We start from the raw sequence: 72089 nt of genomic DNA, 5'->3' as shown, positions 1-72089 counted from the left end.
ACTGTTAGGTCTTCCAGAGTCTGGTTGTTTTTCAAAAACTCTGCCGATAACCCCAAAAAGGCCATTTGTACCAACTGCCAGGCCATCATCAGCAGGGGTGGCAAAACGACCAGCCTGACCACCACCAGCATGATCAGGCACATGGCAGCAAAGCACCCGTTTTTGTGGGCCAAACCCCAGGGTCCAGGAACAGTGTCTGCGGGTGGCACTATTGCTTCTTCCGCTGTTGTGGATGCAAGCCAATCCCCTGTCCATGGTGCATGCAAAGATGCCTCCTGCCCTGCCTCTGTCATTGCACACTCTCAAGTAGCAGCATCAGGAAGCACGTCCATGTCCTACTCCCAGCGCAGCCTTCAGTTGTCCATTCCCCAGTCCTTGGAATGCAAGAGCAAATATGCAGCCAAAGCCCCACAGGCCACACTACTAAACTCTCACATTTCACGACTGCTTGCGCTTGAAATGTTGCCTTTTAGGCTCGTGGAGATGGAAGCATTCCGCAACCTGATGGCGGCGGTCATCCCTCGGTACTCCCGGTGTACCGTCCCCGCATTACACAAGCACGTGTCCCAAAACATTAACTGTGCTCTAAATAGCACAGTTAATGGTAAAGTCCACCTAACCACGGACACGTGGACAAGTGCTTGTGGACAGGGACAGTACATCTCACTGACGGCACACTGGGTTAACATAGTGGAAGCCGGGACCCAGTCTGACCTTGGGACGGAATACGTCCTCCGAACGCCAAGGAATGCGGGCCCTAGGTCAATTAGGGTTGCCCCCATGGTCTACAGCTCCTGCACCTCATCCTCCTCAGCCTTCTCCTCTTTTTCAGCCTCCATCTCCGAAATGACCACATTAGTCACAAGCTGGAAGCACTGCAGCACTGCCTCGGCCAAGCAGCAACAGGCTGTGCTGAAGCTAATATGCTTAGGTGAAAAAACGCACAATGCTGTAGAGTTATGGACAGCTCTGAAAGAGCAGGCAGATCTGTGGCTCACACCGCTGAACCTACAACCAGGCATGGTCGTGTGTGACAATGGCCGGAACCTGGTGGCGGCTCTGAGGCGAGGCGAGCTCACACACGTACCATGCCTGATCCATGTGCTTAACCTCGTGGTTCAGCCATTTCTCAAATCCTATCCGGAGCTTCTGGATCTGCTTGTTAAATTACGCCGCCTGTGTGCCCATTTTAGAAAGTCAGCTACAGCTTCCGCCGCCCTTGCAGTGTTTCAGCAGCGTTTGCAGCTTCCGGCTCACAGACTGGTGTGTGATGTCCCAACCCATTGGAACTCTACACTGCATATGTTGGGAAGGATTTGTGAGCAGAAGAGGGTAGTTGTTGAGTACCAGCATCAACAAGGCCGTTGTTATTCATTTCAGACTCCACACATAAGACCTCAGGAGTGGACATGGATGTCAGACATATGTACCATCCTCCAAAACTTTGAGGACTCCACCAAGATGGTGAGCGGCGATGACGCCATAATTAGCATCACCATCCCACTTCTCTGTCTTCTGAAATGCTCTCTGCTCACAATCAAAGAGGATGCATTGCAGGCGGAGCACGATGAGATGGAACAAGTAACCATACAGGGTGATTACACACAGCCAAGCCTCATCTCATCTCAACGTGGATTGGGTGACAATGAGGAAGAGGAGGACGAAGGACAGGAGCTAGTTTCATGCACTATAGACGGTACTACCTGCACAGCTGTCATACCGTCTGTTCAGCGTGGATGGCCAGAGGACAAAGAGGAGAAGGAGGAGGAGAGAATGGTCAGTAATCCTCTTGGTGAGGACACGGAAGTCTTGCCTGTTAGTAGTCTGGCACACATGGCTGAATTTATGTTACGATGCCTTTCTCCTGACCCTCACGTTCTCAAAATTTTGGGTGACAGCCATTACTGGTTGGTGACACTTCTAGACCCATGCTACAAGGAGAACTTTATATCTCTTATTCCTGAGGCAGACAGGTCTACAAAAATGGGGCAGTACCAGAAGGCCCTTGTTGCGGAACTATAAATAAAATTTCTATCTGAAAACGCTGGCGGCAGAGGGCACACTTCGTTGGACAACCAAGGAGTACAGGCGAGAGAGACACAACTTCAATCCAGCAGAGACAGGGGAACACTGTCAAAGTTCTGGGAGAGTTTTCTCAGACCCTCCCATCGGACAGGCCCTGAGGCGCGGAGTACTCTCACAAGGAGTGCAAAGTTTGGGAAGATGCTGAGGGAGTACCTTGCCGACCGTGCCAACGTCCTCCGTGATTCAGCTGTGCCTTATAATTATTGGGTATCCAAGCTGGATACGTGGAATGAACTGGCTCTCTATGCCTTGGAGGTCCTGGCCTGCCCTGCAGCCAGCATTTTATCAGAGCAGGTTTTTAGTGCCGCTGGTGGAATTATAACTGATAAGCGCATCCGCCTATCAACTGAAAATGCTGACAGGCTGACTCTTATAAAAATGAACAAGGGCTTGGTTGGGCCAAATTTCTCAACACCTCCGAATGATAGCAGCGTAACATAAACTCAATCCAGTGTCTTTTCTTGAGAGGTGTATTCTCAAGCACCTTTTCACACCCACACATGGGTATACGCTTCCTGATTTTGGCTATTTGCTCTTGTTCTCCTCCTTCTCCTCATCCTCCACCACCATATCAACAGGGTGACCGTGGTCAGTGATGGAACACCCACCTAATTTTTTAAAGGGTGTTTATGATACCCGTAAAAAAGTTTTTTGATACAGTATGTTCATGTATACCCCCCAGGGGTAAATGTTTGTCAGCCCATACACTTAATGCATGGGCATTACAAGTATAGGAGGCCCGCTCCTTTCTAATGGGAACATTTTTTTATGAGGCCCTGCTCCACGTCTCTTCCAAGGGGCATTGAAGTGCCTACAAATTTTTGGCAGCCCTTGCATTCACTGCAAAGGCCAACACTGTGGGAGACTCTCTCCTTCTATTGGGAATTTGTCGTTACTGTGGCCCTGCTTTATGTGTCTTTAAATTCTTAGTGGGGTTTTTCTTAAAATTAGTCAGCTGTTGGACTCACTGCATACCCTATAACTGTAAAGCAGACTCTCTCCTTTCTAATGGAAACATGCCGTACCTTGTTACTGTGGCCCTGCTCTGTATGTCTTTAAATTCTTAGTGGGGTTTTTCCTAAAATTAGTCAGCCGTTGGACCCATTGCATACCCTATAACTGTATAGCAGACCCTCTCCTTTCTAATGGGAACATGTCGTACCTTGTTACTGTGGCCCTGCTCCGTGTGTCTTTAAATTCTTAGTGGGGTTTTTCTTAAAATTAGTCAGCCGTTGGACTCACTGCATACCCTATAACTGTATAGCAGACCCTCTCCTTTTTAATGGGAACATGTCGTACCTTGTTACTGTGGCCCTGCTCTGTCTCTAAATTCTTAGTTGGGTTTTTCCCAAATTTTGCCAGCCCTTGCAGTCACAGCATGGGCATTACCACTATAGGAGTCCCGCTCCTTTACAATGGGAACATTTTTTTTACTGAGACCCTTCTCTATGTCTCTTCAAAGGGGTATTGGGTTGCTTCCAAATTTTTGGCAGCCCTAGCAGTCACTGGATACGCAATAACAGGAGACCCACTTGTTAATAATGGGAACAACAAAGCATAGCCGGCTGATGGCTCTCTAACAATAGCGAGGGCCGACTGCTGGCCTTTCAAGAATAGTAAGGGCCGTCTGATGTCCCTATAAAAATAGGCTTTATGACTTTCAGAGTCCCTCCATCATAAATAAAACAGGAAGTGTCTGATGATGTGTCACACACCACATTGCCAGCTAAGGTTGTAAAATGTAAAAATGACATTTCCCGGTGAATGCATTTGTCTTAAAAAAAAACTTAAAAAAAACAAAACAATAGGATCTTTCTTTAGTATAAAAAACAGCGTCACCAATTTAACAACACTGTAATCACATTGTTCATCTCATGCACCTCCTCCTCCATCTCCTAAATGACCACATCAGTCACAAGCTGGCAGCACAGCAGCACTGCCTTGGCCAAGAAGCAACAGGCTGTGCTGTATATAACATGCTTAATGCTTAATTGACAGAGTTGTTGAAAGCTGTAACACAGCAGCCTGATCTGTGGCTCTCACCACTGAACATACAGCCAGGCATGGTCGTGTGTGACAATGGGTGGAACCTGGTGACGGAGAAATGACTGCCGGGGTAGATACGGTTTCCCTCTATGCCAGTCCTTTCAGCTAAAGAATATGGCTGTGGTTAAATACAACTCCCACTGAGAAGCTGTTTCAGATTGAAAAACATTGTGCCCACCAGAGGATTTGATTCTGAGGGCTAACCTTTCTCCCCCGCTCAAGAGCCCCATAGAAGCTGCAAAGTTAGCGCTATCATGAACTCTCCTGAGGTAGAAGCCAAGGCACACCAGAGGATTCTCTGGTGGGACTGTCCAACCCTGCCGAGTAGAAGTCCTGGCTAAGAAAAGTGTGTGGAAAGGTTCCCGGACACTCTATGGCTGCTGAGGAGGAAACATACACAAACACGGGGAGAGCATACAAAGTCCTTGCAGATGTTGTCCTTGCTGGGATTTGAACCCAGGATCACAGCGCTGCAAGTCTTCAGTGCTAACAACTGATCCAATGTGCTGCCGTTCATCCTCTAATATCTAACAGGGTGGAGAAACTTGCACCTGCTGCCACTCTATCTTCAGCTCCTTTGTGAGAAAATGTCAGTCTACCAAATAAAATTCCTGAGAAGGAAATTGGGGTTGGCTTTGCTACTGGTACTGGAGCCAGTGTTAATACCATGGCGTCGTACCATAGTTTGCTGGAAATATTCCAGGCTAGTAGGAGGCAAGCAAATTCCCACAGAAAAGAATCAGCAGTAATGTTCAGGGACCCGCGCTTGTAGAAGACGGAGACAACACCAGGAGAAATAGTGATGGCTGGGGACCGAGTATGTGTTAGAACTCTCCTGTTAGGTTTTTTTTAGTTTGCTGGTCACATGACCATTTTTGCCTATTTAATCCGGCTCCGCCCTCCTGGTCTTGCTGGACTTCATTGTATTTACTACTCTTGAGCTAGCTTGGTGCTCTGTTGCCGTTCTCTGTTAGTTTTGCTAGGTCTTCTGACCTCTATGCTTTTTGTTGTGTGTTTGTCTTTGACTGCTACTATTTCTGCTAGGAGGTGTCCAACTTATCCCAGTCCCTACTTCTTGTAGGGATCCCTCCCTCACATCTATAGGTCTTCGTTCAGACTAGCCAAGAACTTAAGCGGGTCTGATCGCAGGATCAGGTTCCCCGTTACATCGTAGGGATCTAGTTTAGTTCTATTGTAGGGACAGTTCTCCTGTCTTTCCTTAGTCCCTGTAGCGGATCATAACAGTATGGACACGAGGCATGAGGAGTGTGGTTGTGAAAAGCTTCCACCTCCACGAGCCTAAAAGGCCACATTTCAAGTGCAAGGACTTCCTGTGAGAAATTATATGCAGGCTAGATAGGGTTTCCCTCTATGCCAGTCCTTTCACCGAGCTAAATACAACTGTCAGCAAAAAAAGTTGTGGACTGGCTCCGTACCGTCCCTGGCCACATTCACCTGTCCATGTGTTTGTGGTTAGGCAGTCCTTACCAGTAAGTGCACTGGGGAGGGCACGGGTAATGTTGTGGGACCCGTGCTTGTGGAAGGCGGAGGCGATACCGGGAAATATAGTGGCGGCTGGGGACCAAGTATGGACACCCGGCCGCCGCCAACTTGAGGTTGTGAAAAGCTTCCGCCTCTACGAGCTTAATAGGCCACATTTCAAGTGCAAGCAGCTGTCAATAATTTGGCAGTATAGTATTGCAGCCTGTGGGTGGGTGGGTGGCTGGCTGCCTGCATACTTGCGCTTGCATTCCAAGGAATGGGGTAGGGACAACTGAACGCTGCAGTGGGAAAAGGATGTGGACTGTGATTGTTGCAAGTCTGCAACAACAGGTGCATGGCGGGTTGCATATTCGCATGCGCCAAGGATCACTTATGATGGGCACACTTTTAGGCAGTGACCTGGGAGACAGAGATGCTTCCAGAGGTCTTCCCCATGCTGTTCCCATGTCTTTTCAGCACTGTATGCATGTGTCTGATGATGTGTCACACACCACATGGCAAGATAAGGTTGTAAAGTGTTAAAATTACATTTCCCGGTGAATGCATTAGTCACGGTTGAAAGCAATGCAAAAGTGCAAAAACGCATCAAAAACGCAACGTGTGAACATAGCCCAAGGTGTGGAGGAGTATTTTTGGTTATTTATTTTGCCTTCTATACAAGTCATTACACTGGAAAGAATATTCCTTAACATATTTCCCAGGAAAATCTATTTTGGTTTCGTTTTTGTATGTTTTATTGTGAGTCCGTAAAAGTGGCGTAATACTCTGACAATGTTGCTGACAGCAGTGATCTGGGAGTCAGAGATGCTTCCAGGGGTCTTCCCCATGCTTTTCCCATGTCATTTGAGCACTGTTCCCAATGATTTTTGCAATTTTTAGGCCCTCTGCAGACCGCCGGGGGGGGCCGCCTGAAAAATGCTCGAGTTTCCCATAGACTTACATTGGGCTCGTTGCTCGGGTCGAGCACCCGAGTATTCCAATTTGCTTGACCCGAGCAACGAGTACCCCAGCATTTTAGTGCTCGCTCATCACTAGTAGACAGTCTTATTTTGCTTCTTGCATGTTCATTATTTTGGTTATAGTGTCTTCTTCATGTTTCGAATGCAGCTCAAGCACATTGTTAAAGATTGTATTGTTTGTACGAGCAAACAACTCATTGACTAATTGATTGGTCACATATCTGACTATAAATGGATCTGGACTTGCTAAGGGGCCTCCACGGTGTAGCTGCTGGCTAGAGTAGTGAGTTTTAGGTAGGAACTGTCAGACTAGCTAAGTCAAGAACTGATGGTATAGAATCATGAGACAAAACTGTAGTCATACAAATAGCAGGGTCCGGTACCAGGACATCAATCAAAGCATGGCCAGATAAGCCAAAGCCTAGATCGGGGTGGGGGGGGGCATTGAGACATTACGTAGTCAGGGTTACAAGCTGGGTTTAGATCAGGAGAAAAGTACCAGAGTTAAGAGTACACCAAGCAATTGATAACAACTCCCAGCCAACAGTGTGGTTCTAACCTATTGACCAAAGCAAGGAGCTTATTTCCTCAAGGACCACCTTGATAACACACACATATTCTCTCTTTAGTTGTGGGACATCATAAGTAACAGTTACAGTGCAGGGCCCCTTTGCAGGACTTGTGTCATGGCCCCCCGTATCAAGCCACACCCACGAAAATACACATACATATAGGGCTCACTCACACACACAGCACACCGACCAATGCAAGTCAGTGATGTAGTTGACATGATCATGTTTAATTATGTTTATTTGCAGAACCATTGTGTGTAAAATAAAATTGCATTATTCAGTATTCTGATCCGTTCTGTCATACGGATACCATCCGTATCCACTGCAGTTGTTAACACATTAAACTGCTTTGGCTTTGTATAGTCTTTTATTGGTGATGTATAAAAATCTGTGCAGTGTTTGTAACTGTATAAGGGGCCTCTGCAGATGCCTTATAGTGGCTATATGGTAGCATGTACATTGAGCCACTAAGCACTGGTATCTCTCCCTCCATTGCAACCCCCATCTCACCCACCCTGAGCAGATCCACATAAGAAGAGTCTGCATGCTGTGATGCCTGGTATCCACGGCACAGAGAGCTCCCCTCCCTCCACAGGGCCTTGCAGATAGAGAGAGAGCTCCACACACACACCATGGACTCTCTCCCTGCTGAAAGTCTCCAGCTTCACAGATTCAGCAGCAGCATCAAAACTAAGTGCAGAGGAAGGGGGCCTCATCTGGGGTATTTTGCAGACTGCCGGAGAGCATCCACCCCTCTTTGTCTACAAATGACTCATATTTGGCCCCTTCCTCTTCACTTAGTTTCGATGCTGCCTGCTCTAGGAACCATCATGAAGTTTCAGCCGCTGATCGGGCCCCCTCCACTTCGGGCCACTGTGCAGCTGCACCTGCTTTACCGGTGGTATGTTCGCCCTTGCTGGTAATATTGGCTTTTCCATTACCAATGCCGTGGACAAAGTAAGGGCTCGTGCAGACGACCGTAAAAATGGGACTAGTTCTATCCGTCATTTTGACGTATAGCACTTATCCCAATGTATTGTATGGGGTAGTTCACATTGTCCAATTTTTTCCTCGGACCGAGTGGTCCAAGAAAAAAAATTGCGTCATGCATGATTTGCTTCTGATAATTGGGTGGCACTCGTTCATTAATGTCTATGGGTCAGTGGAAAACATCGGACCGCACTCGGATGACTGAATGGAGAAGGTGAAGAGACGGAGAAAACATTTTTTTGTCTCCATATCTGAGAAAATTGGGTCACATTCTGTTGAAACTCTGATCAGAACCTGATCAACCTCTCATCCGAACCTGATCAGAGTGTGATTAACAAAATCGAACTGATATTCTCGGATGAGAGAAAAACGGTCTGGTGAACCCAGCCTAAATGTGATGGCGCCTGGTGACGCTGGAGCTGGTCTTGGTATTTTTTTAATATTTATTTTACACCCTTATATAGCGCCATTAATTCCACAGCGCTTTACAGACATTATGGGCACTGTCTCCATTGGGGCTCACAATCTAAATATGGTATGGATAACATTTGCAGAATTCACTTAAGAGTTATTGGATCACATTAACCACTTCGCACCAGAGCTTGTTTTGCCTTCGTGACCGGGCCAATTTTTTCAATTCTGACCACTGTCACTTTATGAGGTAATTACTCTGGAACGCTTCAACGGATCCCCCTGATTCTGAGATTGTTTTTTCGTGACATATTGTAGTTCATGATAGTGGTAAAATTTCTTCGATATCACTTGCGTTTATTTGTGAAAAAATCGGAAATTTGGCGAAAATTTTGAAAATGTTTCAATTTTCAAGCTTTGAATTTTCATGCCCTTAAATCAGAGCGATATATCACACAAAATAGTTAATAAATAACATTTCCCACATGTCTACTTCACATCAGCACAATTTTGGAACCAAAATTTTTTTTTGTTAGGACGTTATAAGGGTTAAAAGTTGACCAGCGATTTCTCATTTTTACAACAAAATTTACAAAAACATTTTTTTAGGGACCACATCTTATTTGAAGTGACTTTGAGGGGCCTTTATGACATAAAATACCCAAAAGTGATACCATTCTAAAAACTGCACCCCTCAAGGTGCTCAAAATCACATTCAATAAGTTTATTATCCCTTCAGGTGCTTCACAGGAATTTTTGGAATGTGGAAGAAAACAATGAACATTTAACTTTTTTTACAAAACTGCTACTTTAACCTCAAATGTTTAATTTTCACAAGGGCAGCCAGAAAAAATGGACCCCAAAATGTGTTGAGCAATTTCTCCTGAGCACGCTGATACCCCATATGTGGTGCAAAGCCACTGTTTGGGCGCACGGCATGGCTCGGAAGGTAAGGAGCGCCATTTGACTTTTGGAATGGAAATTTGACTGGAATCGATAGCGGACGCCATGTTGCATTTGGAGAGCCCCTGAGGTGCCTAAACAGAGGAAACCCCCAACAAGTGACCCCATTTTGGAAACTAGAGCCCTCAAGGAACTTATCTAGATGTGTGGTGAGCACATTGAACCCCCAGGGGCTTCACAGAATTTTATAATGTTGAAGTGTGAAAATAAAAAAACACATTTTTAACACAAAACTGCTACTTTAGCCTCAAATGTTTAATTTTCACAAGGGCAGCCAGAAAAAATGGACCCCAAAATGTGTTGTGCAATTTCTCCTGAGCACGCTGATACCCCATATGTGGTGCAAAACCACTGTTTGGGCGCACGGCATGGCTCGGAAGGTAAGGAGCGTCATTTGACTTTTGGAATGGAAATTTGACTGGAATCGATAGCGGACGCCATGTTGCATTTGGAGAGCCCCTGAGGTGCCTAAACAGAGGAAACCCTGAACAAGTGACCCCATTTTGGAAACTAGACCCCTCAAGGAACTTATCTAGATGTGTGGTGAGCACATTGAACCCCCAGGGGCTTCACAGAATTTTATAATGTTGAAGTGTGAAAATAAAAAAACACATTTTTAACACAAAACTGCCACTTTAGCCTCAAATGTTTAATTTTCACAAGGGCAGCCAGAATAAATGGACCCCAAAATGTGTTGAGCAATTTCTCCTGAGCACGCTGATACCCCATATGTGGTGCAAAGCCACTGTTTGGGTGCACGGCATGGCTCGGAAGGTAAGGAGCGCCATTTGACTTTTGGAATGGAAATTTGGCTGGGATCGATAGCGGACGCCATGTTGCATTTGGAGAGCCCCTGGGGTGCCTAAACAGAGGAATCCCCCAACAAGTGACCAAATTTTACAATCTACTCTTCTGCATAAATTAATCTAGTGGTGGGAAAATAAGTAGATAGGTAAATGGTTACTAAACCCATAGATGAATTCCCAGAGAGGTGTCATTTCCAAAATGGGGTCACTTCAGGGGGGATTCTGCTGTTCTGGCACTTTTCAGAGGCGCTAAGTACCAGAATTAAAGAATCCCCCCTGAAGTGACCCCATTTTGGAAATGACACCCCTCTGGGAATTCATCTATGGGTTTAGTGACCATTTTAACTCAATGGATGATTTCCAGAAACAAGCACGCAATGGAAGATTTAGATTCTGGAGAAACCCCCCCCCCCCCTGGAAATTAAGTGAGCTCTACTCGAATGTGTCATTCACTAAATGAGCCAAATGTTTGAATGACAAATTGGGATACATTTTTACAGTTTAAAAACGTGGTTCTGTGTGGAAGATTTTAAAGCAGTCAGTGACGCATAAGGCTGGCAATGATGGGCATTGTGGGCAATAGTAGCGGGTATCACGCCTCATTCCTCTCTTAGTACATACACGACATCTTTTCTGGGGGTTCCTTCTTGTTTCCGTTGCTGGAATAAGTGCAATAAAATGTCGCTCAGTGAGTCTTTTCACATCCTCAGATTCTAATGGATGAGCGGGGCTAACACTTTGAAAAACAAGATTTTCAATTACCTTTTCTTGATAGTCAAGAAAAGGATCTGAATTTCCTGATTTTTTGTACAACACAAAAGAATTGTATGTGGCCACCTGAAACAAATAAATAACCAACTTTTTATACCAGGTATAGGACTTTCTTTATACCTGGTATGGCTGTAGAACCTGGTCTGCAAGATCCACACCCCCCATGTGTTTGTTGTAGTCAATGACTGACACAGGTTTTTGCTTCGGAGTGGTGGATCCTAGTTCTACAGTGGCCCTTGTGGCATCTGTGTGGATCGACCTGAGGACAAAAATATCCCTCTTATCCCTATATTTCAGGGCAAGCAGCTCTCCGTTGCGTACAGCCTCTGACTGCCCCTTTTGAAACTTTTGGTCGACCAATGGTTGTGGAAACCCCTGACAGTTTTTACGGATGGTCCCACAAGCCCCGATGTTGTGTTCAACCAGACTTTTAAATAGGGGTTTACTGGTGTAATAATTTTTTACGTACAGATTGTAGACTTTTTGAAAAAATGGACTTATCAGCTCCCAAACAATTTTTCCAGATGTCCCCAGATAAGTAGGGCATCCTGGTGGGTTTAGTTGGCTATCTTTCCCCTCATATATGCGGAAAGCGGATGTGTATCCGGTTGAACTTTCGCACATTTTATAGATCTTTATTCCAAACCTTGCCCTTTTAGATGGGATAAATTGCTTGAGGTGCAGTCTTCCTTTGAATTTTACAAGGGACTCATCTATAGAAATATTTTGTGTTGGGGTGTAGAGCCTTAAGAATTTTTCTGACAATTTTTCAATGATGGGTCTAATTTTATATAACCTGTCATGTTCTGGGGCATTTCTGGGCAGGCATTGACTATTGTCGTTAAAATGCCAAAACCGCATGAGCATTTCATAACGGGTCCTAGTAAGAACAAATGAAAACATAGGGGTGGCTTGAACAGGGTGGTTGGACCAGTAGGATCGAATGCTCGGTTTTTTAACAAGCCCCATGGCAAATGTAAGTCCTAAAATTTTTTTTATTTCCGGGACATTAGTTGGTGTCCATAAATTTGCCCTAGCATAGTAAGATCGGGGATTCTGGCTTATGAATTGGGACGCATATAAATTTGTTTGCACGACAATATGCTCTAGCAAGCTGTCTGTAAAAAACAAATTAAAAAAATGAATTGGTCCAAAATCTTCCACCTCCACATTTATACAAGGAGTGGCGTTGAAATCAGGGCTGAACGGAGCAGCCGAATCCGAAGCCTCCCATCTGGGAAATGCTAGATCATGTGGCAAAGCCCCTTGCACACTGGCGTGTGCCAATTCACTGGTAGCAGGGACAGCGCTTGTACTGGGCAGTGTTCCCTGATTTGGAGACGTTTCTCCAGTAGCGCTATTTGCCCCTATTGCTGTATTGTTCCTTGGGCTTGAGGATGGACCAGAATCACTGCTCATTTCTGAGCTCTCAGTGTCACCGCTACTAAAGCCCTCAAAATCCACATCTCCATCTGAGATTGCACTGTCATCACTATCAGAACACAGCAGGGCATACACCTCCTCTGCGGTATAAGTCTGACGGGTCATTTTATTTTTATATTTTTTGACTGGACTGAACGGACAGGACTGAACGGACAGGAATGGACTGGACTGACCGGACTGGACTGACCAGACTGGACTGATCTGACAGGACTGACTGACTGACAGGACTGACTGGACTGATCTGACAGGACTGACTGACTGACAGGACTGACTGACAGGACTGACTGACTGATCTGACAGGACTGACTGACTGACAGGACTGACTGACTGACAGGACTGACTGGACTGATCTGACAGGACTGACTGGACTGACTGATCTGACAGGACTGACTGACTGACAGGACTGACTGATCTGACAGGACTGACTGACTGACTGATCTGACAGGACTGACTGACTGACAGATCTGACAGGACTGACTGATCTGACAGGACTGACTGACTGATCTGACAGGACTGACTGATCTGACTGGACTGACTGATCTGATAGGACTGACTAACCCTAACTCTTACTTTCTTTTTTATTTTATTTTTTTCACTTTTACTGTGGCAAGGCTGACAGCTCTTGTCACACTGTTTCTCCTCTGCTCTCTCACTGAGATCGGAGGAGAAACAGTGTATTTATCAGCCAGATCGCCCGGGAAAGTTTGTTCCTAAAACAAACTTCCCTAGTGATCTCTCTGATTGGCTGGTGTGACGCTGACATCATCAAGACCTGAGCCAATCAGGTCTCGATGATGTCAGAGGTCACAGCACCGGGATCCCCGCCGCTACTAAGGTATGTGGGGGTCCCGATCGCCGACCACCGGCTGTCACTATCTTTTAAATGCCGCGATCGCTATGGATCGCGGCATCTAGAAGATAGGAACCGGTTGACATCATGGGGACCTGATCCAATCAGGTCCCCATGATGCCACATGTCAGAGCTATCGCTCTGAACCGGTACCGCAGCGCTTGCAGGACCCTGGGGGTCCTGAGCGCTGCGGGACCACCCACCGTTTTTAAACGTCGGCGCTGCACAGAGCCCAGCAAGCGCCGACGTTTATCTACTGTGGGGCGTCGCGAAGCGGTTAAAAGTAAAATGCTGGTATCTGATCTTCTTCCTTCTGCATAGGATGAACTGATATTACAGCCTTCCAGTGTGAGAATTCATCTCCAAGAGTGGTCACAATAAAAGGAGTAAACTTAGTGTATAGATGTAAAAAAAAAATCTTAAGGAGGTTGCCTCATAATCACAAATGGGTAAAATTGAAAGTGCTTGTAAAAACAAGTAAGTTTGAAATTTACTATTTATTAAAAATTGTCTTTGTTTTCAAGACTGAAGTAATTTTTAATTTTATTGTTTACTTATTGTCTGGGTTACCGGCCAGTGATCCAGGCTATCCGAGGTGACCAGTCTGGTAGGCAATGCTCTTGCAAGCTCTATAGCAAAGAGATTATAATCTCTTTGCTATAGATCTTGCAAGTTGGTCAACTTCACCGGATCTGGCTAGCTTCAGTGTCCCTGTGTCCTCAGGGGCACCATTGGAGAATGCACTGTTTTTGTCCGGTGGCACTATGATGCTTTTGGCCTGAACTGTCAGTCAAGCAGGAGCAAACTGTCCCATAGCAAGCCGGAGTTTTGCTTGTTTTTCAGATGATCATTCCATATAAATGGACCTTTGCTCTCTTTCCACCTCTTCTGCTCTTTTTACCAGTTTACGACAGCACTATCATAGTATTACTGTTTTGGTTGAGATAATTGGACATATTTTGGCAAGGACAAAACTATACATGATTTTTTTTTTTGAAGTAGAAGTAGAAATCAGAAAATGTGTTTAGAAGCCAAAGAGCGGGGGAGGATGCAGCTGCAGTATCCCCCCATCGCAGTGTCTGCTGTGAGAGGGTTGAGTGTAGCGTCTGATTACAAAAGAACCCTGACATCACACCAAAATAAGACTGCGATCTCAGTAAGAGTGAAAATATTGTGCAATACAACTGTAACTCTGCCCTTTACTCTCGTCCAACCTGTTCTCACTGATTTCATGTTGGAACATCACCCTGGACCTGACGGAATATAAATACATAGAACACAGTACAGACTGTGCTGTAGTCGTCGGAGCTCAGGATGGCTCTGAATATCTCAGAAACACTTTTCATGGCTACTGGAGTCACTCTCCTTATTTATCTAATTAAATGGTGGGGTAGGGTCAAACTGAAGGATCTACCTCCAGGACCTACACCTCTGCCCTTCTTGGGGAATATTCTTCAGATCAGAACCTCAGAAATGCCACAGTCATTTCTTAAGGTACGTACATTAACTTGCAATTTTAGTCTTCTTAGAAATTGGTTGCACATTGATCCCTACCATACTGTAAATCTGTTGTGCAAAGGATGGTAGATTCAGAGCAATCCATAAGAGATGAGGGAAATTTAACAGTTAAGGCTATGTCCAAAGGACGGCGGATTGTTCCTAAAATCTGCTAAAAAAATGTTAAAAGGATTAAACATAATGCATGTACTGCAAAGAGAAAACGACTTAATGTGCATTTATTCAGTCTTTTTGAGCTCCTTTTAATCACTTGAGGCTCTAAGAGACGTAAAGCAGCTAAAACAACTTATCTGACCATCCTTCAGCTGCTTTGGATGACGCTCGCTAAATAGTTAGAAAAGGCGCCGGTGGAAAAATCAATACAAAAATATGCCAAAGACGCTTTAAATAAAATACCACCGGCGGTTTCCTGAAATGTCTCCTGCTTCAAAAACTTAATGAATATGTCAGTATCTAAAATACATTGTATGCACATACCCCTAAGGGATGGGGCTAATCTACAAGCCAACATAACGGCTGCTACGTTCGCTAAATACAGACTGCCATAAAGAGCAACCTTTATTCTGCTGACAAACTCACAGGGGGGAATTTGTTACCCCTTGCTGCAAGCATTTGGGGACTGATCTAAAAAGTAAAATATTATGATGATAATTGAAAGCTAGAAAATATACTGTTTATACAAGTATATGTACACTGTAATTATGACTTTAGTTTGACTGTGAAAAACTAAAAGAGTTGTCTACTTTGGACAATATGATTTTCTTAGTAGGATTCAACAAAATAATCTGATCAGAAAGTCCCTCCCCCATTAGAATATTCATCAATCAGCTGTGATCTACAGAGAAACCCTGCAGCAAGTGTTTACTGTGCCTGCAGCACCTCTGCAGGAAGACTGAAGTATTACATTTTGTCCTTTAAAATTAATAAGCTAGATATAATACATGGACATGTTGGGTCGTCCAGAGAGGTGATCTTTGTACCAAGCTGCTCTTCTCTCTAAATAATATATGAGAGTCCTAAAATAAGACCAATATCATAAATCAAAAAATTCACTGATAGCTTATGAAAGGTGTATGCAAATGACATTTTTTTTCCTAAGCCTTCTAGATAGACATAGTGTTCTTGATCATATCTGTAACACGCTTGTTAAGCAGGTTAAGAGTTACATGATCCAATTTGTAAGTTTTTATATCTCTTTAGCTGAGTGAGACATATGGACCTGTCTATACCATCTACTTAGCAAACGTTCGGACCATAGTACTGATTGGGTACGATGCGGTGAAGGAAGCATTGGTGGACTGCAGCGACGCGTTCAGTGATAGGGGAGACATGGGAGCAGGAGAATTTTTATCAAAGGATTTTGGTAAGTTGTTTAAGTAAAGTAATATAATGACAATAATAAAATTTCAATGTGAATTATTCTATAACGCTAAATACAGAACATACAGTTATGGGATTATCTGTTAAAATTGAATGTTGAGAGGTTGTTTTTTTAAATACGTCTTTTTGATGTTGATCTGACAGATGTGTCGTGCTTATGAGGCAGGTCAGAGTTTTCTTATCAGTGGGATATCTTGAAAAAGACATCTGAAACCAACTAAAAAGACCTTTTTAACTACAGCAGTACTAGTTACTATAACAGTGGCCACAGTGGACAACAAAGACTTAGTAGACAAAATTGTACAATCTAGATTTAGAAGATATTTAATCACACGCTTGATCTTATAGGGGTCATTTCAAGCAGTGGAGAAAGATGGAAAGTCCTTCGTCGATTTTCCTTGACAACTTTGAGAAATTTTGGAATGGGAAAGCGAAGCATCGAAGAAAGAATTCAAGAAGAAGCTCGGTGTCTAACTGAGAAATTTATGAAGGATAAAGGTTGATGGAGAGTCATTCTCTTAGTATTGTAAACTTATCTAAAAATGCTGGACTGCCAAAATGTTTTTATATGCACAATAGTAAACCATTGGTAAACAATTTTTTTGACAAATAGTTGAAAAAAAGTGCCTTATTTTTAAGGTCTGCCCTAGAACTTCTCGATGGTTGGCAATCTTGCCCAACCATTAACATGCATGCTTAGACTAAGAGAACAAAGGACGAGTCATGTTGAAATTCAACATTACTGATCCTTCTTTTTCTCTGTTGGATACAATTGTGAGACTTTTTGAATATCTACTTATATATCAGATCAATGGATGATACCATAAAATCGAAGGGTAGAGGCAACATTAACATGAGCTTGTCACATACAATAGACTATAGAGCTGCACTCTTACGGTGGAGTAATCTTTACCATGTTCCATATTTTCCAAATATACAGTATGTTTGGTATTGTATAGCAATGACTGATGGCTTCTTTATATTTACTTACAGATGCACCAATCAACCCAATACATATACTGCGACTCACTGTTTCCAATGTCATTTGCTCCGTTGTGTTTGGAGAAAGATTTGACTATGATGACCAAAAATTCTTAACCCTTTTATCACATATTAATGACATTTCCAAGGTGTTCAACAGTCGTGCAGGACAGGTATATAACTGTATGCTTCCACTTACAAGCATCCCTATGTTGTTCAATAATGCAGATTAGAAGGAGAAAGACCGGCACACTGTCCTTTTGAAAAAAATGTGTGCTTGAGGAAAGGACTCGTGGTCCAGACTTATTGAGGTTGGAACCACAGCACCACAAAAGAAAATTAAATGAGACTGTAGGTCTTGCTACAGTGAAATTTTATTTTGATCCAGCAAGTAGTCAAAAATAGAACTTTGTCCAACATTTCAACCTAGAACGGTCTTTGTCAAGGACATCTGTTGTGGGTGCAGGTAGGCAGAAATCTAGTAGAGCAATAACGTCAAACATAAGATCACTTTCATGTCAAGGAAGACCTGTGAGGAGCAGGAAACAGGATTGAGGATTTGCGACAAGCAGGGTGTAAGCCATGGGACTCCTTGACATGAAAGAGATCTTACGTTTTACATTATTGTTCAATAATGCAGTCATACTCCCTTCTGTCTGACCTCAAAATTTGGTAACCTAACGAAAAATAGGGGACAGATTATAAGGACTTTAACCACAGGTCAGACGACTCAGGGTTTGATTTTTGTCCCAAATCATGGAGACATGTCTTTTGTCTCTCGACAAACTTATTGTTATAAAAGGTGATATTGAATATAAAGCAATAAAATGAAAGTCATATCATATTTTTTCTTTAATTAGTTATTTAACATGTTCCCGAAATTAATGTCCCACATTCCTGGTCCTCATCAGAAGATAATTAAAATTGCTTACAGCTTGAAGCAATCTGTTAAGGAGATAATAAAGACCCATCGAGACACCCTGGAAAAGGACTGTCCTCGTGACTTCATAGATTGCTTCCTCATGAAGATGGAAGAGGTGTGTTTCTAGATTACTTTAGATTTTAGGACATTTGAGGGTTACATATTGCATGTTGAGAATGTCCATAATAACTTCAATTCAACTAGCTTTCATAATAAGGCGTCTATCAATCTTTTTATTGGTTGACTTATTTTGTCTCTTACGGCATCTATAATGTGTGCATAGTTCTTTGACAAATTTTGATCATTATTATTTTAATTAAGTCTATTTGTACTTTAGGAAAAAAGAAATCCAGATACAGAATTTCATGAGGAGAATCTACAGGGCACGATATTAGACTTATTCCTCGCTGGAACAGAGACGACCAGTATGACGCTGAGATATGGTTTTCTTATACTTATGAAATATCCAGAAATACAAGGTGATTATTTTAATGGATTTTTATATTATTTACTATGATCCCCCTCATAGGATCATGGCAGGAGTAGTGGTCACACCTGTACCCTCATGTCTAGGTGGTCCCAAATTCCTGCCAACTAAAACACCACACAATTAAGTTTGGGGGGAACTTGTTACAGATTTTGCATTGGGTCTTAAGAACTTCACAATGCATCTTTTTCTACAAATGTTATAGATTTGCAAAAAAAAGAGAATATAGTTATCTATCACCCTCTCACCCCTTCACCAACATCAACTTTCTACACACATGATATGCAAAACTCCACCATAACTCTAAATTAAAACAAGTCCCGATATCCTCCCACCACAACGTGACACTCACACACACAATATGATGCCCTTACAGCCCCCCATTCAGTATGAGGGTCCTCATAACCCCCCCTACACAAAGTATGATGGCTCACACAGCCATTCACATAGTATGATGGCCCCCAAAGCTCCTTATACACAGTATGATGCCCCTTTAGAACCCAACACAGTATGATTGGGCCCCAAAATCCCCCACACCACATCATGTCCACCATAAATACTGGTAGCTAAAATAAATACTACATTAGTTTGGTTATAAATATAATTATAACATATTAACTGAAAAATATATTCTGTCTCCTGTTTATGTAAACTTCAGAGAAGATCCACAAAGAGATCGATAATGTAATAGGCAAAGATCGCTGTCCATCAATAGAAGACAAGAGCCAGATGCCATATACAGAAGCCGTAATCCACGAGATGCAGAGATTTGCTGATATTGTTCCTACAGGATTGCCCCATTGTGTCAGCAAGGACACCACCTTCAGAGGATATCACATTCCAAAAGTATAGTTTATTGATCTTCTCACCTCTTTGATTATGCTTTCTAACTTTTGCTGGTTAACATCAGGAAGATGGGAATTGGTGCTAGAATTGGTGCTAGAAGTGCGTTGCCACAAATTTTCAGACATAGTCATCCCCCTTTTTTGGGTCATCCCATACTTGTTCAATCTCCACCCATTTCATACCCCTCCCCACACCTTGGTACCCATCTTTCTGAAAATAGGAAACTTTCTGAGACTTCAGGACGTCTCCTCTTTTCTCAGTAGACTCCGCGACGTATCCGAAAGAGTTCGCATGTTGCCATCTTTTAAATCTATGAACCAAGGTCAAGATTTACTATCTTGTCTTTCGAATCTTATAATACTCTTATTTATTAAGTAACTGGTCCATATGCTTCATCGCTAAATATGTTCCCAGAGAGAATCTATCTTTATGGGATTTCCCATACGGAAAAAATTGTACTGATCTTCTCAATGTCTCAGTTTATTTCTTCCTATTAAAGAATTTATATGTAAAGGATTTATCTAATTAATGCCAATTTTTTAGATTACATTTGGGCAAATCTAGCAAAATATTGGCTGCTGTTTTGCTGGATTCTTTTGAGAAATGGTTAAAAAAATTAAAAAAATTATACTCACCAGTCCTAGACCGCCCCTCACCTGTCCTACAATAGTTGCCTCCCACTTGGTCTTCAGCTTGTTGCCTCCAGTTTTCAGATTGGTCTTTGGATATTATGGCCCTGAATACGCATGTGGGGCACAACAGAAATTTTTGATGTCCATGACGTGCGTCGTACCCCACAAGACTAAATGAAACCATGTGAACGCCAGAAGATCTAAAGAGTAATCCAAAAAGTAAGAGGTCTCAGCAGAAGACTGGTCAGGAGCTGTGGTTGCTGGACAGGTGGGAGTCAGACCAGACAGGTTAGTACACTTTTTTTTATTTCAGAACCATTTACCAGCCCTCTGTTTATTATTCTTTGGAGTTTGCGGAGACCTGAGAGTATATTAAACATAATTTCATTTGGACTGATTCAAATCTGCTAGCCAATTTGGGTATATCAGCTCTAAACGAATTTCGGGAAATTTGTTTATCTCTACTTCATAGGAACAACAAACCAGATGTCACTTTCAATATTTATATTTTTCTAGATTTACATATTTGAAACATTTACTTTTAGGGAAGCTTGGTGTTTCCAGTCTTGACCTCTGTTCTGAAAGACCCCAAACACTTCAAGAACCCAGAGGAGTTTGACCCTGGACGTTTTCTTAATGAGAAAGGCTGCATTAAGAAGAGTGATGCCCTCATGCCATTCTCTACAGGTAAGAGATTATTGCTTGATAATAACAAAAAAAGATCTGTGAACATTGGCTGAATTTAATCTTCAGTGTCTAAAAATATTTCAATATGGTTGGTTTATATAGGCTGGGTTTAGGATGACCACAAAATATGACTTAATGAGATTTAGGAATCCTGAATTTCTCTTTTTTTAGAATACATACCAAATTAATATACAGTATGTAAATTAATTAAATGGCAATTTTTCAGTCAAGGAGACACAGATTACATTAGTAAGGGCATGGATGACATGAATGTATAAACACTTTGGGCTAGTGGGTAATTCTAAGAGATTCATCTGTTCTTCAATTAAGATAGCCCGTCAGGTTTACCTCATGTCCAAAGAGAAAACAATGTTAACTTATAAACTTTAAGAGATTTTCCAAGAATTTTTTTATGCACAAAAAGCTGTCAATGAGTGAAAGTAACAAAAAAAGCATTATACACCATCCCATGCTCCAGCGCCGTCCCTTCACTGCTGGCTCCAATGATTGTTTCCAGCTACAGCAATGACATCACAACTTCAGCACATGTCACTGCTGCAGCCAATCACTGAGCTTAGTTTCTCTGTTGATGTAGACTGCACAAGTCACTGAGCTCAGTGAATGGCTGAAGCAGTAATGTTCACTGTAGTTGTGACTTTAACCTTGCAACCTGTAAACAGTCACAGGAGGCAGCGGTGAAGAAGAGCTGTTGCTGGATGACCACAAGTATTCAATTACACTGCAGTGCCCTCATAGGTCGAATTAAGTATTACATAGTGGCTAATAAAATCAATCTTGACTTCTTATTTTGTACGCTTGTTCTGTTTTCTCAGGCAAACGTATGTGTATGGGAGAAGGTCTGGCTCGCATGGAGCTCTTCCTCTTTCTGACCACCATTCTGCAGAATTTCACGCTGGAGCCCACTGTAGATAGAAAGACTCTGAACATAAGACCCGCACCCAACACCAGTGCTTCAAGACCTCAGTCCTACCAGATGAATGTTGTTCCTCGTTTCTGAGATGAAGAGGAACTTCTCTTTTTAAGAAACCTAGAATTTCTCAAATTTACAAATTATAAAAGCTGCTCTAATAAATAATACAATGCAAATAAAACAATGCAAGGGCTTTACAGAAAAAAATTATATATTTTTCAATTTTATTGTTAGTACTGTTATGCCTGTATGAACAAACCCTATACAATGTGATTTTCAACATCTTTAATCAGTTTATGTTAATAAAAACATTGGACTATAACACGTCGACTCTCTAGTCTTATATCCCTATTTTTTGTGATTTTTTTATTGAGTCTTGTATGATAACTGGTTCCTGATATGGTAGAGCTGCATAACTTTGGCTATGTTCACATGGGGGTTCTGGTTCTGGTTACAGATGTGCTATTTTGTTGAGGATAATGGTTGACACAATGACAAAGTTTCAGCAGATCATATTATAGTCAACTGGCTCTGCCAGGTGTCGCTTGTGTCCATTAAGTGCCATTAATTTTGTTGCTCTTTTCCTATGATGTCTTTGGACAATGGAATAAACAAAGTAGGAGGAACTATTTCTTATTTTGCTTCTTGCCTGTGCATTACTTTGATTAACATTCCTTTGTCATGTATCTATTACCATTTATGGATCTATTAGTCACATGTGGTTGTCCTGAAGAAGGAGTTGGATTTGACTCTGAAACGCGTTGACAAATAAACCACCTTTAATTAACTTGTTATATTAATCATTCCTGAATCAGCAGCGCACTTGAAGTCCACTTACTCTGGCTTTCTATTATTGATCAGTTGATTGAGGCATATTAAGTATTGCTGCTTCCATAAAAGTGATCTATCAAAATATAAAGTAATTTAACCATAAGGAAAAAATATAATGCCAAAATTGCTTTTACAATCACTGCAACTCCCACAAAAAACGCAATAAAAAGTGATGAAAATCTCAAATGTATCACACAAAAAACGTCCTCATACAGCTCTTTTGAATGAATGATAAAAATGTTTTGAGTGTTCAAAAAAATGGTAACAAATAGTGTTGATCGAGCACTAAAATGCTCGGGTGCTCGAAGCTCGGGCCGAGCTCGCCGTGATGCTCGGGTGCTCGACCCGAGCAATGAGCCCAATGTTAGTCTATGGGAGACCCGAGCATTTTTGCGGCGGCACCCCCGGCAGTCTTTTAAAAGCCTAACAAGTGCCCAAAACGATAGTGACAGTGCTCAAATGACATGAGGACAGCATGGGGATCGCCCCAGGAAGCATTTATGACCCCCAGGCCACTGCTGTCTACAACGTGGTCAGAGGTATTAAACCACTTTTAAGGGGTCACAATAAAACGTTTAAAAACGAAACTGAAACTGCTTTCCTGTGAAATATGTTAAGGAACTTCATTTCCAGGGTAAAGACTTGTTTATAAGGTAAAATAAATAACCCCCCCCAAAAAATACTCCTCCACACCTTGGGCTATGTTCACAAGTAGCATTTTTTATGCATTTTTGCACTTTTGTATTGCTTTCAACCGTGACAAATGCATTCACCGGGAAATGTCATTTTAACATTTTACAACCTTATCTGGCCATGTGCTGTGTGACACTTGCATACAGTGCTGAAAAGACACGGGAACAGCATGGGGAAGACCCCTGGAAGCATCTCTGACACCCAGATCACTGCCTAAAACTGTGCCCATCAGAAGTCATCTTTGCCACATCAGAAGATGCAGACTTGCAACTATCCCCGTGCAAGTTCTTGTCCCAGGGCAGTGTTCAATTGTACCTTCCCCATTCCTTGCAATGCAAGCGCAAATATGCAGCCAACCACCCACGCACCCCCAGGCTGCAATACCATACTGCTTGATTGCACTTGAAATTGGGCCTTATAGGCATGTGGAGGCGGAATCTGGCCACCACGTCATGGCTGCGTTGGCGGCCTGGAATCCATACTCAGTCCCCAGCCGCCCGGCGGCCGGGTGTCCACACTCGGTCCCCAGCCGCCAGGGGGCGGCCGGGTGTCCATATTCGGTCCCCAGCCGCCCCGCGGCCGGGTGTCCACACACGGTCCGCAGCCGCCTAGGGGCAGCCGGGTGTCCATAAACGGTCCCCAGCCACCCCTATTTCCCCTGTCAACTTCCCCCCACACACTTTTCTTAGCCCGGCCTGTTTAGGGCAGCATTGGACGAGACCACCAGAGAAACAGACTCCTCTGGTGGGCCCTGGCTTCTCCATCAGGGGAGTTGAGAGTGCCAAGGTGAGGAGCATGATGATTATGATAGAAGTTAGCATCTGCTTTGTTTTCTTTTAATGCAAGCATAAGTGTGCAGCCTGCCACCCACCCACCCCCCAGGCTGCAATGCCATACTGCTAGCTTGCACTTGAAATGGGGCCTTTTAGTTTGGAGGAGGCCGAAGCTGGCCACTACCTCATGGCTGCTTCGGCAGCGAGTTAGCCATACTCAGTCCCCAGCCGCCCCTATTTGTCCCGGTGTGCCTTATACATAAGACTAAGCGCGTATACCAAAACATTACTTGTGCCCTCCCCAGTGCATTTAGTGGGAAGGACAGCCTATTCCGCTGTAGTGTGTGCATGCCAAACCCCTGTTCATGGTACATGCGAAGATGCCTCCCACCCTGCACCTGTCATTGCAGACTTGCAACTATCCCCGTTCAAGTCCTTGACCCAGGGCAGTGTTCAATTGTACCTCTCCAATTCCTTGCAATGCAAGTGCAAGTATGCAGCCTGCCACCCACCCACCCCTAGGCTGCAATACCATACTGCTTGCTAACTTGCACTTGAAATTGGTCCTTTTAGGCTTGTGGAGGCGGAATCTGGCCACCATATCATGGCTGCGTTGGCGGCCTGGAATCCTTAATCAGTCCCCAGCCGCCCGGCGGCCGGGAGTCCACACTCGGTCCCCAGCCGCTCCGCGACCGGGTGTCCACACACAATCCCCAGCCGCCTGGGGGCAGCAGGTTGTCCTTAAACGGTCCCCAGCCGCTCCTATTTCTCCTTAGAACATCCCCCCACACACTTTTCTTAGCCCGTCCTGCTTTAGGGCAGCATTGGACGAGCCCACCAGAGAACCAGACTCCTCCGGTGGGCCCTGGCTTCTCCATCAGGGGAGTTGAGAGTGCCAAGGTTAGGACCATGATGATGATTATACAAGTAAGCATCTGCTTTGTTTTCTTGGAATGCAAGCGCATGTATGTAGTAGCGGCTAGGCCTGAGGTGGTCAGCGTTTTGGCACATATCCTACCTCCTCCGAGGATTGCTGGATTTTTTCCTGCTACTATTCCAGTTCTATGACTCCCGTTAAAACAAAGCTTCAGGTGATAAATGATGGATGAGGTAGTGGCAAAGGAGAAAGAGAGGGAGTCACAGGGACCATTCACATCAATATCAGGCCAGTCAACCACATATGTCTTGTAGGATATGTTTCTGTAACAAAAGGAGCGGTTCGGCTATACAGTTATAGGGCATACAGTGAGTGCAATGCCTACCAAAAATTTTGAGGCACTCCAATGCCCCTTGGAAATGACATAGAGGTCAGAGGGCCTTAACTAAACCGTTTTTTCCATTTATAGCAACTGGGTCTCCTGTACACTGTTGGCCTAAGCAGTGAATGGAAGACTTTCCAAAAATTATGAGGAACTGCAATGCCCTTGAAACAGACGTGGATTACAGCGTACTAAAAACCTTCTACCCATTATTGGGGAGTGGGTCTCCCTTAGTTTTCGCCTTTGCATTGAAAAGCAAAAGCTGACTAAAATTAGGACAAAATGCAATGCCCGTTGGAAGAGTCGTGGAGGTTAGAGGTAATTAAAAACAACATTTCAATGCCTCTTGGAAGAGCTGTGGAGTTCAGAGTGTCTTAAGAAGACGCTTTTTATGCCCCTTTGAAAAGACGGGGAGGTCACAGTAGCTTAACAAGATGGTTAAAATGCCCCTCGGAAAAGACGTGGAGGTCCCAGTAGCTTAACAAGACGGTTTGACTGCCCCTTGGAAGAGACGTGGAGGTCACAGTAGCTTAACAAGACGGTTTTAATGCCCCTTGGAAGAGACGTGGAGGTCACAGTAGCTTAAAAAGACGGTTTTAATGCCCCTCGGAAAAGTGGTGGAGGTCGCAGTAGCTTATCAAGACGGTTTTAATGCCCCTCGGAAAAGACGTGTAGGTCCCAGTAGCTTAACAAGATGGTTTGAATGCCCCTTGGAACAGACGTGGAGGTCACAGTAGCTTAACAAGACGCTTTTAATGCCCCTTTCAAGAGCCATACAGTACAGAATCTTAAAAATATTATTCATTATTGGGGAGTGGGTCTCCCATAGTATTTGCTTATGCCTTCCAAGCAAAAGCTTCCAAAAATTAAGACGGAGCAACTTGCAATGCCCCTTACAAGAGCCATGCAGTACAGCATATTACAAACATAAGTCCCATTATTGGGGAGTGGGTCTCCCATAGTATTTGCTTATGCCTTCCAAGCAAAAGTTTCCAAAAATTAGGACGAACCAACTTTCAATGCCCCTTACAAGAGCCATGCAGTACAGCATATTACAAACATAAGTCCCATTATTGGGGAGGGGGTCTCCCATAGTATTTGCTTATGCCTTCCAAGCAAAAGCTTCCAAAAATTAAGACGGAGCAACTTGCAATGCCCCTTACAAGAGCCTTGCAGTATAGCATATTACAAACATTATTCCCATTATTGGGGAGTGGGTCTCCCATAGTATTTGCTTATGCCTTCCAAGCAAAAGCTTCCAAAAATTAGGATGGGGCAACTTGCAATGCCCCTTACAAGAGCCATGCAGTACAGCATATTACAAACATAAGTCCCATTATTGGGGAGTGGGTCTCCCATAGTATTTGGTTATGCCTTCCAAGCAAAAGCTTCCAAAAATTAAGACGGAGCAACTTGCAATGCGCCTTACAAGAGCTATGCAGTACAGCATATTACAAACATTATTCCCATTATTGGGGAGTGGGTCTCCCATAGTATTTGCTTATGTCTTCCAAGCAAAAGCTTCAAAAAATTAGGACGGAGAAACTTGCAATGCCCCTTACAAGAGCCATGCAGTACAGCATATTACAAACATAAGTCCCATTATTGGGGAGTGGGTGTCCTATAGTACTTGCTTATGCCTTGCAAGCAAAAGCTGCCAAAAATTAGGACGGAGCAACTTGCAATGCCCCTTACAAGAGCCATGCAGTACAGCATATTACAAACATAAGTCCCATTATTGGGGAGTGGGTCTCCCATAGTATTTGCTTATGCTTTCGCAGCAAAAGCTGCCAAAAATTAGGACAGAGCAACTTGCAATGCCCCATACAAGAGCCATGCAGTACAGCATATTACAAACATAAGTCCCATTATTGGGGAGTGGGTCTCCCATAGTATTTGCTTATGCTTTCCCAGCAAAAGCTGCCAAAAATTAGGACAGAGCAACTTGCAATGCCCCTTACAAGAGCCATGCAGTACAGCATATTACAAACATAAGTCCCATTATTGGGGAGTGGGTGTCCCATTGTATTTGCTTATGCTTTCCCAGCAAAAGCTGCCAAAAATTAGGACGGAGGAACTTGCAATGCTGGCACCCTGGTGGTATAGTGGTGGTGGAGGCTGAGGATAAGGTGAAGAAGATTAAACAGCCGAAATGAGGAAGCGTATACCCATGTGTGGGTGTGAAGCGGTGCATGTGAATACACCTCCCGAAATAACACAGTGGATTTTACTTTATGTTACTCTGCTGTCATTTGGTGGTGATGAGAAGTCTGGCCCAATCCAGCCCTTGTTCATTTTGATAAGGGTCAGCTTGTCAGCATTGTCAGTTGACAGGCGAGTGCGCTTATCAGTTATAATTCCCCCAGCGGCTCTAAAAACACGCTCCGATAACGCGCTAGCGGCAGGGCAGGCCAGGACCTCCAAGGCGTACAGAGCGAGTTCATTCCAAGTGTCCAGCTTGGATACCCAATAATTAAAAGGCACAGAGGAATCACGGAGGACGCTGGTACGATCGGCAAGGTACTCCCTCACCATCTTTTGAAACTTTCCACTCCTTGTGAGAGTACCCCGCGCCTCAGGGCCTGTAAGCTGGGCGGGTGTCAGAAAACTGTCCCAGAACGTTGACAGTGTTCCCCTGCCTCTGCTGGATTGGAGTTGCATCTCTCTCGCCTGTACGCCTTGGTTGGGCAACGAACTGTGACCTCTGCCGCTAGTGTGTTCAGATGGGAATTTTTTTAAGAGTTCTGCAGCAAGGGCCTTCTGGTATTGCCCCATTTTTGTAGACCTCTCCACCTCAGGAATAAGAGAGTGAAAGTTCTCCTTGTAGCGGGGGTCTACAAGTGTCACCAACCAGTAATGACTGTCACCCAACATTTTGACAACGCGAGGGTCACGGTTAAGGCAGCGTAACATAAAGTCAGCCATGCGTGCCAGACTGGTAACGGGCAAGATTTCCATGTCCTCACCAAGATGACGACTGACCATGCTCTCCTCCTCCTCCTCCTCTACCTCCTCCCCCCTGTCCTCAGGCCACCCACGCTGAACCGACGGTATGACACTTGTACAGGTACTACCGTCTAGAACGCATGATAGCAGCTCCTGTTCTTCCTCCTCCTCCTCCTCTCCCTCATTGTCCCCCAATGCAGGTTGGGATGAGATGAGGCTGGGCTGTGTGTAATCGCCCGCTACGGCTTCTTGATCCATCTCATCATACTCTGGCTGCAATGCCTCCTCTTTAATTCTCTGCAGAGAGCGTTGCAAAAGACAGACAAGTGGGATGCTGACACTAATGATGGCGTCATCGCCACTCACCATCTTGGTGGCCTCCTCAAAGTTTGTCAGGATGGTACATATATCAGACATCCAGGTCCACTCCTGAGGTCTTATGTGTGGAGTCTGACCTGAATATTGACGGCCTTGTTGCAGCTGGTACTCCACAACTGCTCTCTTCTGCTCACAAATCCTTTGCAACATGTGGAGGGTAGAGTTCCAACGTGTGGGGACATCACACACCAGTCGGTGTGCCGGAAGCTGCAAACGCTGCTGCAACACAGCAAGGGTGGCGGAAGCTGTAGCCGACTTGCAAAAATGAGCTGACAGGCGGCGTACTTTCACGAGCAGATCTGGCAACTCGGGGTACGATTTAAGAAACCGCTGAACCACGAGGTTAAGCACATGAGCCAGGCATGGTACGTGGGTGATCTCACCTCGCCTCAGAGCCGCCAACAGGTTACGGCCATTGTCACACACGACCATGCTGGGATGTAGGTTCAGCGGTCTCAGCCACAGATCTGCCTGCTCTTTCACAGCTGTCCACAACTCACAAGCAGTGTGAGGTTTATCAACTAAGCTTATGAGTTTCAGCACAGCCTGTTGCCGCTTGGCGGAGGCAGTACTGCAATGCTTCCAGCTTGTAACTGATGTGGTGATATCTGAGATGGAGGCTGAACATGAGGAGGAGGAGGAGGATGCGCAGGAGCTGTACACTGTGGGGGCAACTCTGACTGACATAGGGCCCGCAATCCTCGGTGTGGGGAGGATGTGTTTCGTCCCAAGGTCCGACTGGGTCCCGGCTTCCACTATGTTTACCCAGTGTGCCATCAGAGAGATGTACCGTCCCTGGCCACAAGCACTTGTCCACGTGTCCGTTGTCAGGTGGACTCTCCCAGTAACTGCGTTGTTGAGGGCACGGCAGATGCTTTGGGACACGTGCTTGTGTAGTGCGGGGATGGCACAATAGTGTCGGCTGGGGACCGAGGACCGAGGGACGGCCACCGCCATAAGATTGCGGAAGGATTCCGTCTCCACCAGCCTAAAATGCAGCATTTCCAATGCAAGCAGTCGTGAAATGTGCGAATTTAGGACTGTGGCCTGTGGGGCGTTAGCTGCAAATTTCCTCTTTCGTTCAAAGGTCTGGGATATGGACAATTGAAGGCTGCGGTGGGACGTGGACGTGAACGTTGATGCTGTTTCTTGAGAAACTGCCATAACAAGTGAAGACTGAGAGGAGGGGGCATCTTTACATGCAGTATGGACAGGGGATTGCCTTGCACACACAACAGGGGGTTCTATTGCACGCACAACAGTGGAAGAAGCAGTGGTGACACCCGCTGACACTGGTCGTGGACCCTGGGTTTCGCCCCACAAAGTCGGGTGCTTTGCTGCCATGTGCCTAATCATGCTGGTGGTGGTCAGGCTGGTAGTTTTGTCACCCCTGCTGATGCTGGCATGGCAGGTGCAACATATGACCTTTTTGGGGTTATCAGCAGAGTCTTTAAAAAAATTCCAGACTCTGGAAGACCTACGGCTTATACTGGCAACGTCCCTCGTGTTGGTGTTACGGGGAACGGTTGCCTGCCTTCTGTCTGCGGCCACCACACTGCTTCTTCCTGCCTGTTGAGGTACTCTGCCTCCCTCCCCCTGTGTGCTTCTGGCCTCACTCTGCATGTCCTCCTTCCACATTGGGTCAGTTACTAGATCATCCACCACCTCCTCCTCTTCCACTTGCGCACCACGATCCTCCTCCTCACTTCCTGGCAATTGTGTCTCGTCATCGTCCACCTCTTGTGACAGATTGCCAACGTCGACTTCCTGTGGCCGTGGCTGTTTAAATATTTGGGCATCGCAACATGCGATCTCCTCTTCCACCACTTCAAGCGTATCAGGCGAGGGGCCCAAATATGGAAATGGACCAGTGAACAGCTCTTCAGAGTGTCCAAGTGTGGGATCACTTGCTGTCTGACGACACTCGGCATGGTGGGAGGAAGGAGCATCAGGGTGAGGAGGAGTATGCGGTCGAGACTCACGGCTACTAAGAGTTGACCATGTGGAAGACAGACCGGAGGTGGTGGTGCCCAGGTAACTGGAAGTATTGTCTGCTATCCAATTAATAACCTGTTCACACTGATCAGTTCTCAATGCTGGTGTTGTTCTGTGCTTCCCTAGTAATTCGGTCAAGAAGTGGGAGCGAGAAGATGTGGCTGTTGGTTGTGGCACATTTTCACCTTGGCCACGGCCCCGTCCTCTGCACGAACCATCACCAGAACGTCCACTTCCAAGTCCCTTGCCACGCGCCTTGCCCATTGTAAATGAAGTAAAATAGCTTACACTTGCACTATCAATGGAAAAAGGGTAATAAAGAGTAGATTAGAACCGTGGAAGAGGAAAACCACAGTTATTGTTTACTGGGGTATACCACACTTTTTTAAATAGAGATATTTGCGGCTGAACAGTGAGCGACACACTCAAACTGCTTTTTTTTTAGATACCAAAGGCCCAAAACTGAATAGTACAGCGATTTGACCCGTGGAACTGCGAAACCACACTGGGATGTCGGGCCTACACAAGACTATTTTCAACAGATACATTTTTGTGTCACAACAGTCAGGAGACACTACTGTTTTTCTTTACGGAAAAAACTACCAAAACCTGAATAATAGAGATCTTTTACCGTGGAACAGCAAAACCACAGTTATAATTTACTGGTGTATACCAGGCTTTTTAAAATATATATATATTTGCGGCTGAACAGTGAGCGACACACTCAAACTGTTTTTTTTAGATACAAATGGCCCAAAAGTGGATAATACAGAGGTTTGTACCGTGGAACTGCAAAACCACACTTGTATTTCTCGGGCCTACACCAGACTATTTTCAACAGATATATTTGTGTCTGAAAAATCAGGGAGACACTATTTTTTTTTTTTTTACAGCAAAAAATGCAAAAAGCAGGATAATAGAGATTTTTTTCCGTGGAACAGCAAAAGCACACTTCTGTCTCTCTGGCCTACACCAGACTATTTTCAACAGATATATTTGTGTCTGAAAAATCAGGGAGACACTATTTTTTTTTCTTTTTACAGCAAAAAATGCAAAAAGCAGGATAATAGAGATTTTTTACCGTGGAACAGCAAAAGCACACTTCTGTCTCTCTGGCCTACACCAGACTATTTTCAACAGATATATTTGTGTCTGAAAAATCAGGGAGACACTATTATTATTTTTATACAGCAAAAAATGCCAAAAACAGGATAATAGAGATGTTTTACCGTGGAACATCAAAACCACAGTAATAATTTACTGGTGTGTACCAGGCTTTTTAAAATATATATATATTTTCGGCTGAACAGTGAGCGACACACTCAAACTGTTTTTTTTTTATACAAATGGCCCAAAAGTGGATAATACAGAGGTTTGTACCATGGAACTGCAAAACCACACTTGTATTTCTCGGGCCTACACCAGACTATTTTCAACAGATATATTTGAGTCTGAAAAATCAGGGAGACACTATTTTTTTTTTTTTACCGCAAAAAATGCAAAAAGCAGGATAATAGAGATTTTTTACCGTGGAACAGCAAAAGCACACTTCTGTCTCTCTGGCCTACACCAGACTATTTTCAACAGACATATTTGTGTCTGAAAAATCAGGGAGACACTATTATTATTTTTATACAGTAAAAAATGCCAAAAACAGGATAATATAGCTGTTTTACCGTGGAACATCAAAACCACATTAATAATTTACTGGTGTATACCAGGCTTTTTAAAATATATATATATTTGCGGCTGAACAGTGAGCGACACACTCAAACTGTTTCTTTTAGATACAAATGGCCCAAAAGTGGATAATACAGAGGTTTGTACCGTGGAACTGCAAAACCACACTTGTATTTCTCGGGCCTACACCAGACTATTTTCAACAGATATATTTGTGTCTGAAAAATCAGGGAGACACTATTTTTTTTTTTTTTACAGCAAAAAATGCAAAAAGCAGGATAATAGAGATTTTTTACCGTGGAACAGCAAAAGCACATGTGGCACCCCAGGGGTCTGGTTACCACAGTAATAGCAATATTACGTCTGAGAGCAGGTGGGAGGTCTCCTGGTCAGGAACCCTAAGCATGCAACACTTCCTGCTCAGTCCTGGGAGGGGAAGAACTTCCCCTATATAAACTGGGGCTGAGGCGGGGTTAGAGGAGAAGAAGAGGAGTCCCAGACAGAGACACAGTCTGGTCTGGAGTGGAGCAGATACAGGGAGAGCAAGATCAGGAGCCCTGTGGGAGCAGTGATAAAAGGGGTCAGAGACTGGAAGCTGTAGAGCTCGTCCTGACTGAAGAGATCTCACCGGACACGGAGTCTGAGGCTGTGGGGACTGATCCATACCCAGCAGCAGAAACCGACCGGCAGGGGATTTCAGGTCCTCTGGCCAAGAAACCCGAAGGCACGGTCACACGCAAGGGACCAGCACCGCCGTTGTGGAGCGGAGGCTACCAGAAGGCCCCGAGTCACCGGCCATACGGGTGAGCACCACACGGTACACTCAGGGACGTGGGCTACTTCTACCCGCTTCTAGCAAGGTAGCCAGGAAGAGTACAATAGTTGGGGAGGCCTACAACTCCGCCTGGCCAGGGGAGATCCTATCTGCTCACAGACTGACCAGGCCCCGATCGCTAGCCAGTACTCCCGGGAGGGTCTACCTTTGCCACCAGTAAAGACCCTGAACTACACCGTACCGTCTCTGAGTGGTTCCTAGTGCCTGCGTGCAATTCTGCTATCCCCATCATCCACGTCCGCTGCCCTGAGGCCATACCCCTCCCTTTGGGGGTTATACTATCCACGCTGCACAACTGTACCACCGGCCTCAGCGGTCTGCCCTGCAGCGGCGGCTTCATAACCGCATTCAACGGGTGGCGTAGTCGAACAATATAACATCTTATTCTAAGTTCTGCCACTTGGTTTGACACCCTGGGCACGGACCGGGTCACCGCCACGAGGACTACTACCCCTATCAGATCCGGCTCCGGGTATTCCCCCTGCACAGCAGCAGCAGCACAGGCCCAGGGGGCGCGTCACACACTTCTGTCTCTCTGGCCTACACCAGACTATTTTCAACAGATATATTTGTGTCTGAAAAATCAGGGAGACACTATTATTATTTTTATACAGCAAAAAATGCCAAAAACAGGATAATAGAGATGTTTTACCGTGGAACATCAAAACCACAGTAATAATTTACTGGTGTATACCAGGCTTTTTAAAATATATATATATTTGCGGCTGAACAGTGAGCGACACACTCAAACTGTTTTTTTTAGATACAAATAGCCCATAGAACTGCAAAACCACACTTCTATTTCTCTGGCTTACACCAGACTATTTTCAACAGATATATTTGTGTCTGAAAAATCAGAGGCACACTTTTTTTTTGGGGGGGGGGGGCACCAAAAGGTTAATAAGATGGGTATTTGTACATTGTGAAGGAGGAAACAAAAAAAGAGGATTTAGATTAAAAAAAACGATTTTTCCTGGCCCCCGGGACCTGGAGCTAAGTCCAGCAATTTCAGCAACAGGAGCAGCACACAGGACTGTAATGCAGTGTTTGCTGGTATAACCACTGCGTCTCCTATACAGCCTACCTGCCTGCCTGCCTGATATACCTGGGATGGATATTAGTCCTGAGAAGGACTGTTTGTTTGATCTGGCAGCCTTTACAGACCCTACACTAACTATTTTGCAGGATATATCTCTCCCTAAATCAGCAGCGCTGTCCCTACACTGTCTGATCCGGAGCGACTGTGTCCAAGATGGCGGCACCCGGTTTTAAATACTCGAGGTGACGCTGTGCGGCCAGCCAATCACTGTAATGCCCACAAACAACATGGCTGCGGCATTACAGTGACTGGCTGGCAATCCCTGCATGTTCATTGGCTCTGTAAAGAGCGCCAAACATGCAGGGCGGAGACCCGAGCTCCTGCCCGAGTAACCCGGAAATGCTCGGTGCTCGCCGAACATCCCGAGTAGCGTGATGCTCGGGCGAGTACCGAGCAGTGTCGAGCATGTTCACTCAACACTAATGAGAAAGCATTGTTTTTTGCTTCGTTTTTTTTTTTTTTACTGTGTTCACTAAAGGGGTTAACTAGTTGGACAGTTTTATAGGTCAGGTCGTTCCTGAAGCGGCGATACCAAATATGTGTACTTTTATTTATTTTTATTTTTTTCATAATAATATTTATTGATGGATACATTATATTTCTAATTTTGGGGGATTCTTTTTTTCTTTTTTTTTTTTTTATACTTTTTATTACTTTTACACTATGTCCCACTATGGGACTTTCACTTTTAACTTTCAGATCACCTGTATACCATAGGAATGCAGCACCATCCCTGTGCTATACAGGCATCACAGCTGCACAGGGAGAAGTTACTTTGGTTATGCTCTGCGCATGACCAAAGTAACTTCCTGCCTCCTGGTGACCAGGATGTTGTCATGACGACATAGGGTCATCATGACAACACCCGGGATCTGACTCAGACGCCGCAGGACGCCGGGGGAGGAGGTGAGTATCGGGCAACTTCGATCAGAGCATTGCGGGGGTTAATGTGCCAGGAGTGGTGCGGGACTGCTCCTGGCACATAGCACCAGGTGTCAGCTGTAACAATCAGCTGACACTAGGCGGCGATCGCCCCGCACCACTTGTGTGCGGGCGCCATTGCCGCTCGCATAATAGTACATAGCTGGCCCTATAGGCCCAGGGCGCAGCTACGTACTATTACTGATGAGGTCGTAAAGGGGTTAAAGGCCTTGCTGAACTGTGTGGTTTTGGTGCTTTTTTTCTATAGAGGTTTCTATGTGGACCCTAAGAAAAAAAAATAAAAACATGTAAAAAACTGCAGTTACTTTTTTAAGAGCAAAATCAAAGCTTTTCTGTACTATAAGAAATACATTAAAAACGCAGCTTCACATCTGCACCAAAAAGGGGAAAAAAAGGCCTTAAAAATGCAATAATTACAGAAGATTGTTATTGCGTAGTTTTGTGCGGACACTTGCAGAAAACAAAAAAACATAGTACTTGTGCAACATGTGAACAGACACTAACAAGCCAGATGTCGTATAGTGAAGTTATATAAAGATTAAAAAGTTTTGGCTGCTATGACTGTGAATGAATGAACAAATGATAAATCCACAGGTCTCTACTACAGATGACGCCGCACCAGACCCGAATGATCAAAAGCTGCACCAGGGACCGTGGAAGGTTAGAGATTCACAGCCTCAAATAAAGCCGCCAGGTAGCACTGACCTGGACCGGAGTCCCGTGAATTGATCCGCTCATCTGTAGTGCCAGCTGTTCTGGATCTAACGGACAGTCCCGGATTTGGGTTTACGCCCGGCAGTCTCGGGCGTCTGCTGAATTTCTCTCACTATCACCACCCCTCTGACATCTCCTCCCGCCGGGGAAGAAAGAAATGGTAAATGAGTGTGGACTGGGGTGTGGCCAAATTTTGCTGCATGCTTTGTCCCTCTTTGTCTTCTTCAAAAGTTGGGAGGTATCCCCAAAATTATATCAATAAATTCGTCAACTCAGGGCAAAAATACATAGTCTCACACAGAACCATATTCTGAAAATTGAAAATGTTACAGCTCTAGGAAAATGACGACACAAGCAATATTTTTTTTTAGTAATCTCTGAATTTTTTTTCACTACTTAAATAAAACAAAAATGATGCATGTTTGATATCTGCATAATTGTACTGACCTGGACAATCACATTTCTAGATAATTTTACTGTAAAATGAACGTTGTAACTAAAAAAAAAATCATTGTGGAATTTCACTTTTTTGCTATTTCATCGTTTATGGAATTTTTCCTTTCTTCCAGCACATCGCATAATAATAAAATGTATGATGTCATTTAAAAGTACAACTCCCTCATCACACAAAATAACAAGCTCTCATACAAATATGTGGACGGAAAAATAAAAATGTTATGGCTCTAGGAAGAAGGGTTGGAAAAAACTAAATCACAAAGAATTAGGTTATTAGTTAAAGAATTGGTGAAATTCGTAATGAGGGATTGCAAGGAAATATGGTGGCAGAATATGTGCGTATAATATTTTATTAGTTTTACTCTCTTCCATGCCGTCTATATATGATTTTTTGGTTGTGACGGTTAAGAATATTATATCAGGGCAGATTTGATTTGGACCAAATTTTTAACCATTAAAGTACTTCGTGTTCCACATACAGGAAGTACCATGTGCTCCAAATATAGGAAGTTTCTGTTCCACATACAGGAAGTACCATGTGTTCCAAATATAGGAAGCTTGTGTTCCACATACAGGAACTACTGTGTGTTCCAAATATAGGAAGTTTGTGTTCAACATACAGGAAGTACCATGTGTTCCAAATATAGGAGATTTGTGTTCCAAATATAGGAAGTTTGTGTTCCACATACAGGAAGTACTGTGTGTTCCAAATATAGGAAGTTTGTGTTCCACATACAGGAAGTACTGTGTGTTCCAAATATAGGAAATTTGTGTTACATGTATAGGAAGTACCATGTGTTCCAAATATAGGAAGTTTGTGTTCCAAATATAGGAAGTTTGCGTTCCACATACAGGAAGTACTGTGTGTTCCAAATATAAGAAGTTTGTGTTCCACATACAGGAAGTACCGTGTGTTCCAAATATAGGAAGTTTATGTTCCACATACAGGAAGTACTGTGTATTCCAAATATAGGAAGTTTGTGTTCCAAATATAGGAAGTTTGTGTTCCACATACAGGAAGTACTGTGTGTTCCAAATATAGGAAGTTTGTGTTCCACATACAGGAAGTACTGTGTGTTCCAAATATAGGAAGTTTATGTTCCACATACAGGAAGTACTGTGTGTTCCAAATATAGGAAGTTTGTGTTCCACATACAGGAAGTACCATGTGTTCCAAATATAGGAAGTTTGTGTTCCAAATATAGGAAGTTTGTGTTCCACATACAGGAAGTACTGTGTGTTCCAAATATAGGAAATCTGTGTTCCACAGTCAGGAAGTACTGTGTGTTCCAAATATAGGAAATCTGAGTTCCACAGTCAGGAAGTACTGTGTGTTCCAAATATAGGAAATCTGTGTTCCACAGTCAGGAAGTTCCATCCAATCGATGCTGAAAAGGGAGTGAGTCTATAGCTGACTTTTCCTGGTAAACCATTCCTATGTAAACCATTGTGCAGTACAGCTGTAACTTTGCACTTCACACTCGCCGACCACTCCTCGGGGATCACATGCCACTTGGAATGTAGTCTGGTGTCTCAGCTTTGTTCTAATCAGACATAGATACTGTCTAGAGGAACATTGTGCAAAGCCGCTTTGTACTTTGCTGTGTCATGGCGGTTAATATTGCAGGTACCATTCTTTTAGCTACTGGAGTCATTCTGATAATTTATCTCCGTAAATGGTGGAATAAGATAAAACAGAAAAACCTGCCTCCGGGCCCGACACCTGTACCTGTCCTGGGGAACGTTTTACAGATAGGCACTTCCGAACTACCTCAGTCCTTACTTAAGGTAAGTGAGCTTTAATATTGCTTATTTGCATTCACAATTAGTCAAATGTTGAAAATCACATTATTAGGATGACTGTTTGGCAGTCAAATAGTTAAAGGTGCAGTCGATAAACAATACGGGTCAATGGGTACATGAAATGTCGGCTATTTACCCTTAATAAATGTTTAAATCGAGTGTGCTGTTACTAGATATTTACAATAATGAGCATCATGATATAAAATATGGAATCTATTTAAAGTGTTTCAAGAATTTTTTTTCTGAAATATTTATTTTCATTTATTTTTTAGAGTAAATATTTTGAAGACATTTTTATTATAATAAATACTACTTTGTCATATGATACATAACAACTTAAAATCATATCATTCACGTACAAACCATTCTCCAGCACAGTTCCACCTTGCATGCAGAACCTCTGCCCATGATTTTCTTCTTTTTTCTCTGTTCTTAATGATTCACTCCCACTTAGGTTTTTTTATTCATTAAATGTGTGTATGTGCATGTAATGTAGTGCGAGTAGCGAAGTTGTCCATTACTTTTAGCATTGATGACCTATCCTTGGGATAGGTCATCAATGTCTGATCGGTCACGGTTCGACACCCTGCACCCCCGCTGATCAGCTGTTATTGGTGGCCGGAAGTACTCACTTGTGGAGCTGGCCGTCTTCTGAAAGTGACCGCAGCGGGGTACTACACATCCGCCTCCTATTGATTTGAATAGGAAGCGGATGTGTAGTACAGTGCCTCGGCCACTGTCAGAAGATGGCCAGCTCCAAAAGTGAGTACTTCCGGCCACCGATAACAGATGATCGGCAGGGGTGCCAGATATTGGACCCTGAATGATCAGACATTTTCATTGCTAAAGTATTGAACAACCTCTTTTATATACTCACCTCCCGCTACTGTTTCCGGGATCCAGTGCCATTCATCTCTGCTTCTGAGTGATGGTCACCACAATTGCGACTAGCCGGGTCACTCTATGCTCTATCTCTATGCGTGAGTCGGAAGTCTCTTTTACAGTATAAGCCTATGGAGTTTCGCTCTGACTATTCACAAACTTATATAGCTAAAGTCGCTTCTGGGTCACGCAGAGCGCAGCAAGACTTTTTAAAGCTGTGACGTCACTGAGAAGTGACGACATGCACATATAGGCCGAGGTCCCACTAGCGTATGGCATCAGATGAGAGAGCATTGGATGTGATATGCTAATGACAATCGGCTCCTGCTCTGCTGCGAGCGGGAGCCGAGTGTCAGTGCTCCGTGCTCCGATCCTCTCACACAGAGAGGATAGCAGCACAGCTGAGGAGGGGACGGAGAAATCAATATCTCCATCTCCTCTTTTGCTGGCAGCAGCGGGAATCGCACTGCATTCGGGTGATATCCGAGTGCAGTGCGATGTTTCACACGCACCCATAGGCTTATATGGGTGCGTGCGATCTGAATCCAACATGCAATCGCAGCATGCAGCGATTTTTTTTCCCGCCCGATCACAATCTGATCGGAGCTGGAAAAAAAAACGCCACTGGGCATACGCTCATAGGATTAAATTGGTTCGAATGCAATCCAATTTTTTTATCGGATTGCATTCGTCCGATTTAATCACAAGTGAGAGCGAGCCCATACACATATATAGGTGCTTCTCACAGACCCAGCTGTCTCCACATTCACACATGCTTGTTTTTCCACAATCTCCAACACCCTCTACTTTGACCGACAGCTCTGGCTTCATAGAGTCAGAGAAGGGTGGTGATAAATGGAAACCAAGCAGGTGGGAAGGTGTATATAAATGATCGGCCCCCCGGCAAAGCATGGAGCACATGTATTGGGTATAGACAGTCAATGGTCTATCCAACAACCAACATCATGACTGAGGGTGGTGGCATTGTGCAAGCATCACCTTGGACCTCATCGTGGCTTGTCCCCATCTGGATAAGAAGCCAAAAGCTACTTAAGCCAAGAATGTGATGTCGTGTTAAAGAAAAACTCCCACTACCCTTTTATGCAGTATACAGGTGCTTCTCACAAAATTAGAATATCATCAAAAAGTTAATTTCAGTTCTTCAATGCAAAAAGTGAAACTCATATATTATATAGAGTCATTACAAACAGAGTGATCTATTTCAAGTGTTTATTTCTATTAATGTTGATGATTATGGTTTACAGCCAATGAAAACTAAAGTCATTATCTCAGTAAATTAGAATAATTGACAAGAAACACCGCAAAGGCTTCCAAAGCATTTAAAAAGGTCAATTAGTTGATTTCAGTAGGCTCCACAATCACGGGGAAGACTGCTGGCTTGACAGATGTCCAGAAGGTAGCCATTGACACAGTCCACAAGGACCCAGAGTCTGGAGGAAGAGTGGAGAGGCCACAATCCAAGCTGTTTGAGGTCTAGTGTGAAGTTTCCACAATCAGTGATGGTTTGGGGAGCCATGTCATCTGCTGGTGTAGGTCCACTGTGTTTCATCAAGACCAAAGTCAGCGCAGCTGTCTACCAGGAAATGTTGGAGCACTTCATGCTTCCCTCTGCCGACAAGCTTTTTGGAGATGGAAATTTCATTCTCTAAAAGTACCATCACCTGGTTTACAAACAACAGTATCACTGTACTTGATTGGCTAGCAAACTCGCCTGACCTTAACCCCATAGAGAATCTATGGGGTATTGTCAAGAGGAAGATGAGAGACACCAGACCCAACAATGGAGACGAGCTGAAGGCTGCTATCAAAGCAACCTGGGCTTCCATAACACCTCAGCAGTGCCACAGGCTGATCGCCTCCATGCATTGATGCAGTAATTAATGCAAAAGGAGCCCCAACCAAGTATTGAGGGCATTTACTGAACATACATTTTGGATTTTAAAAACATTTTTCCAGCTGTTTCAGTATTCTAATTTACTGAGATAATGACTTGTTAGGAGGGCGGTTGCAGACAACTTTATTAAAATGGAACGCAACCGACCCCGGGATCCGCAATGCAGCCTAGAGGGCTGCTGCCGAACACTTTCCGGGTGGAAAGTAAAGTTACCAACTTAAATTATTATTATTATTATTTATTATTATAGCGCCATTTATTCCATGGCGCTTTACATGTGATAGGGATATACATAACAAAAGCATTTACATAATCTTAACAAAACGAGTCAGCGACTGGTACAGGAGGAGCGAGGACCCTGCCCGCGAGGGCTCACAGTCTACGAGGGATGGGTGAGGATACAGTAGGTGAGGGTAGAGCTGGTCGTGCAGTGGTGTTTACTGCAGGTTGTAGGCTTGTCGGAAGAGGTGGGTCTTCAGGTTCCTTTTGAAGGTTTCCACGGTCGGCGAGAGTCTGATATGTTGGGGTAGAGAGTTCCAGAGTAGGGGGGAAGCACGGGAGAAATCTTGTATACGAGTGTGGGAGGAGGAGATAAGAGGGGAGTAGAGCAGGAGATCTTGTGAGGATCGGAGGTTGCGTGCAGGTAAGTACCGGGATAAATGTTAAACCCTTCCGTGTTTCAGCACACAGGAACGGGTATAGCGGTTCGCTCTATCTCCGTTAGCTGCACGGGAGAAGAGTGACCGGGATAGCACCTACTTAACTGAAGAAGCACTCCGGGTTAATGCACACGGAGCGGGTTTCAGCTACATAGTTACATAGTTTATAAGGCCAAAAAAAGACAAGCGTCCATCCAGTTCAGCCTATTTCTTGTGCACTGCAGCTATTCCGCAGCGTTGATCCAGGGGAAGGCAACAAAAAAAACATGCGGTATAGGCCAATTTACATCATTGAGGAAAAATTCACTTCCCGACACCAATCTGGCAGTCAGATTAAATCCCTGGATTAATTAACTAAGCATAAGATGTAATTTTATTGTTCTCAAGAAAGGCGTCCAGGCCTCTCTTGAACTCATTAAGTGAGTTGGACATCACCACTTCCTCTCCCAGAGAGTTCCAGAGTCTCACAGCTCTAACCGTAAAGAATCCCCTTCTATGCTGGTGCAGGAATCTCCTTTCCTCCAGACGCATAATGTGCCCCCTTGTCTTTGTCACCATCCTTGGTATAAACAGGTCATGGGAGAGATCTCTGTACTGCCCCCTGATGTATTTATACATGTTTATGAGGTCTCCCCTAAGCCTTCTCTTTTCCAACGTAAATAGGCCTAATTTTGACAACCTCTCTGGGTATTCTAGTCCCTCCATTCCCTTTATTACCTTAGTCGCCCTCCTTTGTACCCTCTCTAGCTCCAATATGTCTTTCCTGAGCACCGGAGCCCAGAACTGTGCACAATATTCTAAGTGCGGCCTTACCAGCGCTTTATACAGAGGAAGAACAATGTTCTCATCATATGCCCCTATTCCTCTTCTGATGCATGCCATGACTCTATTTGCCTTCGCAGCTGCTGCCTGACACTGGGCACTCCAATTTAATTTGCTATTAACCAAGACGCCCAGGTCCTTCTCCATGTCAGATTTCCCCAACGGTTTCCCATTTAATATGTATGGGTGACTGCTGTTTTTCTTTCCCATGTGCATGACCTTACATTTATCGGCATTGAACCCCATTTGCCATTTTTTGGCCCAACTCCCCAATTTATCTAAATCCTCCTGTAGCTGTGCCCTATCCTCATCTATATTAACTACTTTACAAAGTTTAGTATCATCTGCAAATATTGCTATTTTACTATGCAACCCTTCCACTAGATCATTAATAAATATATTAAATAATATAGGGCCCAAGACAGACCCTTGAGGCACCCTGCTAGTAACCCTGACACACCCTGAGCTTACTCCATTGATAACCACCCTCTGCTTTCTATCACTCAGCCAGCTATTTACCCACTTGCACACATTATCCCCCAGACCAAGCATTCTCATTTTATATACCAACCTTTTGTGTGGCACGGTATCAAACGCTTTGGAGAAGTCAAGGTATACAACATCCACTGACTCTCCCCGGTCCAGCTGTGAGCTCACCTCCTCGTAGAAGGCGATCATTTTTGTTTGGCAGGAGCGATCCCTCATGAATCCATGTTGATATGGAGTTAGACAGTTATTATCATTAAGATATTCTACAATAGCATCGCTAAGAAATCCTTCAAACAATTTACCCACAACAGACGTTAAGCTGACTGGTCTGTAGTTCCCCGGGTCACTTTTACACCCCTTTTTGAATATTGGTACCACATTTGCTTGGCGCCAGTCTAGTGGGACAGTCCCTGTCCATAAAGAGTGCTTGAATATAAGATACAGCGGCCTGTCTATCACATTACTTAATTCTTTTAGTACCCGGGGGTGTATGTCATCTGGGCCTGGTGACTTGCCTATTCACACAATCTCCAAGAACCGCAGGGAGACGTGCGACTGGAGGGAAAGCAGTAGTCCTGTCTTCGATTCAGGCGCTACGCTGTAGGGATTGGCGCTAAGATGCATGTGTGACTACGCGACGGGTACACGTGCCTCCAGCCGGCGTGCCACCAGACTGAAGGGTACTACTCCACGTGGCTGACAGGCGATAGCCGTGGGCAGGGTGTCTGCAGACTGCTCGAGGTGTTAGGTGACCCCTTTGGCTGAGCCAGGCTGCAAGACGTAGCTACCTGCCTAAACGAATCTAAGCCTGCCTGAGTGACCTGTGCTAATCAGCCGAGCTAACTCTGGCATCGGCAGGTCACGGAGAGAGCAGCTAGAGAGCACACAACGGCAACACTTGCAAAATGATCTGAGCGCGTCGCCATGTTTGTGGGGGGGGCCTTTTAAAGACTAAGCCCTGCCCACCGACGCGCCATTGGTGACGTTACCCGTGGACCAATCAGGCGGTGCCAGGTCACCGGGTCAGGCGGGTACCGAACCACCAATCATGATCCGCCAGGTCACGGACATGCTCAGTGCGGCAAATCCTGGACTTAGACTCCACGAGCCCTGTCTCCAGCTGCAACCGATGCTTAACAATGCTAGGCACAAATACCCAAGAGAAAATCTGTACGGCTCGTGGAGCAGCTAGGTGTTGGGGCTGATGGTGATGCTGAGCAGCATGATCCCTGGCAGGACTGAAATGGGAGACCACAGAAGGTCCGGGACCCATTTCGAATCCAACACCAGATCGACACCTAACATTATCCCCCCCTCCACTTGACGCTCATTTTCCTCCATGAGCCATGGGGCAAGAATGTAGTCCACTGGGTCACAGGAAGGATTCACGGAACTGTGACCCCTCCGGTGTACCGGGTAACCTTTTTCAATGCGGGAAGCAAGATGGCAAGGAGTGACAACCAGTTCTCCATGTGTGGGATCTTTCACGGGTGACAGAGGGACAGGACCCGCTGGCAGAAAGATTTATCTCTCACACAGACGGGACATGCGTTTACAAAGTCCTTGATGTCCTGGCACCACTGGGGCCACCAATACGACCGTTGAAGAGACTTAGTGGTACGTTTGACCCCCAGGTGGACTCCTATCTTAGGGGCATGAACCCAGGAGAGCACCATATTCTGTAGATTAGGGGAAACAAACGTCTTCCCTGATGGAACCGGGTTAGAGGACACTGCAGCCACCCTCTTTTCCTGAGAGTTCTTTATGACATAATCTGACAAAACCCGGGTCCTGGGGACAAACAAAGAATCTGTTCCGGATGCCACAACGGTAGAGGGATCAGAGACTACCCTCCGGGTTACTTTGACCATACACTGAGACGCACAATTCTCACCCCAGGAAGAAATTCTCCCCTTATTGCAGTCAAAGTGTGGAGAATGACAACGAAGCCAGGGGAGACCCAATAACACCTCGTCTAACCCACCAGGAAAAATAAGAAATGAGATGACCTCCTGGTGGCCCTGAGGAAATGACATGGAGAGGGGAATCGACTGGTGGGTGATTTGCGCGTCCAGGAGTGAACCATTGACAACACTAATGTTCATTGGTCTGGAGATTAATTCAATAGGGATGGCATGCCTCTGGTCAAATGTAGATGATAAAAAATTGCCATCAGCACCAGAGACCACCCACGCCTTGGCAGTAACTGTAGATTTACCAAGGGACAATGTCACATTATATGAAAATTTGGAGGAAGAAGCCCCGGGCTTTAATACACCTCCTCCAACGGTGGTAAGACCTACTCGTTTTACTGACTGCTTGGAACCCTTATTTACGGGGTGCTTCAAGAGATGGGCAGGTCGGGAACGAGAGGGACTAGACTCAGTCTGGGAAATATCCATAGCCTCAGGCTCCGGGTCGAGAGTCTTGGGTTTGGGTCTAAAGACGCCTGGTGCCAACAGATGCTGAGGTCGGCAACCTCCAGGTCTAACTTATGTTCCGCATGACGCAAGTCAATACGGTCAGCGGGAGATATTAACTCCTCCAGAGAGGTTGGAATATCCCTGGTAGAAAAGGCATCTTTAATATTTCCAGCCAGACCCCTCCAGAACACCCGAATAAGCGACAGCTCAGACGAATCCAATTCAGCAGCTAGGCTTCTGAACTGGACGGCATAGTGACTGGCGGTGGCCGAACCCTGGACCAACGCAAGAAGCTTAAGAGCCGTATCATGTGTGACCTGAGGACACAGGAAAACACTTTTTAGGGTCTTAAGGAAAAGACCCGCATTTACTACCACCGGGTCATTCCGCTGCCAGAGAGGAGTAGTCCACTCCAGAGCCCTGTGGGAAAGCAATGAGATGATATATCCCACTTTGGCTCTTTTGGAGGGGAACCGTGCCTCCATCATCTCCAAATGAATGGAGCATACATTAATAAAACCCCTGCAAAGTTTACTATCCCCAGAAAATTTCTCCGGGAGAGCAAACCGGGGTAATGGGGCACTTGCAGTGGTTGCAGTATTCACTGCAGCCGAGTTAATGATATTGGCTGCAAGAGTAGCCGCCTGGGAAGCTACTGCAGTGACCGGAGCAGTTTGTTCCAGAGTTCTAAGTCTAGCCTCCAGTGGATGTATATACCGCTGCAGTTGTTGGTTGTCGGCCATGTTCGGCAAGACCCTGGCTCTCAGATACTGTTAGGAGGGTGGTTGCAGACAACTTTATTAAAATGGAACGCAATCGACCCCGGGGTCCGCGATGCAGCCTAGAGGGCTGCTGCCGAACACTTTTCGGGTGGAAAGTAAAGTTACCAACATAAATGTTAAACCCTTCCTTTAGCACACAGGAACGGGTATAGCGGTTTGCTCTATCTCCGTTAGCTGCACGGGAGAAGAGTGAACGGGATAGCACCTACTTAACTGAAGAACCACTCCGGGTTAATGCACACGGAGCGGGTTTCAGCGGTTCACACAATCTCCAAGAACCGCAGGGAGACGTGCGACTGGAGGGAAAGCAGTAGCCCTGTCTTCGATACAGGCGCTACGCTGTAGGGATTGGCGCTAAGATGCATGTGTGACTACGCGACGGGTACACGTGCCTCCAGCCGGCGTGACACCAGACTGAAGGGTACTACTCCACGTGGCTGACAGGCGATAGCCATGGGCAGGGTGTCTGCAGACTGCTCGAGGTGTTAGTCGACCTCTTTGGCTGAGCCAGGCTGCAAGACGTAGCTACCTGCCTAAACGAATCTAAGCCTGCCTGAGTGACCTGTGCTAATCAGCCGAGCTAACTCTGGCATCGACAGGTCACGGAGAGAGCAGCTAGAGAGCACGTGGAATACACTCGTCCACACAACGGCAACACTTGCAAAATGATCTGAGCGCGTCGCCATGTTTGTGGGGGGGCCTTTTAAAGACTAAGCCCTGCCCACCGACGCGCCATTGGTGACGTTACCCGTGGACCAATCAGGCGGTGCCAGGTCACCGGGTCAGGCGGGTACCGAACCACCAATCATGATCCGCCAGGTCACGGACATGCTCAGTGCGGCAAATCCTGGACTTAGACTCCACGAGCCCTGTCTCCCTCTGCAACCTATGCTTCACACTGCTAGGCACAAATACCCAAGAGACAATCTGTACAGCTTGTGGAGCAGCTAGGCATTGGGGCTGAAGATGATGCTAAGCAGCATGAGCCCTGGCTGGACTGAAATGGGAGACCACAGAAGGTCCTGGACCCATTTCAAATCTGACACCTAACATGACTTTTGTGCTTTCATTGGCTGTAAGCCATAATCATCAACATCAACAGAAATAAACACTTGAAATAGATCACTCTGTTTGTAATGACTCTATATAATATAGGAGTTTCACTTTTTGCATTGAAGAACTGAAATAAATTAACTTTTTGATGACATTCTAATTTTGTGAGAACACCTGTATACTACATTAAAGGGTAGTGGGAGTTTTTCTTTAACACGACATCACATTCTTAGCTTAAGGAGTTTTTGGCTTCTTATCCAGGTGGCGACAAGCCACGATGAGGTCCAAGGTGATGCTTGCAGAATGCCACCACCCTCAGTCATGATGTTGGTTGTTGGATAGACAATTGACTGTCTATACCCAATACAGGTGCTCCATGCTTTTGCGGCGGGCCGTTCATTTATATACACCTTCCCAACTGCTTGGTTTCCATTTATCTCCACCCTTCTCTGGCTCTATGAAGCCAGGGCTGTCACTCAAAGTAGAGAGAGTTGGAGATTGTGGAAAAACAAGCATGTGTGAATGTGGAGACAGCTGGGTCAGTGGGTGCTCTTGTCTGCTGGCCTGGCTGTCTTTAGAAATACAGCATAGGCCAGGGCTCATCCCACTGGATGTCCGTTCTCCTTCCCCCTGGACAGAATATCACTCAGGCAACACAGGGTGAGGGTAACACAATGGGGTGATACTTTATTGGATCATCAACAGTCAATAACATATAGTACAGTCCCAGCAAGTATATAAGATGGTGCAAATGACAGAGTCTCACCCTTCTGATGGGTATTAACCACAGATTTGGGGGAAGGTGGGAGGAGGTAATCCCTCATTGTTCAATTATTCAATTAACCTGCATATTTTGTCCTTCAAGGTTTGTAGAATAACTAACTGCAGGGACTGGTACAATAGTTAATCAGCAGGCATTCAACAAATTACATCAAGTCAACATACAACAAGAGTCGACATACAGATTCATATGTACAATGGCTCATGTCCTTTGACTTACTGAACAATATGTCTGGCATAATTAAGAATAAACGCTGTGTCATCACAGTGATTGTGTATTTAAATGATCGGCCCAGCCATGAAAAACTGAGTGGCGGTACTTATTTTGAACAGTCATTTTGTGCTGACAGAGTCCTTTTAATTTCCCTCTTTTGCTTTTGTCTCCATTAATTACTAGTGTTCTTATTTTCAATTTAAAGTCTGTTTTGCTTTGGGCCAAATATCGAGTCATCGGCTTCAATGGTACTGTAATTAGAGTTGGTTCGAATCAATTCATAGGACCCAGTCCAGCAGCAATGTCAGTAGTCTGTGGCTGACAGAGGGAAGCCACGTGAACCGCCCCCTATATTCCGGCATCCACATCTCTTCTCTTGATTGGCCTGCCTGGTTCTATGTGACATGTGCGTCAAACTGAAGACATTGTTTCAGGTCGACTAATTAATAGAGGAGCCGGGGATACCGTCTGGTAAGATGTAGTTTTCAAGGCTAATGGTATCCAAACGATGTGTCAGTCTGCTCCGCTCCTGCATCTGTATAGCCCCCGTCTCACATAGCGAGATCGCTGCTGAGTCAAGATTTTGGTGACGCAACAGCGACCTCACCAGCGATGTCGCTATGTGTGACACTTTGCAGCGATCAGGCCCCTGCTGTGAGGTCGCTGATCACTGCAGAATGTCCTGGACCATTTTTTGGTCTTTGCCCTCCCGCTGGTCAGCACTGATCGCTGTGTGTGACCAGCGGGACCAGCGATCAGGCTGGTAACCATGATAAACAGCGGGTTCCTAGGGGCACAAGCGCACTTAGTAACCTGCTGTTTATCATGGTTACCACTCTACTACGGTGAGCGGTAACCTCCCGCTCACCATAGCAGAGTGGTAACCATGATAAACAGCGGGTTACTAAGTGCGCCTGTGCCCCTAGTAATCCGCTGTTTATCATGGTTACCAGCCTGCTCCTGCTTCAGCCAGGAGCAGGACATCATGGAAAGATTCATTCCACGATGTCGCTGCTCCCCTGATCGCTGGTGAGCCTGTCTGTTTGACAGCTCACCAGCGATCACTTAGCGACGCACCAGCGATACCGGCCAGGTCACATCGTTGTCGGGATCGCTGGTGCGTTGTTATGTGAGATGGTACATTATGATTGTCCTGATTTAAGTGTACATTATGGAACCTTAAATAGGTGTTCCCCTAATCGAAAATGAACCCTTATCCATAAGACAGCTGATAATTTACTGATTGCTGGGACACGCAGCAATTCTAAATCCAGAGAACTGAGCCCTGTCTAGAAAGGAGCAGAGGTCCTTATGCTCGACCCTCACTCCATTCAATGTCTACTGGACTGCCACAGAAAACTGAGTACAGCACTTGGCTATTTCTGACAGTCCTATAGCCAATGAATGGAGCGGAGGTCGAGCATATGCGTCTCTGCTCTATTCAAGATGTGAATGTGCCGAGCCCGGTTTTTATGATGCAGAGTCCCGAGTTTTTTCTACGGTTGGACCACCAGTGATCAGTAAGCTAACCCCTATCCTTTTGGAGAGGTGATAATTTTTTACTCTAGGAATGCAAAATTGTGCAAAGGTGATATACAAAAGAACACTAACTGGTTAGAAAGTTTAAAGACAGAACATGGCCTATAGTCTTCACCATCCTCTTCCTTAGAATATTCTACACAATTGTACTCTACAATCCATCAGATACAAAAGAAATTCCCCTGAAATAATATTCTATGCTAAATAATATTTTTATATTCCAATGTAGCTTAGTGAGAAGTATGGACCTGTGTATACTATCTACCTCGCCAGCCAACGTGCCGTCATACTAATTGGCTATGATGCTGTAAAGCAGGCACTGGTTGACCACAGTGATGTGTTCAGTGAAAGAGCCGAAGTCAAAGTTATGGATCTGTTTTTTAAGGATTATGGTAAGACATACATGCATATTTGGGACATTTTTACGTAGATTGTAAGTTTATTTTAGACATTTTTTTTGAACAACAGTATTCCTGTAGTAGATTTTTGTCCAAGGCCTCCAAGCACCCAAGGCTAGTTCCTCCAATGTCACCAAGTTGCCATATCCTTGATCAGAATCTTAGAAGAAATGGAGAAACCTCCTCTGTTGGAATCTGTCCCTTTTAATTCCTGCAAACTGTTCATATTTTTTTTATAAAAGATTTTACATGTGACATTTGATCAACAGAGCCATAAGCTCTACCAGGAAAGCTCATCACAATGCAAGAACCCATTAAAAGATATTAGAAAATATTATAAAAATAATTATAGAGAACCCATTATGGCGATATATGGATCCTACTTTGGCTACTTCTACATCCGTGTCTGCCCTGTTCATTGACTGTGACTATGGACCATAATGGCATCATTTTTTATGACTGACTGGGATAATATTTTATTTTTTAAAAATTTATATATGTTATACATTTTAGGGGTCCTTATGAGCAATGGAGAAAGATGGAAGACTCTTCGTCGATTTTCTCTTATGACTTTGAGAAATTTTGGAATGGGAAAAAGGAGCATTGAAGAAAGAATCCAAGAAGAAGCCCGATGTTTGACGGAAAGATTCATGAAAACTAAAGGTCGGTGATGATGAGAAATAATGTAAACAGTGGAATGATTGGAGTTGTATTTCTGTAACAGCTGGAGATGTATAAATTTGGTTAGGGGCATATAAACAGGCCCTTAAACTTCCACCGATTGGCTGTCATTTAAAGGGTTATACCTATCTCCAATATCTTATCCCTATATGTAGTAGGTGTAATAATATTATTAGCAAATACCTCTAATAAGAAATGTAGTATAGTTCCTCTGATTCACTATGTAGCTTACTCCATGTGCAGGGCATTGCAGTAGTTTAGGTATCAATGGTTATGACCACTTATATAGTGACAGTTGTTAGTGGTCATAATCATGGATACTTAAGCTACTGGCAATGTCCTGCACATGGTGTAAGCGACATATTGAATCAGAAGAACTATACTACATTATAATTGGCGGTATTTGCTAACATTATTATTATTATTACATATTGTGATTGGATTTTGGTGATGAGAATTCCCCTTTAAATGACCGCCGATTGATGGATATTTATCGGCCACGGTTGACCTGTTTATATGGGCCCCTTAATGGCCTTTTCAAACAGGCCGACTGCACTTTCATGCCCGCAGAACGATCAACGATCGCTAATATAAATTTTCTGGGATCATGTGTCCTCCGCAGCACATGTCCAGTTCACACAAGACAATGTCCTACTGTGAATGATGATTTTTAAACTTGATTAAAGATGATCTCATCTGACGAATGATCGTTTGGTTCATTGTTGGGTAATAACTGGCCTGTTTATATAGGCCGATAATTGAGAAACAAGTTAACTAACTGAGTTATTGGCATGTCTAAATGGGACCCTAAAAGTCTAGGAGACGCTAGAAGTTGGGTTTGCAAGTTGGAGACTAATTCTATAGAGAAAGTTTTAGTAAACAAAGCAACCAGTAATTACAGACTCCAGATCTCTAGTAATCCTGTAAAACCTGTTGGATGACTTAACGACAGATCAAAGGTTTACATTGCTAGACTGGAATTTGCTCTTTTGTCATTGCCAGTGAAAAGAATAAATACACTGGCATGTAAATCGTGTAGGAGATAAAAAAAAACTTCTCTGAAATCTTATCCCCTAAAGGCATAGACTGGAAGCTTTGTATAATTGATTGTTATATATGTGCAAGCTGAGGCCATTTGTTATATGGACCTTAAGACTCCTGGTTTGGCGCTGCTTATGCCTAATTTTATTATTTCAGCAATGCACACAAATAGGATATTGGTATTTTTTTGTAGGCTTGGAGAAAACCGCACAACCCTGTGGAAACCCAAGGTTGAGTCTTTATTCAGACTTCTTCTGTTACCATTTCAACTTAGTACTGCAAATTACCGAGTCACCATGTCGTTACATAGGGTTCCCATAGGCGTTGAAACTCTACTTTCCTAAAGTGGTGGATTAGGGGCCGTAGCCCAAGAAAACTTAAGAGTGGACACCTCTTGTTTGGCTTGATAAAGGCCCTCTGTGGCCGAAACGTTGAATGTCGGTGTTTTTCTTGAAGGAGATTACCCAGTGCCTTGGTTTTTCGGATTGTTTACAGTTTCAATTGATAAGGCTGAGACAGTAATACTTCATTACGGCCCATAAATAGATGTGAAGGTGTTTTTGTGAAAACCCAGGCTTAGACAAGTTTATCTCTATACCAAGATGACCACATTTTTTAGGCTTTATGTAAAAGGTTTTTGTGTTGCAAAAGGCAGAATTGGAGGTCTACCTACTAACACAATAAATTGTAAAATTAATGATTGTAGATCATTTTTCATCCATTATTATAATCAAATTAAAATAAACAAAGTACAGTATTAAAGTAATTTTGGCTTCGTATAGTCGCTGACTAGTTCTATATATCGTTAACTACAGACGCTCCATTCGATCCCACGTATCTATTGCGGCTTTCTGTTTCTAACGTCATTTGCTCCGTTGTGTTTGGCGAGAGATTTGACTACGAGGATGAAAAGTTTATGTCTCTCCTCTCTCATATTCGAGATTTTGTCCGAGTGTTCAAAACTTTTTGGGGACAGGTAAGCGATGCTGTAGGCTTTGTTGAGTATAATACATTAAGGTCTGGTGTTTTGTGGTCACCAATGTTCTTCTTCCGAAGTAATTATATGCATAATTTGTCCAAAAATTATTAATTGGCCTAATCATGGTGGCTTATATTATTTTTAAAACTAGTGCATAGGAAACACTCTTTCAGCTAAGAGAGTGGTCTTCATTATGGCATCAGGTTTTACAACCAATACTTTGTTTGTTTCTGCTTCTACTTCTTTTCCATAACTCTTGGGCCCATATTTTCTTTGAATACAATATAGTTTCTCTGTAGAAGAATGTCCTGCAGTAAAAATGCTGCACATGTTTTTAGAACTGTTTGTATCTTAAAAGATGGGTGTCATTTACAGTTAGATGTCACGGATGGTTATCGTAAGATACTACAACAGTTCCACCACAGTCGAGTTGATCCAAAGTGACTGTTCGCTTTTGCTTATACAACATGTCGCTGTGGGTGTCTAGGAGGCTACTTCCTACCATGGTCTTTGTTGCTTACATGCACTATGTGGCTTTGCATTATTCAGTTAGTATGGAAGCTATTCTTTACTTCTGTCACTCCGTCTGGCCACCATTCTACAGATGCCCAACTACCTGCTACTGTAGACATGCAGCAAGCACGTTGCACAATGCTCTCAGCAAGAAGAATACGGGCCGGGGCCACAGAGTGGGCAACACAGCTCTAGCCAAATTTCTCATTAAAGGTTATTATCTCTTTAACCAGTAGTTGTAAATGTAACTTGCATTAGTTGTAACAGCAGCAATACTGTTGTAAATTCAGCACAGGACACCTACCAATCAAAAGTTATCACCTATCTTGTGGATAGTTGATAACTTGTTTTCACAAGACAACCCTATTAATCCTCTCTGATTATGGATGAAGAAGGCAGACTCAATACTACTTGAGAAAGATATGCAATGACTCCCTTGGAACATAACTGCTGGTCTTTGCCCACCAGTCCACTTACTCTTAACTTGGATTACCAGATGACCATCCGGCACCAGGACAGACACTCTCTCATCAACCTCTGGTCACTCAAACTCTGAGCCAGAACCCCTGGAGCTGATGACTCCCAAGATTTTAGTCTCTACCCACTTACCAGGTTGCTTTATGGCAACCAGAGTCAGACCCTAGTGTACGTCACCCAAGTCTTACATTTTTTGGCTTCAACACATGGCAATTGTACCTTGCCTTTATTGTGCAATAACACTCATACTCTCTACTTTTCTTTGCCTTTACTTGATGCCCCCAGACATTTCTTATAGTGGCTAAACTCAGGCCTATTTGCAAAGCGCTCACTCAGCAGGCCACTTAAGAACAATAAATGGTCATTTTTCACTCCTGCACAGAACTCTTCATAGATTATCCATTCAAGAGTCTCTCCCCAAACTGACATTCAGCACCTCCTTCTACTACAAGTTGACAGCAGGAAAAACTGCCATGGTTGGTGCCGTTGCCACAGATAGCAGACCACCAACCATTTACAACCCATGAGCCACGGGTCCACAGTGAAAAAGATGGGATCTGTATGGGACAGGAAAAAAATGTAACCAATAAATTTATAGGAGAAAATACATTTTAAAATAGTGGTACCCTTGCATTAAAGAAATGGCCCTAACAAAGGCTGAGCCACCTGTCTTGAAGGACTTCATAAAAGCCATGACTGCCACTACGGTACATATGCTTTTGCCATTTACTCAATTGGTTGGATAGCAAGTTGATACAAACTTTTTTTCCAGTTTGAAATTTATATGTATATTCACATACCTGAATGAGTTTGGAAGAAACAGGGAGGAAGAATGTTTTGATTAATTATTAGTAGACACAAAACAATGAAGCGTTAAAAATACTATACAATAGATGGTCATCCGTTTTTTATTTAAGATGTGTGGCAGAAAGTTAAATAAAGTTTTACACTAGATTTTTACACATTTATAAATTTACCTAATATTTTTTAATTCATATTTTAATATTTAAATCTTATTTTTATTTTAGCTTTTAAACCTTTTCCCAAACTTCATGGCCCGTGTCCCAGGTCCTCACCAGAGCATCTTCAAAAGTTTTGAAAAGTTAAAAGAATTTGTGATGGATATGATAAGAGCCCACCAAGATACTCTTGATGAGAATTGTCCCAGGGACTTTTTAGACTGCTTTCTCATAAAGATGAAAGAGGTACTTTTGTGAACAATATTTAGATCAATTTATAGTCATATAACTAAACTTTTTATTTTTTTTTATCTAATTATCCTCCAGGCATTGTACAATTGTTTTTTTTGTAACATAATTTATGACTGCTTGATTATAGTGTGATCTGTGCTGAGCAGCAGTTAAAGGGATCTTCTAAAGTAACATAAACTGGGCATTGAAACAGCACAGTAGCTACTTTAGACACTTCTTTTAACTGCTGCTCATCAAAGATCACACTGACATTTTTGTGATATAATTTAAATGTATTGTGCATTGTAAAGTATAACATTTTCTGTAATATACTAGATTGAGAGAGAAAGAAGCAAAGAAAGGCAAACACTGTGAAACAGCACTGCAGCTATGCCCAGTTTGTTACCTTTTGAAGTTCTTTTAACTGCTGCTCAGCAAAAATCAGACTATAATCAAACAGTCAAACAAAATATTACAAAAAAAAACTAATTTTGCAATGCCTGGAGGATAATTTAATAAAAAAAATGTTTACTCTATAACTAAACATTTTTTGGGGGTTGTTATCATTGTATTTGCTTCAGTGTTATATATGACTCCAAGGGGGCAGCTAGAGCTGGTGTAGAGATAAAAGTTAAAGCTGGGCCTAAGTGCCTAAAGGGATTCAAAGACTTTTTTCGCCCTATAAGAAGATGCCAGTATAAGAAGGAGCACATGGCAAGTGTTCACACTTGCATAGTTTTTACATCCAGTCCCACCTGCTTTAGCTTTTTTTTCTGCTTGACCTGACTATGGGTGGGTGTAGATATTTTTCATGATAAATTATTAAAAAGTAAAGTGTCTTTTTAGGAGAAAAAGAATCCAAGCACAGAATTTCATGAGGATAATCTACTGGGGACCATAATTGACTTATTCTTTGCTGGAACAGAGACTACAAGTTTAACAGTCAGATATGGCTTTCTTGTACTGATGAAATATCCAGAAATACAAGGTAATAAAGAATACAGATTTATTATGCCACAACGTAAGACTGGGAGGCATGGTAGAGATGTGAGGTGCTTGGTATTGCACAAGGAACACCACGTTACACAACCGGAAAGGGGGCCACTGGCCTTGGTGGTCCGGGTGTGCAGAACTAGCACTTCTGATCCCATACTACATGTAGCCACAGTTACTTTCCCTTACTTTAGTTCACTGATAGCTTAGTGTTATTTGGGCTCTGTATGATTTAGATTTTGGGCTCCATGTGGTGAATATTGGATGGCATCAATAGAAAGTGTTTTAAGACCAACCCTGTATGCAACTAAACCATATAGGGTCCCTTTCTCTATGAAAAATGTCCTCTTATGTATTTCAGTCAAGGTTCACAAGGAGATTGACAATGTGATAGGAAAAGATCGCTGTCCAGCAATAGAAGACAAAATGAAAATGCCGTACACAGAAGCCGTGATCCACGAGGTCCAAAGATTTGCGGATATTATTCCTGCAGGACTCGCTCATGCTACAAGCAAAGACACAACCTTCAGGGGCTACCATATTCCAAAGGTAAGCTCATCTTGTTCACATCTTGACATGGTTCATGTTTTTCTTCAATTAAATTAGGAAAAAGCACCAGTTTTACTTTTGGGCTTTGTCCGGTATTGCAAGCGTATAGATAAATTGGGCTCATCAGTAAGTCCACCATTTTCTTCATTGGTCAGATTGTCCCATTTAAGATCTTGGAATTGTTTATCGTTCATTTGTGAAAATATTTCCACTGGCTCTATATAGAAAACTCAGGTTTAGGATCATTCGATTTCTTCAGGTTGGTTCTTCTTTCCCCAAGCACAATCACAAAAAGGTGTGCACTCTAGTTTACTGGCTGAAATTTCTCACTTTGAGTATTTTATATATGGTAATGCAATGCCGGCCTCATTCATCTGATTGCTCTGAGATACACTTCCACACTCAGCTGATAAATAGTGAAGAGCAAATCGATTCATAGCAAATCTAATTGCTTGTCTATTAAATTTGGATTCACCAGGGCTGGAAAGGGTTCAAAATAAAAATAAATAGGAAAAAAATCCCTTATGCTTATCTTTCCTTACGAGAGATTAGTGAGTCACTTTGTGCAACAATGGTCCAGGTCAGTACTCTCTGGATGTGGGCAGGAACTGCGCAAATTTCCTCTTCCTCCAGGATCCCAGACTAGGCTCCTGATTAGCTGGGCTTGCGAGAAGTAGGCACTTTGTACAGATGACATCACACTGGGGAGCACAAAAGCTCTAGAAATTAATGCAGCTTCTGTCTACAGCCAGAGAACACTGACCTAGACCCAGGTTGCGTGAAGAAATTCACTCATCTCTATTCCACACTTGTTTTTATGACGCCACAGCTTCTCGGTCCTTGATGCCGGTCTTCTGCTTTTCTAGAACTCCATTCCTGAGGACTATGATTGGCCTCATACAGTCACACAGGCCAGGGCAACTGTTGGCCTCCCACGTAACCTGGTGAGGCCAATCCCAAGCCTCTGGTTAGCCTCAGCACTGGAATGGAGTGACAGAAGAATAAGAATCTGGGTTAAACATTGAAGTGTTGCAATGATGGCGATGGAGGAAAAAGTAAAGGGGGTGGGGCAGTTAAGTGATTTTTTTTCTATTGTTTTATTACTTTACAGTGAAGGCAATTGAGGCAGTTTCAATCCAGATGGAATTAATTTGCAATTAATTAAATTTGCCCATGAAATTTGGAGAGATTGACTCTTCTCTACAAGAGTAGGATTAGTAGTGCTGCTTTTTTTTTTGTAAACTATAAGACCCTTTAGAAGCATGGACAACCCCAATGTACAAATTATTTAAAGCTGACTTGTATTGTTTATTTTTATTACTTTTTAATACTTTTGTCTACAGGGAACTACGGTATTTCCAGTCTTGACCTCTGTACTGAAAGACCCAAAACAATTCAAAAACCCAGAAAAATTTGATCCTGGACGCTTTTTGGATGAAAATAATGGCTTTAAGAAACATGATGCATTCATGCCCTTTTCTGCAGGTAAAATAACCTTCCATTATACTGAATCTCATACTGGAAATCTAATTATGTAAAAGTCAACAGAGCCTAAATATAGTATCTTATGTAATGATGGGCATACTATGTATAATCATTCTGTCTCCTCAGGAAAACGCATGTGTATGGGAGAAGGCCTGGCTCGCATGGAGCTCTTCCTATTTTTTACTACTGTACTGCAAAAATTTACATTGAAGCCCACAGTGGATAGACAACAGTTGGACCTTACACCTGCACCCAAAACCAATGGCTCACTCTCCCGATCCTATGAGATGTACGTTGTCCCTCGCTGAGGCGTTCCTCTTTACTTTGGTAGCTTGATCTATGAGCGTCATATTTAACCAAACTTAAATGTACTGTATGATTTAGCATATTAATGATATGGCCCAAATAGATCTCTGAATTAATACACATATTGGACATACATGTTTTAGTATAAATCTTCACTGTCTCCTCAATGTTGAAGTTAAGAACTGAAGATCTACTTCCGTTTATAAAGAGAACTATTCATTATCATGTTGATGAAAATTTCAACTGTAAGGGATCATTCAAGTGTCAGTATTTTTCACGTACAAGAAAAAAAGAACAGATTATTCTGGTCCGAGTTATCAGTTTTTCTAGTATGTGGAGAGAATTAAAAAAAAGTTTCCCAACCTTCAACTTTCATGGCAGTCCATGAAAATCAGATCAAATCAAAATTGGACATGTGGCCGATACTTTCTGAGGAACACTCAGTCCAAGGAAAGAATTGGATATCTTCATAGCCTCATACAATATCATAAGTATGAGTGCTTTCCTTGAAAACAATTGGATAATATTCGTACGTGTAAATCGAACCCTAACACAAAGAATAGATCGGCTGTCGGAGAACAGTAGATCATTATCATTCCGTGTTTGTATCCTTTCTACATGGAGCTCAACCATACATGTAGCATCTCGCCTTGGACTAAGATTAACATTTACCTTTTTGGATCCTCTTTGTGGCACAAATGGCTGAAAGATGAGCCAAATCCCTTAAGAGGTGCATGCCTCACAATGAATTTGGCACCTATTACTCCAGAAGTGTTTGCATCCAAACTGGAGTACAAAATGCTAGTCTTCATTTATTGGCCCCCATGGGTAATAAGGTCACAGAGGAGTTGGTGATGCTAACTAAAAATCTGACGGATAGATTTTTTTGGAAGGTGAAATCATAACCTTGTTTCTCAGCAATGAGACCTTAAAGTCTGTTGCACTAATCACTTTATTCTACCACAATGAATGTGCGATCAATTTTGTTAGTAGAATTTCCCAAACCATGCTATGTCAACTGCATTGTGGCCCAGATGGTTCAAATTACACTTTTGGGGTGATGCTCAATTTTCCTGGCAGACCGAGCTGTAGGGGAGGGTATTTTTTTTTGTAGCTCGTTGCGTTACAGATAAGTCAAGATTGTGAGAAGTGTTTTTCTGTTTTATTTTTTTTTTAATTTGTACATTCTGAAGTAAAGACAAATTGGAATCAAGTTCATTGTAATCAAGTCTCTTGTTTTCTGATTTCCTATGAGCTGTGAACTGCGATGGTAAAATCGAAAACTTGGTAGTCAATGCAGGAATTGAGCAGATTTGAAGCTGTTTTACAGCCTGCATCAGCAATGATCATCCACAACATTAACATACAGTAATGTTGTATAGGTCCTTGTAATACTGCAGAAACAGCTCTGATCCAACAAGACATGGACTCCTGAAATCCTCTTAAAGTCCTGTAAGTTGTAAGGTGCAGTGTAAATATATTTCTAAAGGTGCTATTGACATGAAATTCTCACCAGATATCAGTAACAACCCATCCAATCCACACAGGCAAAGAAATTAAATCCTAGATGTCAATAAATTAAGTGATTTGTAATAATGAGAAATGACAGTGGGTCGTGATAGTTTTGGAGAAATTGCTATACCACCAGGTTGAGGTTGTGAGCCATGCAAGGCACATGTATGAGGTTGCCCCAGTGTAGGACCGCCACCAGGTTTGCACCGTTGTAGCTCACGGCCTTCCCTGGCCCCATGTTCAGAAGAAACAGCCATTGCTCAAACTAGATAGCTTTTCACAACTCTTGAGCTGTGTGACTGCGACTGCGATCACCAAGGCATATTAATTTAAACACTGATTGCAGTGAGCCCTGGCTGTGCAGTATGGAGGTGAGGGGATTCTCTCTGCATTGTTGAAACGCGTGTCTTATTAAGGTAGAGGTTAAGGGCACAGGTGGAGGCCCTAGAGGAGGTGGAGGAGTTAGAAGCAGTGGAGAAAGTGTTAGATGCAGAGCTTTGTCCATCAAAATTGGGAATTCCAAGACTTGTGAAGCAGTCCCTTCCTCGCCTGCCACCAGAGTCACCCAGTGCCCAGTCAGCAAGATGTAACGCCCCTGGCCATGCTTGCTCGTCCAGGTTTCAGTGGTTAAATGCACGCTGGCAGACATAGATTTTTTTCAAGGAATGGGTGATGTTGTCTGCGACATGCTGATGTAGCGCAGGCACAGCTTTATTAGAGAAGCAATGGAGACTGGGCAACTGATACTGAGGGACAGCAACAGCCATCAGCTTTTGGAAACCATCTGTATCTACTAGGTGGAAAGACAGCATTTCCGTGGTCAACAGATTGGAGATGGTGAATAGAGATGAGCGGTGTTCGACTAGAACTGTTCGCCAATCTCAAATTCGAGCTGTTTTGGTCGGTGTTCGAGTTGTTCGACGAACCCGAACGATTTGCAAAAAATTCGGCTGTTCGAGGTTATGTTCGATAACTGTTCGTGCACCAAAAGCGTGTCCTGCATGTCTGCCGCTATTTTGAGCACCAATCATGCAGGGATTGCCTGCCACTCACTGTAATGCCACAGCCATGGTGGTTGTGGCATTACAGTGATTGCTCAAATCGATGGGAACAGTGCCCACAGTGAAACATGAAAAGCCGGCAATTCAGCAGCGGCATACACCGGTACCCGACAATTTAGAACAGAAAGAATAGAGAATCACACATAGATTAGATAGATAGAAACATGTCAGTCACATATATATGAAGTACAGTGACAGTGTGGCTTACTGTACTTGTCATTTAGTGTAAAGGATTTATTAAAAAAAATAATAGTGTTTTCATGCACTGTCTCTTTAAAAAAGCCGGCCGGTAATTCAGCAGCGGTACCCGACAATTTAGAATAGAAGAAATAGAGAATCACACATAGATTAGATAGATAGAAACATGTCAGTCACATATATATGAAGTACAGTGACAGTGTTGCTTACTGTACTTGTCATTTAGTGTAAAGGATTTATTAAAATAAATATTAGTGCTTTCATGCACTGTCTCTTTAAAAAAGCCGGCCGGCAATTCAGCATCTGTACCCGACAATTTAGAATAGAAGGAATAGAGCTTCAAACATAGATTAGATAGATAGAAACATGTCAGTCACATATATATGAAGTACAGTGACAGTGTTGGTTACTGTACTTGTCATTTAGTGTTAAAATAAAGGATTTATTTAAAAAAAAATTGGCGTGGGGTTCCCCTTAATTTTAGTCTCTAGCGGAGGTTAAGCAGACGGCTGGGGCAGATGTTTGAAGCCTGGGAAGGGGTAATACCCACGGAGCTTCCCAGGCTACTAATATCAGCCCCCAGCTGAATACCTAGCCTTTACTAGCTATTAAAATGGGGGACCCCCCCAAAAAAATGACGTGGGGTCCCCCCTTTTTTAATAGCTAGCAAAGGCTAGGCAGACAGCTGGGGGCTGATATTAATAGCCCAGGAAGGGTACCATGAATATTGGCCCCCTCCCAGGCTAGAAACACCAGCCGTCAGCCGCCCCAGAAATGGCGCATCCATAGGAGGCGCCAATTCTGGCACTTAGCCTCGCTCTTCCCACTGCCCTGTAGCGGTGGCAGTGGGGTAATAGGGCTGGGGTTGATGTCAGCTTATAATGCCAGCTGACATCAAGCCCAGGTTAGTAATGGAGAGGCGTCTATAAGACAGCCCCATTACTAACCCCATAGTCAAAGTTAAAAGAAAACACAAACACCCAGAATAAAGTCTTTTTATTGAAATAAAGACACAATTCTTTATTGTTCTAAATTAAACCATACTTACCGTCACGCCCATTCCAGCTGAAGCCAACGATCTCCTGCAATAAAAGTAAAATAATAAACCAACCTCATCCTTACCTTTCCATGGTTCCCAGGACAGCTCCAGCTCTGCTACATCGAGATGACAGGCTGGACCGCAGCAGAACTCTGCCATCCACCCTGTCATCCCGCAGACACTGAGAAGCGCAGGCTTGCTTGCGCTCCTCAGTGTCTCGCTGTGACGGCATAAAGATGAGCCGAGGTCATGTCCAATGAACTCGGCTCACCTCATGCACGTCACTGACAGCGTGGGAGAATTCTCACGCTGAAGCGCTGAGTGCAGGAGAATTTTCCCACGCTGTCAGTGTGTTTCTATGTGTTTTTGTTTGCCTGCCATTGTTTTTAACGTTGTTCGACGGTGTTCTAAGGTGTTCGACGAACAGTTCCTCGAACATCCCGGTGTTCGACGAACCTAACCGAACCCGAACACTACGGGGGTGGCTCAACACTAATGGTGAAGTTCAAGCTCTTTGCTTTAGCATGTGTAGGAGGAAACAATCTTTTACATGACCACAACTGTGGGACCAAGGACTGGTTGCTGTTCTGAGAGAGGGTGAAGTAGGGTGAACACGACAATATGGTGAACTGTGCGTGAGGTGTAGACAGAGATGTTGTGGTGGATTGAAAAAGATGAGGTGTGCTTGGTGAGACAAAAACAGCAGGCTTTTCCACTTCCATAACAGCTGACGGGCTCTCATCCCGACTGTAGCGGGTAAACTGTTATGATCTGCAACAAGTACTTAGGAAAGATAGGGGAACGCTGTCCCTACAGTAAGACTAAGCTGAATCCCTACAATGTAGCGGGCTGCCTGTTCCTAGTGAACAGACCCGCCTTTGTCATCGGATAGTCTGAACGAAGACCTATAGCATAAGGAGAGGGGTCCCTAAAAGAACTAAGGACTGGGACAAAAAATGGGACACCTCCTAAACAGAGAAGTTGTTGCAGAACACAAAAAGACAAACTGACAAAAAGGTACTAGAGGTCCCAGAAGGACCAAGCGAACTGACAGAAAAAGGCACCGAAGCACCTGGCTAGAGAAACAGTCAAACACTGAAGTCCAGAACAGCCAAAAGGGCGGAGCTGGAATATAAAGGCAAATAGTCACCTGACCGCAAAACACAAGATGGAAAAAAAACAAACAGGAGGGTTCTAACAGTACCTCCTCTTTTATGAGGATCCTCCAGATCCTCCAGGCCCAGGCCTATCCGGAAACCTCTTGTGGAAAGCTTTAACAAGCCTAGGAGCAGAGACATCATCCGTCCTTACCCAGGAGTTGTCTTCGGGACCGAAACCCTTCCAGGAGACAAGATACTGTAATCTCCCTCTATGCCATCTAGAATTCAAGATACGAGAAATTTCATATTCACCGTCTTCCACCACAGGAGGAACTGTGACAGTGGCATCCCTATCTGACACATCAGTCTTTTTCAACAAGGTAATATGAAACACAGGATTAATCTTCCAGGAAGTAGGGACATCCAACCTAACAGCAGACGGGTTAACAACCTGAAGCACCTTAAATGGACCCACAAACTTAGGACCCAGTTTTTTAGAGGGAATACTCAACCGCAGGTTCTTTGAGAACAACCAAACCATGTCACCCACAGTAAACAAAACCTCCTTACGTTTCCTGTCAAAATACTTCTTGGACTTCTTGTTAGCCTCTTGAAGGTTGCAACGTACATTAGGCCAAACTCTTTCCAAATCACTGGAAAAATTCTCCTCCTCCGGTACTGCCGACCCCAATTTGGAGAAAGAACCAAAAGACGGATGTCTCCCAGTACAGAAAAAAAAGAGAACACCCAGCAGAGGAGGATGTATGATTGTTAAGAGCAAATTCCGTGAGAGGCAGAAACTCAGACCACACCTCTTGATTGTTCGCCACAAAACAACGAAAAAATTGTTCTACATCCTGGTTCTTTCTTTCAGTCTGTCCATTAGACTCAGGATGATACCCAGAAGAAAATGACAAATGGACTACCAACTTGTCACAAAAAGCACGCCTTACGCGTGCCACAAACTGAGGTCCTCTATCAGAAACAATATCCGTGGGAATGCCATGAAGCTTGACACTCTCCTTAACAAACACCTTAGCGAGTGTCTTTGCACAGGGCAACTTAATGAATGGAACCAAATGACACATCTTACTAAAACGGTCCACGAGCACCCAGATGACAGTAAAACCCTTGGACACAGGAAGATTAGTAATAAAATCCATTGTGAGTTGCGTCCAAGGCGCACTAGGAACCTGCAGAGGACAATGCAACCCCGCAGCAGGAGTATATGAAGCCTTTGACCTAGCACACACAGTACATTGACGCACCCACTTGATGACTTCTTTCTGCCATCCAGGCCACCAAAAGCTGCAACTGATAAGTATTTTAGTCTCAGAAATTCCTGGATGACCTGCCACCCGAGACTCATGACACTCCACAAGCAAATCTCTCCTAAAGGTTCTAGGCACAAACAACCTCCCATGGGGAGTGTTAGATGGGGCATCATCTTGAGATTTCAGAATCCCATTCTCCAAAATGGAGTCCAATGCCACCACCACAACTCCTTTCTGTAAAATGCTCTCCTCCTCCTCGGCACCGACCATAGGAGAGAAGCTGCGTGATAAAGCATCGGCTTTAACATTCTTAGTACCAGGGATATAAGTAACAGAAAAATGAAACCGAGAAAAAAAAGTGCCCACCTAGCTTGACGGGCATTCAAGCGCTTGGCAGCATCCAGATAGATCAAATTCTTATGATCTGTGAAATCCTGAATAGGAAATCTAGCGCCTTCCATAAAATGATGCCAATGTTCAAATGTGAGTTTAATAGCCAGCAACTCCCGATATCCAACATCATAATTCAGTTTGGTTTCCGAAATTTTTTTCGAAAAGAAGGCACAAGGATGTACTCCATCCCTGTTCTCCTGAGACAAAACTGCTCCGACCCCCACCGATGAAGCATCGACCTTGACTAAAAAAGGCTTGGTCTCATCAGGCTGCATAAGGATAGGGGCAGAACTGAACCTCTCTTTGAGATACTTAAACGCTTCAATGGCCTCAGTAGTCCACTGGACCATATTTGCACCTTTCCTGGTGAGATCGGTTAGAGGTTTAACAATTACAGAAAAATTCTTAATGAATTTCCTGTAATAATTGGCAAAACCCAAAAATCTCTGTATATATTTCAAACCAATAGGCCTAGGCCATTCCTGCACAACCTGGACCTTCACAGGGTCCATCTCAAAGCCCTCGCTTGAGACAATGTAGCCCAAAAAACTAAATTTCTGCACAGTGAACTCACATTTCTCCAGCTTAGCAAAGACTGAATTATCACTCAATAACTGCAAAACTTCACGTACACTCTGCTAATGGGAATCTAGATCTGGTGAATAAATTAAAATGTCATCCAAATACACAACTACATTCTTACCAATCAAAGGTCTCAGGATGTCATTAATAAGGTTCTGAAAAAATGCAGGTGCATTGGTAAGACCAAAAGGCATCACCAGATTCTCAAAATTACTTACCGGATTGTTAAAAGCATCACCCTCCTTCACTCGTAACTAGAGATGAGCGTTGTTCTACTCGAACTGTTCGCCAATCTCAAATTCGAGCTGTTTTGGGCGGTGTTCGAGCCGTTCGGCGAACACGAACGATTTGAGAAAAATTCGGCTGTTCGAGGTTATGTTCGATAACTGTTCGTGCACCAAAATGATAACTGGATTTTTTCTCAGTAATGATGAAAATTAATGTTAATACGCAGTTTGAGTGTACAGCGGGGTGGGGGGAGGGGCAGGGGATGGATCTCTGCAGGAATAATGAAGATCTCCATTTTTTTTTCTCTTTCCCGCATTTACAGTGGGGAGGTGCAATCTGTCAGCCTATCAGCAGTGCACACACGGAGCGAAGTGCTTTTTTTCACACAAGCAAGGGCATGTGTCATTGGCAGTGTATGTCACATGTCCTTGCCCTATAAGACCAAGCCATTTTCCCCGTCGCCACCATTTTCTCACTGCTGCAGCTGCGTGTTAGACGGCACCGCTGTTGCTGTGTGCGCTATACCTTGTTAATTTCAAGCCAATTTTCGCACAAATCTACAGATAGCTTGGGAGTAGGGAATAGTTGTGATTGCAGTCCTTTTAAGGACTAGGTTACAGCATTTCCTACGACTTTTATCAGGCAGGTCTGTGCTCTTAAATAGATAGGTTGTGGGAGTAAAGACTAATTGTAATTGGAGTCCTTTTCAGGACTAGGTTACATCAGTTCCTATCAGTTTTTGCCAGGCAGGTCTGTGCCAGTGCTGTGCAACTTTTTTTCACAGCATTTGGCTGAATCTAGCAAAGCTAATCCTTTTTGGCCTATTGCAGAGTGTGTTAGTCAGTGGAGTAGCCTATCTGTGTTGCAAGATATACCACCTGTGTATAGAATACCAATTTTTTTACTGCACCTAGTGAAGTAAAATCTTTTGGGCATAGCATCATTCTATTAGTCCATCTATACTGACCTCCATCAGGTTGCAAATTGAATATAATTTTTTTCTGCATCTAGCTCTGAAAAAATATTTGGCTTTCTAGCATTGTGTGGGACTTTCTCTATTAGTCCATCTATACTGACCTCCATCAGGTTGCAAACTGAATATAATTTTTTTCTGCATCTACCTCTGAAAAAATATTTGGGCTTCTAGCTGTGTGTGGGACTTGTTCTATTACTCCATCTATACTGACCTCCATCAGGTTGCAAATTGAATATAATTTTTTTCTGCATCTAGCTCTGAAAAAATATTGGGCTTCTAGCTTTGTGTGGGACTTGTTGTATTAGTCCATCTATACTGACCTCCATCTGGTTGCAAACTGAATATATTTTTTTCTGCATCTACCTCTGAAAAAATATTGGGCTTGTAGCTGTGTGTGGGACTTGTTCTATTAATCCATCTATACAGATCTCCATCTGGTTGCAAACTGAATATAATTTTTTTCTGCATCTACCTCTGAAAAAATATTTGGGCTTCTAGCTGTGTGTGGGACTTGTTCTATTACTCCATCTATACTGACCTCCATCAGGTTGCAAATTGAATATATTTTTTTTATGCATCTAGCTCTGAAAAAATATTGGGCTTCTAGCTGTGTGTGGGACTTGTTGTATTAGTCCATCTATACTGACCTTCATCAGGTTGCAAACTGAATATATTTTTTTCTGCATCTACCTCTGAAAAAATATTGGGCTTCTAGCTGTGTGTGGGACTTGTTCTATTAATCCATCTATACAGACCTCCATCAGGTTGCAAACTGAATATAATTTTTTTCTGCATCTAGCTCTGAAAAAATATTTGGCCTTCTAGCAGTGTGTGGGACTTTCTCTATTAGTCCATCTATACTGACCTCCATCAGGTTGCAAATTAAAAATAATTTTTATCTGCATCTAGCTCTGAAAAAATATTTGGGCTTCTAGCTGTGTGTGGGACTTGTTCTATTACTCCATCTATACTGACCTCCATCAGGTTGCAAACTGAATATAATTTTTTTCTGCATCTAGCTCTGAAAAAATATTTGGCCTTCTAGCAGTGTGTGGGACTTTCTCTATTAGTCCATCTATACTGACCTCCATCAGGTTGCAAATTAAAAATAATTTTTATCTGCATCTAGCTCTGAAAAAATATTTGGGCTTCTAGCTGTGTGTGGGACTTGTTCTATTACTCTATCTATACTGACCTCCATCAGGTTGCAAATTGAATATAATTTTTTTCTGCATCTACCTCTGAAAAAATATTGGGCTTCTAGCTGTGTGTGGGACTTGTTGTATTAGTCCATCTATACTGACCTCCATCAGGTTGAAAACTGAATATATTTTTTTCTGCATCTACCTCTGAAAAAATATTGGGCTTCTAGCTGTGTGTGGGACTTGTTCTATTAATCCATCTATACAGACCTCCATCAGATTGCAAACTGAATATAATTTTTTTCTGCATCTAGCTCTGAAAAAATATTGGGCTTCTAGCTGTGTGTGGGACTTGTTCTATTAATCCATCTATACAGACCTCCATCAGGTTGCAAACTGAATATAATTTTTTTCTGCATCTAGCTCTGAAAAAATATTTGGCCTTCTAGCAGTGTGTGGGACTTTCTCTATTAGTCCATCTATACTGACCTCCATCAGGTTGCAAATTAAAAATAATTTTTATCTGCATCTAGCTCTGAAAAAATATTTGGGCTTCTAACTGTGTGTGGGACTTGTTCTATTACTCCATCTATACTGACCTCCATCAGGTTGCAAATTGAATATAATTTTTTTCTGCATCTAGCTCTGAAAAAATATTGGGCTTCTAGCTGTGTGTGGGACTTGTTGTATTAGTCCATCTATACTGACCTCCATCAGGTTGCAAACTGAATATATTTTTTTCTGCATCTACCTCTGAAAAAATATTGGGCTTCTAGCTGTGTGTGGGACTTGTTCTATTAATCCATCTATACAGACCTCCATCAGATTGCAAACTGAATATAATTTTTTTCTGCATCTAGCTCTGAAAAAATATTGGGCTTCTAGCTGTGTGTGGGACTTGTTCTATTAATCCATCTATACAGACCTCCATCAGGTTGCAAACTGAATATAATTTTTTTCTGCATCTAGCTCTGAAAAAATATTTGGCCTTCTAGCAGTGTGTGGGACTTTCTCTATTAGTCCATCTATACTGACCTCCATCAGGTTGCAAACTGAATATATTTTTTTCTGCATCTACCTCTGAAAAAATATTTGGGCTTCTAGCTGTGTGTGGGACTTGTTCTATTAGTCCATCTATACTGACCTCCATCAGGTTGCAAATTGAATATAATTTTTTTCTGCATCTAACCCAGCCAATAGTTTTGGCCTAATACCACAGTTTGGCCACTCAGTTCTGCTCGGTTCCCATCCATTGTTTTTTTGTGCAAACAACTCCAGAGTTGTGAATTAGTTAACCACCAAAATGAGTGGAAAAAGGCCTGCTGCTGGTGGAAAGGGGAATAGGCGTGTTGGGAAGGGGAAAAAAGGTTGTGTCCATGGGGTAGGTGTTAAAGCAACAGAAACATCTGCAGAAGAAAGACCATCTTCCAGCCAAACTAAAATGTCTACTTCTTTTAGCGGACAATGTGATAAGATCCCTTTCTTACGGCCACGCCAATCGCTACAAATTCCAGATGAGGCACAAAAACAGCAGGTGCTTCAACGGATATCAAGTGCTCCTTTAAGTGGGCTCTCCTCCACATCAACTTCAACATCACAATTACTCCAGTCCTCAAAGGTGTCACCCCAATCGCACTTGCTTCCTCACAGCTCCCAAATCTCCAGCTGCCCATCTGAGTATGAGGTAGAACAGATGGTTGAGTCTGCATAGCTGTTTACTCATACTATAGCCTGGGAATCAGAGGTCGACTCCAGCGCTTCTGTGAATCCAGACGAGGAAATGATCTGCACTGATGCCCAGAATCTTTATGAGTCGGATCCAGGACCAGACGCAGAAGGTTCTGACCATAATGTAGACCCTCATTCCCAAACTGTAACTCCTGTTGGTGGAGACAATGAGGAAGTCGATGATGAGACTCAAATACCTTATTGGAGCGACAACTTTAGTTTTTTATCAGGGCAGGAAAAGGTTGGCTCTGAGGACGACGGGTGTGATAACGCACAGGGTGATGATGATGAGGTTGGAGATCCCACTTACTGTCAACCCACAGTCAGCCAAGAGATGAGGTCAGCAGAGGAGGTGGAGGAAGTCGCTAGTGACGACGAGGTCAGGTTGCGCCTTCCTGGACAGAGACGTAGTACTGGAAGCACGTCAACAACTGCATCCTCAAACACAACTCTGCCTCTCACCACAAGTCGTGGTGGCTCTTCAGGTCGCATGGGTGCTAAGCCTTGCATAGACTGGGCATTTTTTCAGATCGATAAAGATGACCCAACTCGTGTTATCTGTAACATTTGTCAGCAAAAGCTAAGTAGAGGCCAAAAAATACATAGTTTGAGTACTTCATGCATGAACGGCACATGGACATGAAGCATAAGTTGCAGTGGGAAGCTCAGTGTGCTACAATGCGGCCTAGCCGGCCGGGCCAACCACCGTCTGCCATATCTTGTACATCCACGGCCTCTTCATCCTCTGTGACTGGGGGGACAGCAGTCACACCTGTTTTGGGGCGCAGACCTGCCACCTCTTTACCCGCAACAGCCAGCGTGATTGGCAGGTCATCATTTTCTTTGGAGGTGGTAACACCAGCTGGTGTTGAGCGCTGTCCGACATCGATAGCACCACCTTTGGATCAAGGCAACCTAACATGTCCGCCTGCATCTTCCTCACAGACCGGCAGTTTGCCGGGGACACCCTTATCAACCCCGTCTAAGCACAATAGCCAGCCCTCGGTCCCTCAGATGTGGACAAGTAAAAGACCATTTCCTCCTAGCCATGAGAAAGCTAAGAGGTTGAATTTCACCATCTGCAAGCTCTTGGCTACAGAAATGCTGCCTTTCCGCCTGGTGGACACAGAGGATTTTCGAGACCTTATGTCCGTCGCAGTGCCCCAGTACCAGATGCCCAGTTGGCACTACTTCTCAAAGAAAGGTGTGCCTGCGCTCCACCAGCATGTCGAACACAACATCACCGCTTCTTTGAGAAACTCTGTGTGTGACAGGGTGCATTTCACCACAGACACTTGGACGAGTAGGCATGGACAGGGGCGTTACATGTCGCTGACTGGGCACTGGGTAACTATGGTGACAGCAGGACAAGGGGCTGCTGTCCAAGTCTTGCCGTCCCCACGAGTTGTGCGTCAATCCTCTTTATGTCAAAGTTCCTCCACTGCTTCTGCCTCCTCAACCTCCTCTCGGTCTTCCACCTCCATCCAAAGCCTGTCTGGTCATGCCACAAGCTTTCTAACTGCGCAGAAGGGATCCTGCACACCTCCTTACTATGCTGGCAGTAGGGCTCAACGTCATCAGGCGGTTTTCACTTTGAAATGTCTGGGAAATGTGAGTCACACAGCTGAGGAGTTGTGGTCAGCTCTGGAGAACCAATTTCATGAATGGTTGTCTCCACTGGACCTGAAACCAGGGAAGGCCGTGTGCGACAATGCTGCAAACCTGGGTGCGGCCCTTCGCCGGGGCAATGTCACACACGTGCCTTGTATGGCTCACGTGTTGAACCTGGTTGTCCAGCAATTTTTAGCGCACTATCCCAGACTAGATGGCCTTCTGCAGAGGGCACGGTCGCTGTGTGCTCACTTCCGCCGTTCGCATCCCGCAGCTCAGCGACTTACATCTCTACAGAAGTCGTTGGGCCTGCCTCTTCACCGGCTAAAATGCGATGTGCCTACCCGGTGGAATTCAACTCTGCACATGTTGCAGCGACTGTGGCAGCACCGACAAGCCCTGGTGCAATACATTCTGACGTATAGCCTGGGCCAACGAGATCCAGAGGTGGGGCAAATCACGATGGAGGAGTGGTCTCAGATCAGGGACCTATGCACCCTTCTGCACAGTTTTGAAATGGCGACGAAGATGTTTAGTGCTGACGATGCCATTATCAGGATGACTATTCCGGTGATTTACATGCTGGAGCACATGTTAAACAGAATTCGGAGTCAGGTGGTGGCACAAGAGGAGGTGGAGGAAGTAGAGGAGGAGGAGTTGTATGCGGAAGGGCTAACATCTGCAAGGTCCAGACGGTCGGCAGCACCAAGGCGGCAGGCATGTGAGGGTGGGGGAGATGGTTTTACCAGGGCGCATGGTAGCAGCCAAACTAATGAGGAAGGTGGAGGAGCCCAGGAAGAAGTGGAGAACGAACTGATGGAAGACTCATCAGATGAGGGAGACCTTGATCACATTTCTGTTGTGCGAGGTTGGGGGGAGAGGACAGAG

At 43.8% G+C, this 72089-nt stretch overlaps 2 protein-coding genes across 3 annotated transcripts; both read left to right on the top strand.

Annotated features, from left to right (window-relative positions):
• The first annotated feature begins 14563 nt into the window (after window positions 1–14563).
• On the top strand, window positions 14564–22105 carry LOC141154981 (cytochrome P450 2H2-like). Of its 2 annotated transcripts, XM_073641567.1 has the most exons (9): window positions 14568–14893; window positions 16118–16280; window positions 16646–16795; window positions 17291–17451; window positions 18139–18315; window positions 18538–18679; window positions 19346–19533; window positions 20711–20852; window positions 21686–22105. In XM_073641567.1, exons 1-9 carry the CDS (start codon window positions 14714–14716, stop codon window positions 21868–21870), a joined length of 1488 nt encoding a protein of 495 aa, XP_073497668.1. In that variant the 5' UTR covers window positions 14568–14713; the 3' UTR covers window positions 21871–22105. The 2 variants fall into 2 exon arrangements, with proteins under 2 accessions (XP_073497669.1, XP_073497668.1); XM_073641568.1 differs by lacking the exon at window positions 18139–18315 and having other exon boundaries at window positions 14564–14893.
• A 15614-nt stretch (window positions 22106–37719) lies between these two features.
• On the top strand, window positions 37720–59581 carry LOC141154982 (cytochrome P450 2A4-like). Its single transcript, XM_073641569.1, has 9 exons — window positions 37720–38172; window positions 49975–50137; window positions 50657–50806; window positions 52681–52841; window positions 54863–55039; window positions 55871–56012; window positions 56379–56566; window positions 57910–58051; window positions 58178–59581. Exons 1-9 carry the CDS (start codon window positions 37993–37995, stop codon window positions 58357–58359), a joined length of 1485 nt encoding a protein of 494 aa, XP_073497670.1. The 5' UTR covers window positions 37720–37992; the 3' UTR covers window positions 58360–59581.
• Window positions 59582–72089: the final 12508 nt, after the last annotated feature.

The sequence above is a fragment of the Phyllobates terribilis genome, unplaced genomic scaffold (assembly GCF_046119375.1).
Source record: "Phyllobates terribilis strain yellow unplaced genomic scaffold, ASM4611937v1 Scaffold_7__3_contigs__length_470593459, whole genome shotgun sequence".
NCBI lineage: Eukaryota > Metazoa > Chordata > Amphibia > Anura > Dendrobatidae > Phyllobates > Phyllobates terribilis.
The sequence above is the reverse complement of the archived record's forward strand: the minus strand, read 5'-3'. Positions and strand labels throughout refer to the sequence as shown.

Excerpts from the sequence above, each read along its gene's own strand:
- LOC141154982 (XM_073641569.1), top strand. The coding sequence starts at position 37,993 with ATGGCGGTTAATATTGCAGGTACCATTCTTTTAGCTACTGGAGTCATT. Across the intron at positions 50,138-50,656 it reads TCTGTTTTTTAAGGATTATG|GGGTCCTTATGAGCAATGGA; the intron begins GTAAGACATACA and ends TATACATTTTAG. Across the intron at positions 50,807-52,680 it reads AAGATTCATGAAAACTAAAG|ACGCTCCATTCGATCCCACG; the intron begins GTCGGTGATGAT and ends CGTTAACTACAG.
- LOC141154981 (XM_073641567.1), top strand. The coding sequence starts at position 14,714 with ATGGCTCTGAATATCTCAGAAACACTTTTCATGGCTACTGGAGTCACT. Across the intron at positions 16,796-17,290 it reads GAAATTTATGAAGGATAAAG|ATGCACCAATCAACCCAATA; the intron begins GTTGATGGAGAG and ends ATTTACTTACAG. Across the intron at positions 19,534-20,710 it reads GAGGATATCACATTCCAAAA|GGAAGCTTGGTGTTTCCAGT; the intron begins GTATAGTTTATT and ends ATTTACTTTTAG.